The following is a 65,164-nucleotide window of genomic DNA, read 5'->3' as shown; positions in this document are numbered from 1 at the left end:
CTTTCCCGATGTGCCGTCCCAGCCCTGCACGACCACGTCTCCCGCAACATTGTACGCGCCCTCACCAACGCGGTTACTGCCAAGGTCCACTTAACAATGGACACGTGGACAAGCACAGGCAGGCAGGGCCACTACATCTCCCTGATGGCACATTGGGTGAATTTAGTGGAGGCTGGGACAGAGTCAGAGCCTGGGACCGCTCACGTCCTACCCACCCCCAGAATTGCGGGCCCCAGCTCGGTGGTGGTATCTTCGGCGGTGTATGCTTCCTCCACTAAAGCACCCTCCTCCTCCTCCGCAACCTCTGTCTCGCAATCTAGATGTGTCAGCAGCAGCAGGACGTCGCCAGCAGTCGGTGTTGCGCGGCGTGGCAGCACAGCGGTGGGCAAGCGTCAGCAGGCCGTGCTGAAACTACTCAGCTTAGGAGATAAGAGGCACACGGCCCACGAACAGCTGTGGGGGTCTAACAGAGCAGACCGACCGTTGGCTTGCGCCGCTGAGCCTCCAACCGGGCATGGTCGTGTGTGACAACGGCCGTAACCTGGTGGCGGCTCTGCAGCTCGGCAGCCTCACGCACGTGCCATGCCTGGCCCACATCTTTAATTTGGTGGTTCAGCGCTTTCTGAAAAGCTACCCACGCTTGTCAGACCTGCTCGGAAAGGTGCGCCGGCTCTGCGCACATTTCCGCAAGTCCCACACGGACGCTGCCACCCTGCGCACCCTGCAACATCGGTTTAATCTGCCAGTGCACCGACTGCTGTGCGACGTGCCCACACGGTGGAACTCTACGCTCCACATGTTGGCCAGGCTCTATGAGCAGAGTAGAGCTATAGTGGAATACCAACTCCAACATGGGCAGCGCAGTGGGAGTCAGCCTCCTCAATTATTTTCAGAAGAGTGGGCCTGGTTGGCAGACATCTGCCAGGTCCTTGGAAAGTTTGAGGAGTCTAGCCAGGTGGTGAGCGGCGATGCTGCAATCATTAGCGTCACCATTCCTCTGCTATGCCTCTTGAGAAGTTCCCTGCAAAGCATAAAGGCAGATGCTTTGCGCTCGGAAACGGAGGCGGGGGAAGACAGTATGTCGCTGGATAGTCAGAGCACCCTCCTGTCTATATCTCAGCGCGTTGAGGAGGAGGAGGAGGAGCATGAGGAGGATGAGGAGGAGGGGGAAGAGACAGCTTGGCCCACTGCTGACGGTACCCATGCTGCTTGCCTGTCATCCTTTCAGCGTGTATGGCCTGAGGAGGAGGAGGAGGAGGATCCTGAAAGTGATCTTCCTAGTGAAGACAGCCATGTGTTGCGTACAGGTACCCTGGCACACATGGCTGACTTCATGTTAGGATGCCTTTCTCGTGACCCTCGCGTTGCACGCATTCTGGCCACTACGGATTACTGGGTGTACACACTGCTCGACCCACGGTATAAGGAGAACCTTTCCACTCTCATTCCCGAAGAGGAAAGGGGTTCGAGAGTGTTGCTATACCACAGGACCCTGGCGGAGAAGCTGATGGTAAAATTCCCATCCGACAGCGCTAGTGGCAGAAGGCGCAGTTCCGAGGGCCAGGTAGCAGGGGAGGTGCGGCGATCGAGCAGCATGTACAGCACAGGCAGTGCAACACTCTTTAAGGCCCTGGACAGCTTTATGGCTCCCCACCAAGACTGTGTCACCGCTCCCCAGTCAAGGCTGAGTCGGCGGGAGCACTGTAAAAGGATGGCGAGGGAGTACGTAGCCGATCGCACGACCGTCCTCCGTGACGCCTCTGCCACCTACAACTACTGGGTGTCGAAGCTGGACACGTGGCCTGAACTCGCGCTGTATGCCCTGGAGGTGCTTGCTTGTCCTGCGGCTAGCGTCTTGTCAGAGAGGGTGTTTAGTGCGGCTGGGGGAATCATCACAGATAAGCGTACACGCCTGTCAACCGACAGTGCCGACAGGCTTACACTCATCAAGATGAACAAAGCGTGGATTTCCCCAGACTTCTCTTCTCCACCAGCGGACAGCAGCGATACCTAAGCAATACGTAGGCTGCACCCGCGGATGGAAGCATCGTTCTCTCTCACCATCCAAAACGGGGACATTTCTGCTTCATCAATCTGTGTATAATATTCCTCCTCCTCCTGCTCCTCCTCCTGAAACCTCACGTAATCACGCCGAACGGGCAATTTTTCTTAGGGCCACAAGGCTCACTCATATAATTTTTCTAAACAATTTTTATACGTTTCAATGCTCTTAAAAGCGTTGGAACTTTAACTTGAACCAATTTTTCGTTAAACTGGGCTGCCTCCAGGCCTAGTTACCACTTAAGCCACATGAACAAAAGCGATTAATGGGTTTCACCTGCCATCTTGGTTGGGCATGGCCAATTTTTTCTGAGGTACATTAGTACTGTTGGTGCACCAATTTTTTTGGGCCCTCACCTACAGTGTAATCATAGTAATTTCTATGTTCTTCGCCTGCACTCATGGTACAGAAAGGTGTGTGGGGTTGGCCTACACTTTAGCTACATAAATGTAACTAGGGCCTTGTCTATACTGCAGCTACTGAAATGTGAAAGAGACTGTTATCTCCGTAAACTGCTGCAATGGGAATGTTACTGGGGCCTGTCTTGAGTGCTACTATTACTGAAATGGAACTAAGACTGCGCTCCCCCTATACTGCTGCTAGTGATATGTTAGTGGGGCCTGTCCCTAATGCTACCGCTGAAATGTTAATAATTCTGGGCTCTGCCTATACCGCTGCTAATGGTATGTCACTGGGGTGTGGAAACAGAGGCTTCACAAAGACATGATGGCGGCGAGGCCATTTCCCACCAACACTGTTACTGTTAAGGTGCATATAACCACGGACACGTGGAGAGGACACATAGTGCCTCCAAAACATCCCCCTCCTCCTCCAACAATGAAAACATTCTTGGCAAATGCCTTTGCATTGGTCCTTCTGGTGGCAGTCCAAGAATTTCACCTTTAACGACACAACAAGAGAGCACCACCACCATCCCCCGCCACGGCCCACTTAATCCTGGCCACATTCCGAAAACCAACTACATTAAACTGCGCTACTAGGTCCGCAGTCACCACCACATTACCACCAACGAGGTTACTGTTAAGGTACATATTACCAGTCTGACTGGGGCATGCAGTGTGGGCCGAAGCACACCTGTATTGTATCTGACGTTAGCTCTGCTGAGTAGGGCAATGCAATGGGATTTATTTATGTACCGCCGGTGGCTTCCTGGCACCCACCCATGCTGTGGGTCCACAGGGAGTTGTTACTACATCTGTCCACTTGTAAAGAACCCCAGTCAGACTGGGGCATGCAGTGTGGGCCGAAGCCCACCTGCATTAAGCACGACATTACCTCAGCTGTGATGGGCAATGCAATTGCTATTTTTATGTACCGCCGGTGGGTTCCAGGGAGCCACCCATGCTGTGGGTGCACACGGAATTCCCATTGCGGAGTTGTACCTGGCTGTGACTATTTATAAAAAACCGCGGTCTGACTGGGGCATGCAGACACCTTGACAGAATGAATAGTGTGTGGCACATAGGTTCCCCATTGCTATGCCCACGTGTGCAGCTCCAGATGGAGGTGGCACAGGATTGGATTTCTCATTGCTTCTGTACAGCATTGTGGACTATCGGCCCGCCCCTTTTATGGGGGGGGGGGGGTCGCTGCCTAGGCATGCCAACCCTCTGCCGTGTGTGCCTGCTTTTCCTCTGGCAGACGCACTTATAGACATGAGGGTGGCGTGGCATGAGGCCAGCTGAAGGCTGGGCAGGGACAATTTGGTGTACGCTGTGGACACTGTCGTGCGGGGGGGGGGGTTGGGCAGCATGTAACCCAGGAGAAGTGGCAGCGGAGTGTCATGCAGGCAGTGATTGTGCTTTGTTGGAGGTAGTGTGGTGCTTAGCAAAGGTATGCCATGCTAATGAGGGCTTTTCAGAAGTAAAAGTTGTTGGGAGGGGGGGGGGCCCACTCTTGCCGGTATTGTGGCTTAATAGTGGGACCTGTGAACTTGAGATGCAGCCCAACATGTAGCCCCCCGCCTGCCCTATCCGTTGCTGTGTCGTTCCCATCACTTTCTTGAATTGCCCAGATTTTCACACATGAAAACCTTAGCGAGCATCGGCGATATACAAAAATGTTCGGGTCGCCTATTGACTTCAATGGGGTTCGTTATTCGAAACAAACCCTCGAGCATCGCGATAATTTCGTCCCGAGTAACGAGCACCCGAGCATTTTGGTGCTCGCTCATCTCTACTGGCTAACCGCGGGATTAACAGCCGCAGACGGATTTAGCGCAACGAAATTCCAGATGGAATTTCTGCGGCAAATCCACCCTGTGTGAACCTAGCCTGAGGGGTTAAGCGACATGTAGAAATAAAAAAAATCTAAATGCGCCTTTTGCTGGTAGCTTGTTGGAGAATTATAACCTTATTACAATGGATTCCCCCCAATAGTTGGTATGCCACTTTTCTTGTACAGTGTGGATTCCCACTGACCAATGTGAAAGGTGGAATACAAGGTGATTGGGGCATGGAAAACGCATCAGAATCGGCCAGCCGTGTGAACTGCAATGGGGAAGGAACACAGCACTGCAGGGGAGGGGGTACATTCGCCATACAGAGAGCGGTAAATAGGAAAGGACCCGGATGTTCACTGTGGACTATCTAACGCCTCACAAGGACCCTACTATCCCATAGAACCACCATACAAGACACCTGTGTTTGTGCCAATAAAGCTTTGTTTGTTGAGGGGTTTTTTTTTTGCTTTGAGGACAAGTGGGGGTGGCCACCTCTCGCGAGACTAGTAACGTTCTGCGGCGTTCTCGCGAGGCTTCCGCTCCCGACGCGTGTACCCTTTCTTGAAGCCGTGTGTGGTGCGGTTGCCACTTTTACTTGCAAGAAAATGGCAGACGACTTCGGAAACGGTGACGCCATGGACCTGCCGGTGGGGGCGGCTGCAGGTAGTTATGACGGAGAAGCGTATGAACGCCCTAGACTGGGGAGGGAGGGTGTAACCAGTATAGGCCGGGCTGTGAGGGGCGCAGCTCCTTATCACCGGCCGGTTAACGCTTGTATGTGAGGGGAAGCGGAGGCGGCCATTTATAAATGGTAGGCGGGAAACGCCGCTCGCGCGTGCTGCTGTGGCGCAGATAGAGGACGGGATTAGCCTTCACCTCAGCAACTGCGCCACTGAGGCGCTTCCCGCCCCCTGTGCGCGCCTCGGTGCCGGGATGTAAGGAAGGCGGGACCGAACGCAGGCCCGGCGCTGCCGGCCATGTGCGGTGTGGGAGAGGCAGAGATATATATTTCATGATGCCCCCCTCCCCCGCAGTATATATAAGGGCTCATTCACAAGGGCATATATTTCACCACGTTACGCATGGGTCTATTGCCAGTGTAATACATGGTTAATGGGTCAATGAAGGGAAATGATTTCCATTGACCCGTTCAGACTTACATATAATCATGGCGTATGCTGCGCACGTAAGAAAAATCACAGCATGTTCAATTTTTATGACGCATTACATGTGTAAGAGTAAGGTGACCCCACGTCCTGATTTAGGCGGGACAGTCCCACTTTCCAGCGGGCCAGCCATTTGGGTACTGGTGTAGCTAGTCTCCACCAGAGTTGTGGGTCGAGACATGGGCTGGCCTGCCAGAGCTAGAGGGAATGCCCAAATCTCCGGATTGGCTGCCAGAGACACACCTGCACTGAGCCGACTCCAGTCTCAGGTGCTCTCCCTTCTCCCCTTCCAGCTCCTGTTGCAGCCGTTCTCCCCTCCCAAGCCTTGCGCTGACAGTCACCCCCAAGGACTGCCATATATGCTGCAATGTGTGCTGCCGTAGTCCTTTGCTGAACCCAGCAGCGGCGCGAGGTCTCACCGTCCCCCACTGGCTGTCAGATCTCCCAGTCGGCCAGCGCCTAGCAGTGGTGGTAACTCGGCCGCAACAGAGAGCCAGCTCTCCCGCTATATCAGCGGCTGAGAACTGCTCAGGTCAAATGAGACAGTACAGCAGGGGCCGGAGAAACAGAGTTGCTGGAGAGCATGGGGAAAGTGCTTCGGACAAAGAAGTAGTAGAGTGGGGCCAGGAGGAGGAACATACTTGCCAGAGGTTAGCAGAGCAGGGGCCAGAAAAGCGGCTTCAGAAAATGTCCTCTGCTTGCTGCAGGTGTGTATCCGGCAGCCAATCAGGAGCTGTGGGTGTTCCCTCTAGCTTTGGCCAGCTCAGACCATGTCTCCACCCATAATTCTGGTGGAGACAAGATACACAAGAACCGGTAATTAGTCTGCAGCTCCGCGGCTGGATGCGCACACTGCCAGCAGTGTGCATCCAGGATGTCCCTTGCCTCTCCTGTTTGGCTCCGCGTAAGGGGAGGAGGCACTGCTGCAGGCGCACACACACTGACGCCGGCAGCAGTACTGAGGAGACCAGAAAGAAATAAGTAGGGGGACCGCTAATACAATAGGGCATCTGTAGGGGGTCACTAGAGCTACTGTGGGAGGTCACTTATTGCTGGACCTACTGTGTGTGTGTGTGTGTGTGGGGGGGGGGGTGTCACTATTATTGCTGGGCTACTGCGGGGGGGGGGGGTCACTATTATTGCTGGGCTACTGCGGGGGGGGGGGTCACTATTATTGCTGGGCTACTGCGGGGGGGGGGTGTCACTATTATTGCTGGGCTACTGCGGGGGGGGGGGGGTGTCACTATTATTGCTGGGCTACTGCGGGGGGGGGTCACTATTATTGCTGGGCTACTGCGGGGGGGGTCACTATTATTGCTGGGCTACTGCGGGGGGGGGTCACTATTATTGCTGGGCTACTGTGGGGGGGGGTCACTATTATTGCTGGGCTACTGCGGGGGGGGGGGGGGGGTGTCACTATTATTGCTGGGCTACTGCGGGGGGGGGTCACTATTATTGCTGGGCTACTGCGGGGGGGGGGGGTCACTATTATTGCTGGGCTACTGCGGGGGGGGGGTGTCACTATTATTGCTGGGCTACTGCGGGGGGGGGGGTGTCACTATTATTGCTGGGCTACTGCGGGGGGGGTCACTATTATTGCTGGGCTACTGCGGGGGGGGGGTCACTATTATTGCTGGGCTACTGCGGGGGGGGGTCACTATTATTGCTGGGCTACTGCGCGGGGGGTCACTATTATTGCTGGGCTACTGCGCGGGGGGTCACTATTATTGCTGGGCTACTGCGCGGGGGGTCACTATTATTGCTGGGCTACTGCGCGGGGGGTCACTATTATTGCTGGGCTACTGCGCGGGGGGTCACTATTATTGCTGGGCTACTGCGCGGGGGGTCACTATTATTGCTGGGCTACTGCGCGGGGGGTCACTATTATTGCTGGGCTACTGCGCGGGGGGTCACTATTATTGCTGGGCTACTGCGCGGGGGGTCACTATTATTGCTGGGCTACTGCGCGGGGGGTCACTATTATTGCTGGGCTACTGCGGGGGGGGGGGGTCACTATTATTGCTGGGCTACTGCGGGGGGGGGGTGTCACTATTATTGCTGGGCTACTGCGGGGGGGGGGGTGTCACTATTATTGCTGGGCTACTGCGGGGGGGGGTCACTATTATTGCTGGGCTACTGCGGGGGGGGGGTCACTATTATTGCTGGGCTACTGCGCGGGGGGTCACTATTATTGCTGGGCTACTGCGCGGGGGGTCACTATTATTGCTGGGCTACTGCGCGGGGGGTCACTATTATTGCTGGGCTACTGCGCGGGGGGTCACTATTATTGCTGGGCTACTGCGCGGGGGGTCACTATTATTGCTGGGCTACTGCGCGGGGGGTCACTATTATTGCTGGGCTACTGCGCGGGGGGTCACTATTATTGCTGGGCTACTGCGCGGGGGGTCACTATTATTGCTGGGCTACTGCGCGGGGGGTCACTATTATTGCTGGGCTACTGCGCGGGGGGTCACTATTATTGCTGGGCTACTGCGCGGGGGGTCACTATTATTGCTGGGCTACTGCGCGGGGGGTCACTATTATTGCTGGGCTACTGCGCGGGGGGGTCACTATTATTGCTGGGCTACTGCGCGGGGGGTCACTATTATTGCTGGGCTACTGCGCGGGGGGTCACTATTATTGCTGGGCTACTGCGCGGGGGGAGTCACTATTATTGCTGGGCTACTGCGCGGGGGGAGTCACTATTATTGCTGGGCTACTGTGGGGGGGGGTCACTATTATTGCTGGGCTACTGCGGGGGGGGTCACTATTATTGCTGAGCTGGGGGGGGGTCACTATTATTGCTGGGCTACAGCGGGGGGGGGTCACTATTATTGCTGGGCTACTGCGGGGGGAGGGTTACTATTATCGCTGGGCTACTGCGGGGGGGGGGGGGTCACTATTATCGCTGGGCTACTGCGGGGGGGGCACTATTATTGCTGGGCTACTGCAGGGGGGGTCACTATTATTGCTGGGCTACTGCGGGGGGGGGGGGGTCACTATTATTGCTGGGCTACTGCGCGGGGGGTCACTATTATTGCTGGGCTACTGCGCGGGGGGTCACTATTATTGCTGGGCTACTGTGCCGGGGGGGTCACTATTATTGCTGGGCTACTGCGCGGGGGGTCACTATTATTGCTGGGCTACTGCGCGGGGGGTCACTATTATTGCTGGGCTACTTTGGGGGGGGTCACTATTATTGCTGGGCTACTGCGGGGGCGGTCACTATTATTGCTGAGCTGGGGGGGGTCACTATTATTGCTGGGCTACAGCTGGGGGGGTCACTATTATTGCTGGGCTACAGCTGGGGGGGTCACTATTATTGCTGGGCTACAGCGGGGGGGGGTCACTATTATTGCTGGGCTACTGCGGGGGGGGTTACTATTATCGCTGGGCTACTGCGGGGGGGGGTCACTATTATCGCTGGGCTACTGCGGGGGGGGGTCACTATTATCGCTGGGCTACGGAGGGGGGGGGCACTATTATTGCTGGGCTACTGCGGGGGGGAGGGGGCACTATTGCTGGGCTACGGAGGGGGAGGGGGCACTATTATTGCTGCGCTACTGTGGGGGGGAGGGGGCGCTATTGCTGGGCTACTGTGGGGGGGAGGGGGCGCTATTATTGCTGGGCTACTGTGGGGGGGGGAGGGGGCGCTATTATTGCTAGGCTACTGTGGGGGGGGGGAGGGGGCGCTATTATTGCTGGGCTACTGTGGGGGGGGGAGGGGGCGCTATTATTGCTGGGCTACTGTGGGGGGGGAGGGGGCGCTATTATTGCTGGGCTACTGTGGGGGGGGAGGGGCGCTATTATTGCTGCGGCTACTGTAGGTATTAGTGTAATTTTGTTGACACCGGAAGTGTTGGCTTTCCCGGGCTGAGCTAGCGGTAACGCCCACAGCTCACTATTGGCTGCGACGTACATGAGTTGCCGAGAGCTCAGTGCATTATTGGGACGCTGGTAACTTCTTACATGCCACGATCTATGTTGATTGCTGCGTATAAAGGGTTTTCACAGAGGGAGGGAGCGAGCTTGGGGGCTAATAAACCACCTTCATGCCACTATGCAGCTGCGTTTAGCTTTCTGAAGTTGTCCATGTGACTAACAGCCGTTTTGGCCTTATCGCCAGCTTCGGGTGCATGCGTATATGAATTTGAGGACAAGACCCCTTGTTTCGCTGTGTATGCCAGTGTCAGTGGAGATTAGTCTTGGACTTTTCTCAAGTAAGTTTAAGCAGAAAAAAAACCAAAACTTGCATTCAGGAAATCTGAATCAACCAAACTGATAATATATAATTAGAGATAAGGGAGTATACTCGCTAAGGCACATTACTCGAGCGAGTAGTGCCTTAGCGAGTATCTCCCCGCTCGTCTCTAAAGATTCGGGGGGCAGGGAGGAACGGAGGGGAGATCTCTCTCCCCGCCGCAACTCGCCTATCACCCGCGTCGGCCCCCGAATCTTTAGAGACGCACGGGGAGATACTCGCTAAGGCACTACTCGCTCATCTCTATATATATAATGCATGTGCTTCCCCATCAGAGTGTAGTCACAACACTACCACCCCCCCTCTTAATCCAGATTGGATAGTTTTTATCAAAACCTGTAATCCCAGAGACAGGTAGTCCAAGCAATCCAAATATAACCAAATGATGAGGTTTCTTCACAAGATAAGGGTTGGTGCATGTATGAGTGGAATGACACATGTATTGATTAGATACATTCACTGCCAGCGTGTCACATGCATGAAGTGATGACCATTTCTGTTATAGGCATCAACCACACACTGCTATGAACTGTCGTGCCAGCGCCTTGCAGATAAACCATACCATTAGTTGGCAAAATCAAGGCATTTAGGCCTCCTGTCCACGGGCGATATTTCATTGCATTATCCGCAGTGATAATCCACACGCGGGTAGAGCAATAAACACTTTCCATAGGATAACTATGGAAAGTGCAGCCCGAATGTACACGAGCGGAAAATAGCCACGATTTTCTGCTCGCGTATAAAAATCGCAGCATGCCGCAATTTGGCCATCATTACTGATAGGGTCATTGCGGTGACTCTAGCATTATCCTGCGGCAGAAATCCGCTGTGGGTAAGCGCTGTGCCTGTGGACTGCAGGCCTTCTCTGCCCATGCAGTGTGTGGATGATGCCTACTACATTAATGTCAGAGGAGGTGAGAGGGGTGGACTTCTAGCAAAATATGCAGCTAGCAGAGACGGTCCAGCCTGCCCACTTTACTGCTCTGCCTCATATACATGCAACATGGGAAACTTTCAAACTGCTAATACTGAGAACTGTATTTCTAATCATAATTTCAACAAACAGGCAAGAGTTTTAAAACGTAGTTTTTTTGTTGTTTTTTGTTTTTTTTAAAGAAAAGCAGTACCCTGAAAAATTAAATTGGTTTTTGTGGGAGGCACAAAACTGCTTTTATAGGCTAAGGCTGGGTCACACAGGGCAGACTTGTTGCGGTTTTGCTGCGTTTTTTCCGTTGCGGTTTTGCCGCAGAAGAACTGCTTCTACGACAAAACCGCTTCAAAGGTTATTTTTGTCTTGTGGATTTTCTTGCGGAAAAATCCGCACTGCGGCTGTGCGGAAAAAATCTGTCCTGTGAGAACAGCTTTTTGCCCAAACACATTTGTACTGCATTGCACTGCAAATGCAGCGGTTTTGCCGCAGTGTGGATATGCAACGGCAAGACCGCAGCAAATCCACCCTGTGTGAACCGAGCCTTAATGGCCGCGATCAGCGTTCCTCAGTGGATGCAGAGCAAAGTGAGTTACAGTAGAGGAGAAACTCTGCGCCTTTTTTTTTCCTTCTTTTTTTCTATAAGTATATCTGAGCGGGATTTGCTTTAGTCATTGCTTTAATCATTTAATGCACTCACCTTGATGGTAAGGCTGGGTTCACACGGGGCGGATTTGCCGTGGAAATTCCATGCGGAATTTCGCTGCGGCAAATCCACATGCGGCCGCTAATCCCGGGATTAGCCAGCCATGTGGACGAGATTTCTCAGAAATCTCGTCCACACGGGATGGCAAATCCGCTGCGGCGTGAATTTGCTGACTGCAGCATGTTCGTTTTTTTTTTTTGTTTTTTTTCCCCGCTGTGGCTGCGCTCTCCTCTATGGGAGGACCGGCCACAGTGGAAGAGCGAGCGGCAGGGCCGCTTTAAAGCCCCCGCGGGTTTTGCAGCAGCGGTTCTCCTGGCTGAAATCTCGTGTTTTTTTGCTGCGGCCAAACTGCGAGATTTCCGCCGAGAATCCACCCTGTGAGAACCCAGCCTAAACGTTTCTGCTGCATAAAATCCGTGGCATCTGTGGCGTGTGAACAAACCCTTTTAGAGTGTTTTTTGGTATTAAATGAATTTATCATATTTTTTAGTATTTTATCAATGTTAATTGGTATTTTATTATTTTTAATATCCGATGTAGCTTAAACAGGCTTTGTAGGTATGTGTAGTAGGTTTTTTTATTTGAACAATCAATAGTTTTAATTATTGTGTTGCGATCGCAGTATGCGATCATTTGTGCATATATTTATGTATGCTCCATAGAGCCATCTCATGTACTTCTGGTCGCGGAGTCGTGAATGGAAGTTGCCATTTCCGGCATGTGTCACGCTGGCATTTCCAGTTGCCAGAAGGAACGCCCATTGGAACTGTTGGGCTGGCTGTCCACGGGCGATGTGGTATCCCGTGGCGAAGCTGGGAGCTGCCGCCGAAGCTCCACCGGTCAGCCCTATCTAACAGGCTGACCGCGGAGAATCGGGGCAATTCGCAGCATGCTGCAAATTGCCCGCCGCGAGCGGAGAATCGCAATGATTCTCCGCTCGTGCACACAGGGCCGGCGCTTTCCATAGCAATGCTATGGCAAGTGTCGCCGGCGGTTTACAGTCGGCGAAATCACTGCCGTGGACAGGGGGCCTTATGTAGTTGTAGCCAATGCATTTAAGTGTCAGCATATACATACATACTTGGACTTTTTGTAACCTGTCCATGCTGTATGTGCTTGAGAAAGGAGAAATGCCTCTGAAATGTGTTGCACCAACCCTTATCACCGAAAGTCATGGACTGAATAAACCACATCATTTGATTATTATATTAGGATTGCTTGGACTACCTGTTTCTGGGAATACTGTGTTTGATGAAAGCGCTCTGGATTAAGGGTGTGTGGTGCTGTGAACCTCATATACTAGAATGAAAGTAAAAACAGCACTTCCATAGTGCAGAATTCTGTTGGGAAACATGAGAAGTAAATGCTGGATCTTCGCCTTGACAAAGGTAGTTGAGGCGCAACAATGGATGCAGAAAACAGTTGCAGCCTCTACTTGCCGGACCGTGGAGCTCATGTTCTGGATAGATTAAAGGGGTTCTGACATTAAAAAAAAAATAAAAAATTGTACTCAACTTGCCTGGCCAGGTCCGATCGCCAGGCATGTCCCTTCCAGCCGGCATCTTCTTCTGTGGTTTGTAGAAGCAGAGCAGGAGCGGTCAAAATGACCGCTTCCTGCTCTGCTCTGCTCCGTCTGTCAGTCACTTCCGAGGTGAACGGATGGGCCGCCCACAGCAAGCACGTCACAAGCAGTGCTTGCTGTGGGCGGCCCGTCCGTCCTGACTGAACTCCAAGATTCTGCGCGTGCGCAGTGGAGACGCGGCCCGTCCTGACTCCTGTCAGAGGGCACCTCTCCACTGCACATGCGCGCGATCCCGGAGCAGCGCGGCTCGTGGAGGAAAAAGAGGAAGAGCAGCGCCTGCTGGGAGATGACCCCCCTGATGTCAACAACAACAGGAGACAAGGTAAGTATGAGGTTTTTATGTTTTAGCAGCCATTAACCCTTTCCAATCCACTGTCTGACCTCTGAAGACATTATGATTTAAGGCTGTACAGCTTCGATGTTGGAAGACGTCCGTCGGGGTTCTCTTACTGTATATTGCAGCCCCTCTGCAGTCGGAGCCTATCCATTGTGTCACCTCATGCAATACTGGCTTTAGCCAGCATATAGCGCTGTTGTATAATGGCAGAAAAAAGTAAGCCCCCTAGGAAAACCAGGATACAAATTGGATTGGAAAGGGTTAAACCGTGGGTTCCCTGGGTCCATTAGGCAGACCAGAGAACAATGGCTGCTAAAGCATAAAAACATTATTCATGTCAGAACCCCTTTAAATTAACAGAGAAAACAAAGGCGGCGATCGGCGCTGCCACAGAGGAGCCTAGACCAGGGTAAAAGGAACGTGGCACTTTATTGGGCAACAGGTTTCTGAGCCGCTTTCAACAGGCCATTTACAAACAGCAGTCCAATAGCAAGCTTAAATGCTTGTGAAAAGCGGTAAGATCCGTCTTCTGACAACACAATGATTTATACTAATCGCCGGGTGTCGGTGTCGGGCAACCATGTGCACATAGAATACTGAAGACCTAATGAAACAAACTGCCAAATCTATGAAAGGAACAATGAAAATCTAAAATAAAACTAGAAGAATCAAAATATAATTTCGACAAACCATGGATTAAAGCAAATCTGAAATGTATATGAAACTAAATGGGTAAAAGATTACACATCTGTTTTCATCCACTTTATAATTAGTTTACCACAAACTTGCTATTGTACTGCTGTTTCTTTGGCCGCCTGCACGTGAACTGGTAGGATTCCACATGCGGAATCCAACCGGCAACCGCACGTACCTGCCTTCTTTCTTCATCTGTACTGCGGATGGACCCAGTGGCTCACCGTCAGACATGCACAGTACAGATGTGTTTTTTTGTTTGTTTTTCTTCCCCCACCCCTGTGCCATTGCTAGGCGATAAAGCAGAATCTGCATTGTCTGCAATGTCAATTGTGGGTGGGCTGCGGCTCAGACTGCTTCTGTTGACTTCATATACTCCCTCCGCTCGCGAAAATTGCAATTCGTTTCCGCCAGTGTGCAAGAAGAAGTGATTTTCCGACCACTGATTCTGCAATGCACATCCCTTCGTGTGCAGGCAGCCTAAGTGGTCTGATAGAGCCCACTTACGGCTCATAAACTTTGCATCATGCATAATAATTGGGGTAGTGCTGCCTATCTGTACTTCAAATAATAACAGTGTATTTGTTGTATATGCAGTTCCCTTTATGTCTAAAATGTTGGAATTCTTTTAGCTTGTTTAGGGGAAAAAAATGGAAAAAATCAAGACTATAACTTTAGGCCATATCCCCAAGCTCTAGGTCTAGGCTATATAGTGAAGTGCATTATAAATAACATTTAGTGTACCTGTCATTTCACATAAAAATGAATGAAAGCCATGGATGTGCAGCAGCCATGCTATACGGTTATTTTAACCCATCTTTTTTGTTGCACATAACTATCTTATCTAGCCCAAAACTGCCCCGGTTCTGTTGCTCTCCTGCTTGCCGGCCACTCTAAGCAGGCCCGTATTGTCTCAACGTTTTACCAGGACTGTCTGTGCTGGAACTTCCTGCCCTCACTTCCCAGCATGCAAGCACATATCTTTGCCCCATAGGGATGCATTAGACACCCGCAGGTAGTTAAATACCTGCGGATGTCATTTTTCCCTGCAGGCGTGGGTCCCGCGTGCAGGAAAAAATCCGGACATGCTCCATTTTAGTGCGGGTCTCCCGTGGGGACGGCTCCCGCAGGCTTCTATGAAAGCCGTCCGGATCTGCGGGAGACCCGCGCCTGAATTAAACTCACCTGCTCCGGATGGTATGGGTCTTCCCTTCTTCGCGGCCTGCTCTCCCTTCTTCGCGGCCTGCTCTCCCTTCTTCGCGGCCTGCTCTCCCTTCTTCGCGGCCCGGCGGATGTGCCCGGCGCATGCGCGCGGCACGCAGCCAGTGTGCCGAGCACATCCGCCGGGCCGAAGAAAGAAGATCCAGCCGCGAAGAAGGGAAGACCCGCACGTTCCGCAGCAGGTGAGTTTATTCTTATTTTGATGCCTCATGTCCGCGGGGCAGGAGGGACCTGCTACGCATTCTCCATGGATCGTTGGTCGCTCAGGGCACTGTACCAGTGAATGTGAGCAACTGAGCAATCGCTGTTCACTAGAGATGAGTGAGCATACTCACTAAGGACAATTACTCGATCGAGCATCTCCCCGCTCGAAAGAAAAGGTTCAGCTTCCGGCGCGGGTGACATGTGAGTTGCGGCCATGAGCGGGGGAGAGAGAGAGATCTCCCCTCCGTTCCTCGCCGCTCCCCACCCGCCGCCGGCAGCCGACTCTTTGCTCCCTAGCGGGCAGGTACTCGCTAAGGGCAATGCTTGATCGAGCAATTGCCCTTAGCGAGTATGCTTGCTCATCTCTACTGTTCACACTTAACGACTTGCTAACAATTATTTTTATGCCTGTAAAAAAAAAAAAAAATGAAGGCAAACATTTGTTCGGCATACAATTGTTGGCCATGATTACACTGAACTATTATCATTCGCATTTGCACAGTCCAACGATAATCCTTTTTGTATAAAAGGGCCTTAAAACAAAGCAGAGATATGTACAGATTTGATGTCTAGGAGTATTGCAGTATATTGAACTTGTGATGAAAAATTTTTTTTTAGAATGCTAAAAAAAAAAAAATAAACGCGATTGACGTCACTACGATCGTAAATGTCGGAACTATTAAAATATAACATTTGTCCTGGACATTGAACACCATTAAAAATACACAATGCCAGAATTGCATTTTTGTTTATCACAAATGACCAAAAAGTCTTATGTACTTCACAATGGAACCACAAAAAAAGTACCCTCACACACAGCAATGGAAAAACAAAGTTAAAGGTCTTGAGTTTTTTTTTATACTTAAAAGAAAACTTTTTATATATGAAAGGGTGATATTTTTCAAAAGTAATGCAACTTAAAAAAATAAATAACCTATAACTTTGGTATTGTCATAACTGTATTAACCCACAGAATATTTAACAAGTCAGTTTTACCACACCGTGACGGGTCCCCCAATGTATAAAGTTACAAAGCAGCTGATATGCGTCCTTTCCCTCTCCTCCTCCGCTGGCAGCTCTGAATCTCTGCTGCTTTATTTGTATGCAGGCCGCATTCAGCCTGTGATGTCTTGTAAGCCTGCAGCAGCCAATGACCGTGCTCGGCGATCATTACTGACCACTGTCATTGGCTTCGAGACAACTCGGGCCGACGGCAGCCTGTAATGATTCAAGAGCTGCCAGCAGAGGATGAGCGGGGAGCTGTGAGTATCAGCTGCTTTATTTTACACCATAGGGGATCCATTACGGTGCACTTTATGTAACTTGAACAAACCCTTTAAATGGTATAATGAAATTCAACTAGTTCTGCAAAAAACACGTTCTTATGGTTGTGTTGATTAAAAAATAAGTCCTAGATCTTGGAAGGTAGGGGCAGTAAACATGTACTGGGGTTTTTTGCGTGTATTCTGTGTCAATGTGCGTAATTTTTTACAATCCATTGGCTTCAGTGGAATCTGTGCAGTTGTTCATTTGGTTTGGATTTGAAATCTGCCTTGTGGGAAAAAGAACCTTGGGTGGTATGCTGCTCGCGACCTGATGATGTGGGGGAGGGGGGAGCCTTTTACCGCATTACTCTTTCCTATCAAGCTTACAGGATATTTAAAGGGGTTTTGTCATTAAAAAAAATTATCTAAACTTACCTATTCCTTCCCTGTCTGTCTCCTTATCACATCTTCTCCTGGTTGAGCTTCTCCAGTGCCCCAGATAAGCTCACTGCAGGCTGGGACCAGCTTGTTATGAGGGCTGCATATCTCAAATTCCTTCCGGCTGGGTCAGTGAAGGTCACATCCCTGTGCTGTAGCTTCACTGCCTAGGAAGGAATTGTAATCTATTTCAGAGATAGCTCGCATGAGCAATCTCTGAAGAAGATAGGCAGTACCCCTGCTGGCCTGTGAGCTGTGACCTAATGTTCATTGGTTGGCAGGCAGAAGACTGCCAACCAAATGTAGGTAACTTCACAGGAAGGAGAAGAATCAGGCAGCTGGAGGTGAAGTGACCCCCTGGACTGCAGGAGACAGGAGAAGATAAGGGAGGTGAAGATCTGGTAAGTAGACTGATGGGGGAGAAATAGAGAAGTATAGAATTTTTCTTTTTTTAGTGACAGAACCCCTTACGGCACTGGTTGCCATACCAGCAGTTAATTGTAGAACAATTTTTTTTTTTCAAAGTCAAACACAGGAGTGCATACCAGAAGAAACTTCAGTCTGATACTTTTACCTCTTTTTCAATCTTCTCCTAACTTTGGCTCAAAAACTGCAGGATTGTTTCCAGCACCAGAAAATGTTTTGATATAGTTTGGTGGCATTGTTCATTGTGGTTTTGTTTTTTTAATTTTCCATCATGTTTACATTCCGTTTAGACCTGCCAATTTCTCGTTTGAGCAAACGATGTCAGAGTTTGCTTGGGCAGTCTGTTTATACAGGCGGATACATTGTTGGCTCGTTCAAACGGAAAACCCATCAGTTGTTCACCGTATAAATAAATGAAACTGACTGAACAGTCGATATTTAAACCGAACAATTAATCAATGAGCCAACGTAGATTTTATTTTTTTTTTGTATGTCTACATAAAATGAACTAAAAACAAACGATTAATCATTTGTCCGATCATTGGCTGCGTTTGCATTGAACAACTTTTTTTTTTTTTGTGTGATTGTCGTTCCATGTAAAAGGGCCTTTGATTATGGTGTGCTTTTGATTTTTTTTTTTCCTTTGCGATTTTTCTCTATAGACTTCTATAAAGCATCACAAATTAAACCACACATGTGAAAAATGTCATTACATTGCTTGAAAGCACTGAAAACAAAGTGTGTGGAGGGAGTTCTTATGACTGGAATCCCCCTTTTCCCTTTGTTTTCACTGTGTGTTGATAGTGCTACATAATGTAAATTGTTGTGGATTATCTGTGCAGATTTAGCGAAATAAAAAAAGTAGAAAAAAACCTTGGATGAACTTTGAGGAACATAGAGGTACAAGGCCCAATTATAGATGCCCTCTTAAAGTTCTATACAAACTAGAAAACCATTGCCACAGAAATTTCGATCTATTACAATCTTTAATGAAGGCAGAGAGTGCCATTACAAGAGCCACACCCTAATCAAAAATGGCTGTTGTAAGAATCGCTGCTGAATTTTATTGATTGTGCCGCCAAGAATGATGACTTTTATGGTGACGTGATTGAAAATCTATTCCTGCGTTCATATTAAGTATTGTTAAAATAGCTTAAACCCCATTTACATGCAACAATTAGCACTTAAAATTGGTTCAAATGATGGCTTTTGAGCGAATCATTGCATGTAAACGCTTACATCTTTCACACTTCGGCTGAATGATTATTTTTAGGTGAGCATAAAATCCACCTTATAGACAGTAAGAGAAAGCAGGGATCGCTCCCTGTGTTCTCTATGTGAGCAGCTGATTACATTGTATTCAGTTGACAGCCCAAGGCAGCCCATGGGAAGACGATGCAGTTGAGTGCAAAGTCCAGACCACATGCTGGGATTTGCAAACAGCTGCTGAAGGCTAATTATTGCCAATTAGTACTTTATGCAAAATGCTCGCTAGAACTGTCGATCTTTCAATCCCTCGAAAGATTGTCTTTGCGTGTAAATGAGCCTTTAGAAACTAGCACATAAACTCAGCTCCTGGTGGCTCACACGCTACCAATTAGTTATAATAGGCATTATTACCAATTAGCAGATTATGCAAAATATGGCTTTTGAGCGATCATCTGTGTGTCTAAATGGGCCTTTAAGGCCCCCTACACAGGCGGAAATTCTGCGGCGGGATTTCCCGCAGAATTTCCACCCGTGCCCGCCTGCATAGGATTGCATTAGATAACACAATCCTAGGCAGACGGACGTGATTTGTTGGTAATCTCAAGATCATATTGTACAATTTTCCTAGATGCTGAATATTCGGGGCACAAGCCTCTTCATGCATTCAATGCATCCCCCACACCTTCATGTACCTTCACTGAAATGTACGCCTGGTCTGGACCCTGTGTATATTTCTGGTATAATTACGCCAGTTTTTGGTGTAAATTATACATCTGTTGGTCTGGGACTTGCCCAATTTTCGGAAAAGGGGAGGGCTCAGCACATAAACAAGAAAAGGCGCTACATTTTTGTGCAAGCGGCCATTGCACACAAAGTTGAAGTTCTCTTTACCAGAAAACTGGCAGGCATAAAGCCATTAGTGTCCCCATGTCTCCTCTTCTCTCTCCCCTTCATTCAGTAAGTTTTCTCTCTCCTCTAACAAAAGATTAACCCTTTCCTATGTACAGGTACAGTTCAGTTGATCTGATCAGGGCTGTGAGATATTAGTTTTGCAGAGCTCTAGCCCTCTGCCCTCTTCACACCATATAAATAAAGTTTAAGGGAAGGGCAAAGGGTTAATCTGCTCCAATTAACTTTTCAGTGTGCAGAGTAGTGGTAGATGCATAGAGGTGGGAGGTGCCAGTAACCAGAAGGTGATGTATGTGTTTTTATGGGAACTGTAGTTGCCCAGCCAGACATGCTTGCCATGAGACTGATCAGAAGACCTATCCTGTTTGCTCAGTGAAGCAACCTTCACCAGTGGGACTAAAGGTTCATTTACACACACAGATAATCTTTCAAAAGATTGAAAGATCGGCAATCGTTTTGCATAAAGTACTAATATGCACTAATAGTAATTTATCAGCTTCGTTTGCATGCAAATGAGCTTCTGGGAGCTGCACAACTCAGCAAGAGGTCTGAGCTCTGTAATTGGCTCCATTGCTCAGCCACAGGCTCCCCATGGAGAATTCAGCACCATGGACAGCAGACAGTGTGTGTGGTCCTGCTTATCAGCTGTTCTGCCAAACCATGGTTTTCAAGCAGGACTGAAAACAGTCATTTGGCAGAAAACTGAAAGATGGGCACAAGGATAGCTTTTAAACGATAACAGTTGTCTAAATGTGCCTTAACAGAGTGCAAATGCATATATGGAAGGAATGTAGTAAGCTCACTTAGACATGTTGCATTCTATAGTATGATTTTTAGGATGGTATTGGATTGTGAGATAACCACCTTTTAATGTGTTTTTTGTTTGACACCTTTCATGCTTTGGCTTGGTTTTATTTTCTAGTAAATCGTCTCATCGAGGAGAATAGTCACATTTTCTCGGACAAACATTGTAAAGTATGCAGTGCTGTCTTGATCTCGGAATCCCAGAAGCTTGCACATTACCAGGTGACGTTTCCCATTCATATTCCTTCACTCCAAAATACATGCAGTTAGTTTACACATACATAATTCTTCTGTTTTCTTCCCTTTTCTGTTAAGAGCAAGAAACATGCAAATAAATACCGCCGGTACAAGACCATTCATCAAGAAGAAGACATTAGCCCAGCAAAAAAGATGAAAGTTGATGATATTCCGGTAATGTGTTTTTATTTGATTAAGAATATGTTCTAAGTTACACAATTAGAATTCTAACGTCACTGCAAACTGAGGCAACGGTGGGTGTCAAAAGCAGTACATATAATGGATGCTGTGAGACCAAATGTCCTTCAGCCAAATGATTCCAACAGTCACAGGGGCCTGTAACAATAATACCACCTGTCTCGATGGTGGACAACGAAACAGTCAGCTGCTAGTGCTCGTTGGACAATGACACCATCCTCTCTACTAGTGGTCTGTCAAGGGAGTCCTGCGCCCAGTCACCTCGTGTGCGTGTGTGTGTCAGTGTAGTGGACCTCTTTCACAAAAACCTCTGAGGGCCTTTTGATAGGCCAAGGGTGGAATCCCTTTTAGGGCCTCAGGCGGCAAGACTGTTCATGTAATCACCCCACATATAATAATTTGCATATCTGCCCGAGATGTTACTGCATGCAAAGATTTGCTGCGGAATGACAACTCCTAGGTGGTTTATTTATTTATTTTTTTTTTATTTATTTATTTTTTTTTTTACAGTGTGTATAATTATATATAGACGGCTATATCTATCAATCAACGGGTGCCTGAAATCACCTGTCCAGTCAGAACTTCAAAAATATATAGTTATGACAATACCTATAGGAGATCATTACTAGCTAATTAATGTTTTTGCCATTGCATGCTTTTTATCTCTGCCCTATTAGGGCATAGAGATGATCCATGACTACATTTTTTTATAGTGTCCTCACAGTTTGTGGTAGTCTAAGAAACATTCCCGTCTCATCATTGTTTCAGGGAGATACGCTTTGTATCATAATTGGTTCAGACTGCTACTCTCTCCCTCTTGCCTGCAGTTCTACCTCCTCTCCTTGACTGCAGTTTATAAACACAAAAGTCTGTCAATAAGAATTCAGTTCATGGAGATCTGATTTCTACACCGCAAAGGAAAAATGATTATAAAGTACAGATTACGAATGAGAAATAGATGAACATCGGGTAACTGCCACGCATATACTGAGGGAAAAGATGAAGCTTTAACAATATTTAAGTAGTTAAAATGTACATGGGTTTTTAAACTTTTACGCTTTTAAATAACGCCTTAGGCCAGCAGCACACAAAGTCCGCAGCAGAATTTGACCCTGTTCCCGTCCGGCGTCCGCGTGTACCTGAATTATCTGTCCTGCAGGTGGTCCAGACGGCTTGCCGTTGGACATGCACAGTACTTTTTTTTTTTTTTTTTTCACTTCCCCAAACCCACCCGCACCATTGCTAGGTGATGAACTAGCGACCTTTCCACAAGATTGATTGTGGAAGGCCACAAGTCGGATGGCTTCCATTGACTTCAATGGAAGCCGTCCATGCGGAAATAGCAAGAAAAAGGGGCATGATGCAGTTTCTCCTCCGTTTGTGGAAATCGTAATTTGATTCTCTAATTGTGTCTCTAGCCTAAGGGCGCTTTTACACTGCAAGATAAACTGAAAGGGGCATACAAGTGGTGAAGTAGTGATTTGTATATAGCACTTGCTTGACATACACTGAACAATAATTAGGTAGTTTTGATGGTTCGTTGGATCATAACCACGCTTCTAGTCATCCCTCTTGCTGTTTCTTTCAATTCAGTAAATCCTTACGAGGACTGTTTATATGAGTAGATTTGCCACTGACAGACCATGATTTTCTAGGTCAGCATAAAAGATCCAATCCGAAAGAGTCCAATGACTTATCGCTGATTGTTTGAATGCTGCAAGCATTTACATCTTAACAATTATTTGCACAATAACTGCTTTGGAAAAAGGCCCTCAATGACCATTGATTTTAAAAATACTAGGTACGTGTTTTTCTGACAAATCAATGACTAGTCCAAAGGTCACTTTTGAGTTTGTTTCCCCTTTTTCAAAGCTAAGATTTTGGTATTTTTTCCTATTAAACAGTGTAGATGTTATGTCTATATCATCATTCAACAGCTAGTTTTTTGTTTTTTGTGCAGCAGCAGAAAGTCACTGATGATGGCGATAGAAACAAATTCTGCCCAATCTGCAACATGACCTTCTCATCCCCAGTGGTTGCGCTGTCTCACTATGATGGCAGAACACATTCTAAGAATGTGAAGCTGATGGAACAGGGTGGAGCACCCCAAGGTATGAACTCATAGGGAGCAAGTATGACTTGTAAGTGCATTCCATATGCTGTTCTTGATATTTTTGAAGAATAGTTTGCATTTAGTCTTTGTTAAAGGGGATGTGTCATCAAGTTTTTATTTTTCCATGTCAGTCTGTGTTTTAAAATTGCCCTGAAATTTTGCAGTTGCACTTTTCTACATAACTCATTGTTGTCAGAGGTAGGATTAATGTAAAACTTCTAATATACAGCAGTAAGCAAAAGCACCATTGACAACAGGCGAAAGGCCGGTTTCAAACGAGATTATTACAGGCACGTTCATGTGCCCATAATACGGATAGTTGTCCCAGCTTTACCCGTATTATGACCCAAAGCTAGAACATCATACCGATATATTATGTAATGAGTTTAAGTCAGTAGACCGAGACGCTCATCTGTATTACAGGTGCATAAATGAAACTTGCCTTATATACAGCTAATTTAACCCCCCCTCCCCTCCGCACAGTGAACTCTGCATAGGCCACAGAGAATGCCTAGTAGAAACAAGAGGTTACCAACAGCACAAATGAAACCCCAGTCTGGGTGGGACTTATCATGATGCAGCAGCCACAGGAACGTGAACCGTATCCTGGCGTCAATCAAAAAAGGCAAAGTGGCAGCATCAATAGGTGCAAAAAGTAGTTCGGATTATTCTCCCATAAGGCCGCGTGTCCACGGGCATTGCGTTTTAAAGCAAACAGATTTCTGCCATAGTAGAATACTTAAAAGTCACCGTCGATTTTCTGTGATGAACATATTATAATAGGGTCATCGCAGCATGCTGCGGGTTTTTTTCCCCGCGAGCAGAAAATTGCGGCGGATTTCTACTCGTGTACATCAGTCTGCACTTTCCATAGTTCTCCTATGGAAAGTGTTTTTATGCGTTACCCTCGTGCGGATTATCGCTGCGGATAACGCAATGAAGAATCACCCGTGGACAGGAGACCTAACTAAAAAACAGACCGCTATGTTTTAACCAAGAATAGGTCTTTGTCAAGCTTGAACGACTGCCTGTTTACACGGGCTGATTTGTTCAGTTTTCTGCATGCAGAAACTGAACAGAGAACGAGTTCTCATTTGTCGTTCAGTCGGGGCATGCGTTTACAGCGAATCTTTATCATTCAGATTCCTGCTGGATGCAGAATTCTGAATGATTTATCGGCCCGTGTAAAAGGGCCCTAAACGTAAACTTTCAATGTTCTCTCCACAGTTTTTAGTATAATACGTTAGTATGATCCTAGTAAATTTAGAAGATGGAAGGTTGAGATGATGCATAAATATCATTCATATTCTAAATTCTGTTTCTTTAGGTGTACCACGGGTCACCAAGCCTGCTGCTGCCGCTCCTGCACGTTTACTACCAGCAAACACTGATAAATCTGACCCTCAGAAGTTTTGCCAGCTTTGCAGTGCTACTTTTAATAACCCTCACATGGCAGAGCAGCACTACAAGGGCAGGAAACACAAGAAGCAGGAGACTAAAAGCGAGCTCATGACTATATATACGTCGTCTGGGAACAAGTTACCACAAACTACACCCCTCAATCCACTAACGCCAGGCTCTGGAGCAAGTGAGTCCAATGCTGAGCCTGATTCTGAAAAACCCACTGTCTAATGTGTCAGGAAATATCCTTGATTTGTAGTAGAACACATTTTTTTTCTGTTTTAATAAGATTTTTATTTGCTCAGCTAGTCCAGCTTTACATTAGGGCTTAGAAAAGTAAACACGTCTTTGCTTTTTCTAGCACCTCAATATCTCTACGTTAATGTACTGCATGAACAGCTAGTCTCCAACACATTCTTTACTGTTTTATCTATTTTTTTAAATGCTAAATTGCAAGCTATAGTAAAAGGAGCTTGCGTACAACGGCAGATGGTAACCGGATTCTGCTGCTGCAACGTGCTACTAAAATGTTGTTTCTGTAAATGATACCCTTGTGTTGGGTTACTTGCCCTTAAAGCTTTCATACTGTAGCTTTAATACATTTTTCAGCCCGTTAACTGTAGTAGATATATTCCCTTCTTGGAATTGGGCATTCAGTGATGTGAAGTGTTTATTTTATTTTTTTTTACTTTTTTTAATTCTTATGTCTATGAGATCCGTTAACACAATCTTATAAGGAAGCGAATCCTTTGTTTTTTAGTTTTTTTTTTCTTTAGTAGAAAAATGAGAGTGGGCCTGTATGTGGTCTGTACTAGGATTAGTTTGCAAAAAAGCCGGAAAAACGCAGTGTAAATTATCCTGTGGAATCAATTGTGTAAGCAGGAGGTTCGGGGTTAAATTGCATAGTTCAGTATAGCTTTACCTAAAATTAATAATTTCAGCTCATGTTCTTTATTTACATCTACAGCCTTGTGATCATGAAGCCACAATGCTTACACGTGGGGTTTTCTGTCATTTATAAAGTGGAATATTGTAACCTGTTACTTGCATCAATTGGCTAGTCTTCTGCAGTTGGCCATCATTGGGTCTATGCAGAACTTGTGATTGCCCCTTAGGTTTTTGTGTTTTTATGGGTAGACTGCTGTTTTTTTCCTGTACCAATATGTTATTAAAAAAAAAATAGAAATTGTGACTCACGGGCAATGATCAGGTTTGATTGTGAATTTTCTTCACAGCAGAGCAATTATTAACTCTGTGCAAAAGGCGTTCAAGTTATGAAAAGGCCAGAAGTTAATAACTTTATTCAGAATTTCAATTCATTGATGGGAACATAGTGGGTTAAAATTTCCTGTTATATTTGCTCAGCTTCCGAGTACGGGTTAAACGAATATATAGCATAGTACTTTATTGCCTGTTGCAGCTTGAATAGTTTGGCACAATTATCATATTTGACTATTCTGGAACCTCCTGTAATAAGGACTAGCGACTTATTCACACAGGCGTACTTTCAGTCCATAATATGTGCTTATTTTTTATGCATGCAATACAAACTGCATAAACCCCATTGATTTGCATTGGAGTATTGAGATGTGCACTTTATGTACCTATAAATCGCAGCATGCCCTAACTTGCTCCATATCGTTTTTACACATGTTGGCACGAGACAGTGGTTAAAAAAAACATATAGTGACATCGATTGGGCCTTTTTGCGTTTTTTTTTCATTGGAAAAATGCAGTGAATGCTTGCAAAAAACAGAAGGCAGATAGAGGAGGACTGCTTGGTAATATGGAACGCAATGATGCATGCCAAGATCTACCTTCCCATATATTTTGTAGAGGAAAAAAACGTTGTCTGCCTCCCATGTAAAAATGTAGTTGCAGTGTGGGCCTATAGATTTCTATGAGTGGTTCACACTTGTTTTCTGTGACACGGATCCTAAACACAGCGTGTACACGTGGCCATTGAATGTATTGTACTTGTTCCTGGTGGCCTTTGTAGTGCCAGTGAGTCCCACACAATGATTGTCAGCATTTCCCGCAGGGTCATGTATACGTATATAGGCAATGTTCTCAATCGACCTGTCACTTCAAGAAGCCGAAGGGTCCATTCACACAGGCAGATTTTCTGTATTATCTCCATATATTTTATGGACGGCAGACGCCATTGATTTTGCTTTGGTAAATACAGCCGGGAGTATTTTATGCACGTAACGAACAACAACAAAAAAAACGGGCATACTATTTTCGCCCACATTTTTGGACTAGAATTACCCATTAAAGTGTATAGGATCATATATCACACAGCAGTTATTATATTTTTGCGCATTTTGGTAGAATACATTGGCAAAAAATAGTAGCATCAATTAGGCCCTCTGTTTTTTCTTTTTTGTGCATGTGAAAAACACGGTAAATATGCATGCAAAAAATACACACGGTAATAATGTTGCATATTTCATGGACCAAGATTGCATAAGCTCGTGTGAATGAGCCGTAATGCTGCTGTTCAGGCTGAAGCTTCCAGCATAACAACTCCTCTAGAACAAAGTTATCCCAGCTATTAGCTAAACTTCAGTTTTCTACCACTTCGGAACCAGATCTGATTGTTGGAGACTTTTGATGTGGGCTTCTATGCCAACAATTTTTTTTTTTTTAGCATACTGCACTACAACACAATTGAATGGGCATAATGGAGGCTAATACCAATGGGATATATCTGTTTAGAGGTCCTGTAGCATCATTTTTTCTTCTGGAGACTCCTACAGCTGTATTATAAATCCTAGTGTGAAGATTCCCAGAAAAATTAATCAGGATTTCATTATCTACTGATAACCTGACTGCAGCCAGACTTGGCAAAGGACTATTGGCAGGAAACGCTTAGGACTAGTGTATACTTTTGGAAGATAAAAGCATGCTTGGTATTTGTTTGCAGATTAGAAATCCCAAAAATAAAACTTTGTAACAAACCCTGTTTTTCCATCACTGTGCCCTCTGCCTGTTGGCTCGCCCCTCCACTTCTAATTACTACATGATTCCTGTCCCCTAAATTGTATTCTCGCTAACTCTTCCTGGTGCGTTCTGTTTCTCTAAGTGGCGGTATTCGATCAGATGTTACAGCGCTGTGATGGCTCCTAACACTGATAGTTTAGCAGTAGGGGATGACTGTTTGGGGATAACTTTTCTGTTCATACTTTGATGTTTTAGTAGACTGCAATTCTCCTTTTAATGCCAGTCAGTAACTGGCTTGTGTACATGTCTTTCTTGTTTTCTTTTACATGAACTAAACATTGCTATTGTACTGAATAGATATTGTAGGCTTGAATCACTTGGAAAATGTGATTGTGTTTAATCATAATAAAACATTTCTTTCCTGGATTCGTCAAAAAATAAAAATGTGTTAATGTTTTTAAAAGAATATTTTGTCTATTATTTTCAAAATGGCGGATGACTTATTTTTACTATTAGCAGTATATTAAAAATAATCATCTCTTAACTCTTCCTTTTTAACATCTAAATGAAAACGCACATACCAAGTAAATCCTTGTGGATCTAGTTAAAGGGATTGTCTCAGGAAAAATATTGGGGCAAATTTACTAGTCAAATAGACAGTTTTCTGGCACAAATTGCACCAGAAAACGGTTGTAAGCTTTGTGATATATATATATATATATATATATATATATATATATATATATATATATATATATATATATATATATATATTTTTATTTTTTTTTTACACTTTCGGACACATTTCCCGTTTCATCCTAAAAAGGGTATGGCTTGATAACAAGGGGGTACGGCATAAATTGCATCGAATGTTTAGCAGAATTTTTGGCTTATAATAGGCCAAATAATAGATGGTATAAACTTTGTAGATGGTCTTAAAATTTGACAGATTCACCATCCAGCATGAGCCACTGTGATGGATTGGGCACATTTTAAGACTGTTTTACCGTGCACTGTAACTTTTAGACAGTAATTGTGCGCCATTGTCTAGTTAAGTCCAGCCCATAATTGTAAACCTTCTTTTGTATTAAAGCAAAAGGTCTGCCTGCAGATATTCCACTAGTAATGTGAGAATAGCGCTACATGCTGTTTTTGTTGAAGAGCTTTCATGGCTGCTTCACCTCGGTAAATGCTCAATGCAGTGGGGCAGAGAGGGAAGCAAGACTGAGATTATTCTAACATTGCTGGAATGTCTGGAGATTAAAAAAAAATTTTAATTTCACTTTTTTTTAAATTTAGTTATGGGTGAATGTAAGGGTATTATGGTCCAAAATGTGCTATTGCCTTGTGATTCTTGCCTATTTGCAGTCTTCTTACTCAAGTAAATGTGCATTGTATTTATGCGTGTAGAAAAAGAACACACAATTGCATAAATGCACTGTGAATATGCAGGTTCCTTACGTATTTTGCACAGATTTACGCACGCTCATTGATTTTAATGAGCTTTTATGCTGCACATTTTTTCATGCGGTCGCACATCGCATGAAAAAGTGCACTTGGGGGGGGGGGGGGGGGATTCTGCGGCGTGATTTCCTGCAGAATTTCCGCCCCTGCCCGCCTGCATAGGATTACATTACAAAACGCAGTCCTATGCGGGCGACCGCGTTTTGTCCGCGTGAAAATACACGCGGAAAACAAATTGCAGCATACTCTATTTCCGTGGGGGTCTCGCAGAGGCCCACACAGAAATGTCACTCCCGGCGCCCCCGCCTGTGCGCATGCGACGGCTGGCCAGCAGCCGGCACATCACAGCTGGAGCCGCGGGAGAGGTGAGCGCCGCACTGGTCCCTGCAGGGGCTCTGCTCAGGTCCAGCTGCGAGATTTCTCGCAGGGGATCCGACCCGGCCGTCTGCAGGCGGCCATAAGTGATGGAACCCACTGAAATCAATGTGTTCTGTTCACTGCTTGTTATGTACGCAAAAATTGCATTTGTAGCCTACTCCGCAGATAGCTCATGTGAATTAGCCCCAACTGTAAACAATATTTTTGTCAGACAACCCTTTTGAAACTTGGTGTGTTAGGTCTTAAATTGATACTCTGTTCCTTGAATTTCGTTTATAAAGATTGGCACCATTTATTAGGCTGCGTTCACACAGCTATGTCCTTGCGCTTGTGAAAAACTGGTGCAAAACACTCGTTGCAGCGCTCACAGGCTGTCCGTGTGCTTTGTGGTGATCACATATCCCGCACATTGCATGTGCTATTCTCATCTGTGGAAATGAACAATAGGGCATGCAGTAATTGTTTTATACACGGCCCGCTGGTATGTGTGAATGGGCTTTTGAAACCTTCATTCCTTGAATAGGACATTCAAACACACAAATTCATAGTTTTTTGGACTACAGAACATGGGCTTTTATTTTTAACCATACGTCTCTTAGGGTTTTTTTGGGACCCTCGAGGAGTTTGATATTGATGGCCTACCCCAAGGGCCCTTTTACGCGGGCCGAGAAATTGTTTGAATTGAGTGAGCGATCATGGTAGTTTTAACATGCTGTCTGTTTACAAATGCAGGTAATCATTTTCGTTTTTTGCGTTCGTTCTTTCACTCAATGGTTGGTTGTACCAGTGAATGCGAACGACTCGGCCATCGCAGTTTTTTACATTTAACAACTTGTGAACAATGATTTTCATGTCTGTATAAAATGAACAACGAACTAATTATCGTTTGTCGTTTAATTATTCGGGTTTACACTGAACAATTATCGTTCAAATGTTCTCAATCAAATGATTTATTTTTTTTTGCACAAGTTCTGAGGACCTTTTAGACCATCAACATCTAATAAGCGGAGGTCTGAGTTCCAGTAAGTTCCCGTCATTTGGTATAGCTCTATACATTGTGTTGTGGCCGTTCCTGGTGCTGCGTCTGGTAAACAAGGAAGGATAGTTCCATGGCCCGTCAATCAGCTGATTGGTAGGGGCGCTGAGACCCCCACTGATCTGATATTTGTGGCCTCTTTTAACAGTAAGCTATCAATATTAGTCCCAGAAAAAACACTTCAAAGTTGAACATACACATTATTAGCGCAATCTGCTGTAAAATGTGTATGAGACCTCAGACACCTTCAGAAATAAGCAACACCATTGGTGCCACTTATCTTCCCTTATTGATGTAATGCGCACTAATATTTATACTCTTAGGGCTGACTCGGCCTATTTCATGCACGACAGCCATTAAAACGACCCTTCAGGCCTGGACAATCACAGATGACCGAACCACTTCTGACTTCCTGGCGCCCACTGGGCATAGTTTACATTGGTAGTCTGATGCTACATGCTGCTAATGTAGATAGTACTGGTTAATCAAAGCAGGTGTAGCGTCATGTACTGGTACACTATATACATTAGGTAGTTAGAGAAACTAATGTGGCCATCTTTGTTTCTCCAGGACCAGAGGGTCACTTTAACTGCAGTATTTAACTCCCTCTGCCCTGTATATCACTTGCAGGTGCCCAGGTATGTGAGAATACTGGTGTTTTTTGCCTACCTAGTTTTGCAGAAGATCTTTATATACATACGCTTGTTCATAAGATATGACCCCTGCCCAACGCAGCTGTTTAACTATTGAAGCTTTACGTCTTTTCTGATGTGAGTTGGGCACAGTGACTTCTAGTTTATGCCTTTTACATATGGCATCCAGTACTATGTGTAAGACATGGTGAACAAAACTGAGATCCCCACTCAAATGGCATCAGTACTTAATTTTCCAGGGGCTACTGTATATTCTAGGGACATATGACATGAAACCAGTATCCGCTGTATTTAAAGGTCGTCAATGTTCGTGGGGGGGGGGGGGCTGTTTTGTGAGTACCGCAAACATAATAATAATAATAAACTTTATTTGTATAGCGCCAACATATTCCGCAGCGCTTACATAGACAGGGGATACAGAAAGACAAAAGTACAAACATTACAGAACCATGGTTACATAGTAATTGATGGAAACAATAGGGGTGCGGGTCCTGCTCCAACGAGCTTACATACTACAAGTAATGGGGTGATACAGAAGGTAAAGGGGCTGGAGATGTGCACGGTATGGCGAGGTGGAGAGTGAGGGGTTACATGCAGGTTACACGGCTACCCTTGGTGAATTTAGTTGGCTTGTGTGTAGTTGTAGCCATTAATTGACCTCTCAAATGGAACTCGCAGCATTGAAACTATAACATTTTATCTTGTGTACATTGTTATCCATACTTGCTGCTTTTTGAAGTAAACCGTATTGTAGGATTTTAACAATTTACATTTAAGCTATATAAAAGGTCCTGTAAATTCTGAGTTAGACCCAATGTCCACGGGCGGACTTGACTTGCAGGACACCTGTACGAAAAATCCACAATTCAAGCCATAGAGAAACATGGGCGTCTGCAGCTGAATTAAAGCATGTGGATTTGTTTTGCGGACCTTTCACACCACAAACATGCACTGCCCTATGGTCTTCGCTCATACATTCTACGGGTTGGAAAAGCTATCAGGTTCTATCGAACCTAATTGCCCAATGCTCACAGCGCGGAATTCCACCCTGTGAAATCACCCGCGGCATGTTCTATTTGCCGCGGGCGTACGCATGGACGGCTTCCATTGCAGTCAATGGAATCTGTCCGTCATGCTTTTTTCCGTTTCACAGTGGTAGATAGAGTGAAAACTCTTCCTCGCATCATGTGAGGCTGCCGGCGCGTCATGCGCTGTACTGCACATGCGTGCCGGCACGGGCTGCAGGACATCGGGCAGCGGATCCAGAGGTGAGTATGGGGTCTCTTGGGGGGGCGCCGTGACGGACTCCGCTGCGGAATTCCACTTGCGGAGCCCGTCACGGCCGTGGGCACTAGGCCTTAATGGGGCTTCTGGCGTGTTTAAAAGTATGTCAAGTTTCCATCAGTATCCATTTTTATTAACAGGATAGACAAATGCAGGCTGTATTTTTCTGTTCGGCTTAAAAACTGGATCCTAATGGAGCCATCATTCTGTACAGTGCAAGTCTATAGCTACAGGATGGGCATCATGCTGTACCATTTGTATTTTTGACCTTTTGTTAAACGTTAAAGGAAACTGATACAAACAGATGTAAACTGGTACGAAGGATCTGTCAAGAGACATGGGAAAGAAGATGGCACTGTCAGCATTTTAGTGGCCTGGTTTGGAACTACAAGCACAGCTTCAATTGGAATCAGTGGGTGCTGTGCCGACAGTACCAAAACAGCTTCCATAATATGGACCGCATGATCTCCTGACAGCAGACTCCCATTGATCAACTATTAATGATCAATCCTGAATATAGGTCATGAATAAAAAAAAGTCCCAGACAACCCCTTCAAGAAATATTGTAGTTTAGCCTTGATGTATATCGTCACAGATATCGCAGGAGGAGGTAAGACTTGGAAGGGATATGTGCCTGTATTCTGAACAAAACAAAATTTCCATAGCGTCCATCCTGACAGCACAAATGGAGGTTGCCCCGCTTGTGCTCCTTGGGACAGGAAGGAGAGTTCTTAAGGCTACCTCCCACCGTCCATCTCCAGTGTTTCTTCATGTCACAAGGGACACAGAGGGGAGTTCTCCGTGCCGGGTGGACGCTATAGCTGTATCTTGCCAAACGCCGGCTGGAACTTTTCGGGATTGACATGCGGCGGGCGGGTCTGCAGCATCTGGGATCCGGCTTCCACTTCACCACAGCAGAAGAGAGCGGTCTGGAGACCGCGGGACCCGTGACAGGTGCAGCCGCATCTTGCACCTAGGTCACGTCGTCTAATGGCGGCCGACTCCCAGTGATGACATGGCGCCACGCCTTGCATGATGTCGAACGTAATGACGTCAGATGCTTCCCCCTTGAAAATGGTGGCAGACTAAAATTCAAACGCCGTCTGAGCTGCTGGGCTCTGTCTTCACCTCAGACACCATGGATAGTGCAGAAGGGGACAAGGGGGTTGTGCCAAGCGTGAGTAGTCGACTTGGACAAAAAGACTGCACAAATCTTATGTTAGATATTGGGCTAATGGCTTCTCCTGTTTGCAGGAGGAAGCATTAAAAGTCAAAAGCGATAAGAAGACAGTGTCAAAAGGCCAATTTATCCTGAATGCACTGCAAAAATTAAAGACGAGCAGCAGAATTTGTTGCAGGGAATTCGTGCCATAGTCCGTGAAGAAGTGCAGGTATTGCGGGCAGAACAGTTCCCTGATTCTCAACCGAGGCCATCTAGGAAAAGAGATCTTAGATTCGGTAAGAGGGTAATCTTTTCTTCCAGAAGCGAAGATCTCAGAAATCGTTGTTTTAATCAGCAGATTTAAAAGGAAAAATTATGTATCCATTACAGGAGTAATGCAGGTGTTGGGTCAGATGACAGCATGCCCTCCTACTGTGCCGTGGGCACAATTTCATTTTAGATCCCTGCAGCAAAAAATCCTGTTAACTTGGGATCGAAGTCAATCCTCTCAGGATAAAAATATCCTTAAATTGGCGGCTATCTCCTTCCACGCTCAGGAAAGGAGTAAAGTGTTCTTTTTCTCCTTCTATTTCCTTCAGTACGGATACCAGTGGATCCGGTTGGGGAGCCGAGGTAGCAGGTAGAGCACTACAAGGCTCCTGGTCAAGCTACACCAGTACCCGGCCGTCTAATTATAAAAAGCTCAGGGCAATCTGGGAAGCTTTAATCCGAGCTGAGGACATGTTACATGGAAACGCGTAAAAATTTTATCCAATAATGTAATGGCTGTCTCTTATTCGCCACCAGGGAGGCACGCGCCATCCTCCTTGCAACATATGGCGCAAAGGATTCGGTCATGGGCAGAAAACAACATAGAGCTGCTATCCGCAGTCCATTTGAAAGAGTCCTTAAACTGCGTAGTGGACTTTTTAAGCAAAGAAAAACTAGATCCAGGAAATTGAGAGTTGAACATGGAAGTATACCAGCACCTTACGACCCAGTGGGGCCAACCGCAGGTAGATTTGTTTGCGGTGAGGAGGAATTCCAAATGCCGAGACTTCTGCCTGAACCCTGCAGATCCCGTGGCGCTGGACGCGCTGTCCCAGAAATGGGATATCACCCTGGCGTACGCCTTTCCTCCTCTTCCTTTGATATCCCGGTGTCTCCAAAAAATACGGAAAAGTCGGTCCACGGTGATTTTTATTGCAACAGCCTGGCCGAAGAGGCCATTGTTTCCAATACTGAACTAATTGGCAATGCAATCCCCCATAGCACTGCCTCTCAGAGTACGGTGCTCTTTCAGAAGGTCCGCTGGCTAAAACTAACAGCCTGGTTACTGAAAGGCAGAAATTGAAAAATCATGGTCTGTCTCATAAGGTAATCGATACCCTACTAAAAAGTCCTAAAAGAATTACTTCAATTATCTGTGGCACAGTGTGGGAAAGATTTTCTGCTTGGTATAAACCGGATTGTCCTGATGTAAACAATCCCAATTATGTGAAAATCCTAGATTTTCTCCAAACAGGACTAGACAAAGGCCTTAGCCCTAGGACCTTGCGGGTTCACACAGCAGCTCTTGGCTATTTGTTTGCCGTTCGCCTCATTGAGAATAGGTGGATCAAGAGATTCTTAAAAGGGGCAGATAGGCTTAAACCCTTCATAAGGAGACCTGTGGCCACATGGGACCTTAATATCGTTCCAGAGGGTCTATGTGATTCGCCTTTTCAGCCGATTCAGGACTCCTCTCTAAAAAAAACGTATACATCAAAGTTGCATTCTTAATAGCTATACCATCAGCTAGAAGAGTGAGAGAAATTCAGGCTCTATCCTGTAAAGAGCCTTTTCTAAAAATACTAGTAGATCGGGTAGTATTTAAAAGAAGCCCGGAATTTTCTCTGAAAGTAGTAGCCCCTCTTTTTTATAGAGAACCAGAGATCATTTTGCCCTCGTTCTGCCAAAATTTTAAAAACCTAAAAGAACAGTGACTGCACAATCTGGATGTGCGTCGGGCAGTCTTGGCTTACTAACAGGCCTCTCAGAATTTTCGACGATCAAAAAAGTTTTTCCTTCGGACGCAACAGATACAATGGCAGGATGGATTAAAATGGCAATCCAAGAGTGCTATAGAATCAAAGATTTAGTGGTGCCAGGAGGAATAAGAGCCCATTCCACTAGGGCTCTTGCTTCCTCTTGGGCTGAACGCGGGAGTGCGTTGGCAGAACAAATTTGCAGAGCGGCAACTTGGTCGAATATCCATATGTTTTTCCAGCATTATAGGTTAGACCTTCATGTGGGTAGGGATCTGTCCTTCAGACAAAAGGTCCTCCAGGCAGTAGCTCCCCCCCCCCCCCCCCCCCCCCCATTTGGTATACCTCCATGTGTGCTGTCAGGATAGACGCTATGGAAAGACTAGAATTATGTTACCGTTAATTCCTTGTCCATGAGTCCATCATGACAGCACATACTTTCCCACCCTTGAATTATGTGTGTTGTACATGTACACGTAACATGTTACTGATATTGTTTAGTAATGAAAGAATTGGGCCACGTATCCGTTGTGGTGATTTGAAGTCACTGGGAATGGATGGTGGGAGGTAGCCTTAGGAAACCCTCCTTCTTCCTGTCCCAAGGAGCTTAGGCGGGGCAACCTCCATGTGTGCTGTCATGATGGACTCATGGAAAAGGAATTAACGGTAACATAATTCTAGTCTTTGGGGGGGGGTTCTTAGGAGCTTTCAATGAGTAGCCTAAACATTTTGGGGGTTATTTTGGTGATGCTTCGTTTTTTTAGAACTCTTTCTATTGGGAGAAGAGAGAAAAAAAAAACTACGCTGTCTATGGTTTGAAAAACGCTGCCCACTAGCTATAATTTTTACGGGAAGTTCTCAGCGAATTAGCACTTCTAAAAGTTTAATTTTGGGGGGGATTTTAAGCATTTTGTACTGAGTCTGCTACATTTCTTTTGATTAAGCATTCATAAAAGATTCACATCAATGGGAAAACTTAGAATTGTACCTTCCCAAGGTTCCAAAGCCTGGAATGCTGATACAGTGTTACAAGCAGACTTGCCGCTGTGAATCATTCTTTTCTTGTGTATTGTTTTCTTGTTTTTTTTTTTAAGTCTTAGGTAGTGGGTCATTAAATACTTGCCATTCCCTGTGTCTTTCAGCCGGAAACTGGTACAACTGTGATACATGCAATATTGTTCTGAATTCTATAGAGCAGTATCAGGCTCACATCAGTGGATCCAAACACAAGAACAAGTAAGTATTATTTCAGTATGAAATTACCTCCCCATCACATATACACTAAGCTGACAGCAAAAAAAAAATGTGCATTTATGTTACATACGCATTTTGTCAGATTCCTTTTCTTCTGAGCATCAATAAAAAAAAATCTGATGCTCGGTGTGGGTGTGGGTGGGCACATGATAGGCTAATTTGGGTGAAGATACAATTTTTGATTCCTAGAAATGCTGAACTAAAGTGCCCTATAGGGAGGCATGAGAGAAGGCACTCTGAAACATTGACATGTGCGTTTGGAGTGTACTGTAGATACACTGCTACTCTAGGGTCCTACGGCTCATACTGGGCAGTTCAGTTGGGCACACAGCACATTTTTGGAATTCTGTTTAAAACCAAAATCCAGTTTTATGTCCTGTATTTGAAGAAAGGGGAAAAAAACTATGTCAAACACTACCTATGCTATAGCATCTTGTTGGCACAGACTTGCATTGTACAAAAAACAGATTTGTCGGCATCCTGTTGTTGAACAAGACCGAAAAATAAGACTGTCCCACTCGAGAACAAAAAACTCATCCTGACAAAAACTTATATGTACGCTCTCCTTAGATGTGTTCAATGTTTCTGCTCTATCATAGGAACAGAACAATAAAAATGATGGAAATTCCAAATCCTATGGTTAACGGGTTTCTGTCATGCCGCCCAGCATTTTGGCTGACAAAACAATGCTAAATTCTGCAATATTTTTAGGGGAGTTTTGCACTGAACCTGCGCTAGAGGCTTTAGTTGTAGCTTTGGATGCAAACATTTTTATTTATTTATTTTTTATTAAGATCAATGTTTTGTTCACCAAAAATTGCTTAAATATTTTCAGTATATGCCAATTTTTTAAAATATGGCAGATGTGGGAGGAAAAGAATCGTGCAGATTGACAGGCTTTGTTAGGAGAGGACTGCTAATATGTTTAAACGTACCTGTGATGATGCCGTTAGTGGCAACATTAATTGGACATAAGAACTTTGCACTCTGCATGTCCTGCTTCCCAAAGAGTCCTGCAGGCTATCCTCTCTGAAGTGGTTTGTGGTCTCTGCATTGAGCTGCTCCTTAGTTCCTCCCCTTTTCTCTGAGTGATAGCTGTAGCGTCCAATCAGGATACTAATATAGCCATCACTCAAGCAGACGAAAAGAATTGTGGAGCAGAAACTAGAGAGCACTTGAGAAAGGGACCCCTTGTCGCACTTCCATTGTCAAAACTGCTGAGAAACTGACAATATTTCCCTTTCCATGGTGAAAATCTGTATTTGTACAAGCACAAATTGAAATTATTTTTTTGTAAATGGTGCAGACTGAGGGCTGTGGCCAACTGTGTGTACATTTATGGCAACAGTCTACCTGGCTACTGTCTACCAAAACAGGATAACGCACCATAGAGCGATTAGTCAAAATGTTAAAACCACTGACAGGTGAGGTGAAGAAGCATGATCCTGTGAGAAGGACGTCTTTAAAGGGGTGGGTTACATTAGGTAGCAAATGATCAGTCAGATCTTGAATTTGATATGTAACGATCGAAGGATCTTTGACATGGACGAAATTTTGATTGCTAGATGACTGGGTCAGAGAATCCCCAAGATGACTGCTCTTGTGGGATGTTCCTAGTATGCAGTACCAAAAGTGCTCAATGCAAGGACAGCTGGAGAATAAGAGTCATGGGGACCCAAAACTAACTGGCGCAAGTGGTGAGCTAAGGATGAGCCACTTGGAGTGATTACACCAGCACAAATTGCAGAAGATAATGCTGGCTATGGTAGAAAGGTGTCGAAGAAAATGCTGCATTGCAGCTTGCTGTGGGTAGGGTTGTGTAGCTGAAGATTAGTCAAATGGCCCATGCTGTTCACCTCCGAAAACACCTACACTGGGCAGGTGAGCGTCAGGACTGAAACCTGGAGGAATGGGAGAAGGTGACTTAGCTTTAATCACATTTTCTTTTATGGCCATTGGATACATACATATGTGTCATTTACCTGGGGAAGAGATGGCACCAGGATGTACTATGTGATGAAGAGGAGATTGCAGAGGCAATATGATGCATTGGACAACATTCTGCTGGGAAACTTTGGGTCCTGGCATTCATGTGGATACTGCTTTGACATGTACCACCTGCCTAAACATAGTTGCAGACCACACCACTTCATGGCAACAGTACTCCCTAATGGCAGTGGTGGTAGCAGGGTAATGCGTGCTGACACACTGTCCTATTCCATTCCTGAACAAATTTTGCAGAGTTCAAGATGCGACTTGGTCTCTGAATTCCCAGATCTTAGTCCGCTTTCACACGGGTGACAAAATCGTGCAATTTTTCTCGCGATGCCACAGTACTACAAATCGCGTGCGTGAATCACATGCTTTCCAATGGGTTCCTTCACATTGGCGATGTTTTGTAGACTGCTACATTGCGAGCGTAAAAAAAATTTGCTGAATATTGCCGCAATTTGTTTTTTAGTCCATGGTTTTCCTATAGAGCTTTCCTGTGTTGCACCGCACGAAAACGCAGTTTTCATGCTGTGTGATGCAACTTTTACAGTAGGAAGTCCTACTGTTTGAGCCCTAAAATAAGCCCCGTCTGCCTTTTAAAAAGAAAAACCTCACCTATCAGGCGCTGTCTGTTCCCACACACTTCATTTCCGCAGCGCCGCCACACTTGTTTGTAGTTTTCAGCCAACACTTCCTAGTCAAAGTGCTGGCTCTGATTGGCTGAGCCGTGACACTCAAGAACTAATCACTGCCATTCACTGCGATGCCTGTGGTTGGTTCATCGAGCGCTGCAGTGATTGGCTGAGTCACGGCGCTCAAGAACCAATCACAGCCAGCTCTTCCTGGAGGCGGTGTTTTTGAACCCCTAGTCAGGAAGCAGTGGTTGAAAACTACAAGCAAGTGTGCCAGATCTGCAGTGGAAGTGTGCAGCTGAGCTGGGCGGCGCCTCTTAGGTGATGTGCTGATTCATTTTTCTTTTCTTTTTCTTTTAATGCAGCCAGGGCTTATTTTCGGGCTGGGCTTATTTGGTGTGACCACCCTTTGCCTTTAATCATCATTGTAGAATGGTCACAGGAGCTATGTAATCGCCATAGCGACGGTGCGGCGTCCTCTGTACTGTGCATGCGCATTGGCGGCACATCCGCTGTAGAGGAGAAGATGACGGAGAGGTATGCTGTGGACACCTGGTCAACCTCCGCTACGGGAATCCTGCATGCACGGTCCGACCCTCCCGTGTGCAGGTGGCCTTAAGCAGCATAAATTCTTCTAAGCTTGCTCACTGTTTTTAAAGAAACTCAGCAGGGAAGTTGTTCCAAATATCATGGAGAACTAACCACAGATCTTCTGTGGATGTAGCTTGCGCAAATCCTTCTGTCTCTTCATGTAATCCCAGACACTATGTTAATGTTGTATTCTGAACGTAGGTTTTTTTGTTTTTTTTTCAAAGTCTTCACCTATCCACTGGATGGGTGAAAACTGATAGATCATGGGGCTCTGACAGCTGGTACCATCATTAATTCTGAGAATGGGGGACTCGTGTCTCCAATTATTTTACAGGTCAAAATGCAGGCTCCTCTTTCTTTAAAGTAGTGGAGGAATGGAGCCGCGTTGCGCTCGGCTATGTCTGCCTCATAGAAATTATTTGGCCGATCGCGGCTATTAACCCTTTAAATGCCCCGAACGCTGTTCGGGGGTCCCGCACGGCCCCCCCACGGTGAGATCGGGGGAGCCGTGCAGGTGTCATGGAAGCCGTGGGCCTAATGAATGGCCCCAGGGCTGCCTTAGCAGACTGCCTATCAAGCCATCCACGCAGGGTGGCTTGAAAGACTGTCTGTAAAAAAGCAGTATGACGTAATGCTAATGCTGTGCACACATTATGGAACTTTTCACACTTTAAGGCCTCATGTCCACGGGGAAAATAAGAATTAAAATCCGCAGCGGATTTTAACTCTTCTCCCGCGCGCGGATCCGCACCCCATAGGGATGCATTGACCACCCGCGGGTAGATAAATACCCGCGGATCGTCAATAAAAGTGATTTAAAAAAAAATGGAGCATGAAAAAATCTGGACCATGCTCCATTTTCATGCGGGTCTCCCGCGGGGACGGCTCCCGCGGGCTTCTATTGAGGCCTATGGAAGCCGTCCGGATCCGCGGGACACAAAAATCAGAGTTTACTCACGCTCCGGTTCTTCTCTTCCCAGCGGCGCCATCTTCTCTCAGTCGCGGCTGGATCATTTTGCTTCGGCCCGGCGCATGCGCGGGGCACGTCACCGACGTCATCATGCACATCCGCCGAGCCGAAGAATGAAGATCCGGCCGCGACGAGAGAAGATGACGCCGCCGCGAAGAGAAGAAACGGAGCGGATGGGAGGTGAGTTTATTCTGATTTATTGTTATTTTCAGCGCTCATGTCCGCGGGGCAGGAGGGACCCGCTACGGATTCTACATGGAGAATCCGTAGCGGATCTGATTTTCCCCGTGGACATGAGGCCTAAGGAATTATGCCTAGTCTGTTTCAAATAACTCATTGTAATAAATACAGAAGCCTACAAGACTACATGAAGCTTTGCAGTGATCATGTAGAGGCATGGTCAACAGATAAAGTGTATTCGGAAAGCCAAGAGCTGTACTTAAAACACTGCAACAGTTCCAACAGCTTTGTGATTAAAGGGGTTGCCCTCATCCCTCTCCACAATCCTTATTGCGCATGAGAGAAAGGGTTCCCAGCCAGAGCCAAGAGATGTTAACGAGCGGAGTCTCTAGTGGGCTCGGACCTGTGATGTATTGTATCAACAGCCATTCATCAAAAAAAGCTGCCTTGGAATGCAGTGGTTCACTAGTGCGGCAGAAATTTTTTTTTCTTAGCTAAATTTATATTTCAGTTTTTCTTACACAAAACACTGTGCAGTAATCTAAACATTCCTAAAACACAGTCCAGCAGATAAGATTTGTGTAAGCTGTCATGCATGGGTCTATAAAAGGAGTTTTCTGAGACTAAAAAAAAATATATCACTTCACACCCGTTACATATCCACCTGGTCCAGTGTAGGTATTCTGGAAGCCACTGCAGCTAATCTTTGCCTTTTCCTACCACAAACGGCACATGACTGCTGAAGCCAGTGATTGGCTGTAGTGGTTACAAGAACAATGAATGTAACTAATTAAATAAAAGAATGCTTCATCGTGCAGAGGTTACCAAATTAGTAAAGAATAGGAAAATTGGTACCTTCCAGAAGTGCTGCGGCACAACACCATAAAAGCGCTAAATAAACTTCTCAGCAGCTGCCTGCCCCCACTGAGCAGGGAAAGATCCGTGCAGGAGTAGACAAAAGCTGAAGAAAAGTTTTGGTTCACTGTATCAAGGACCAGGGATGTAGTGAACAAATTTATTATTGGAAGACAGGGGGCAACGCATTTCTGTGGCAGAGCCACACCTTCGTTAAATCATGATAGGCAGGATTACAATGAGCGGTAGCACCTCTATAGAGATAGTGTCAAAGTTTATATTCTCTTCTTTACACTTTACAAAGTATGCCTCGAAAAGACTGCAGTAGAAGATAAATGGGTCTTTTGCAGACATCCGCTTCCTGAACTGCTGTGCACAAAGCGGTGGAACATCTCAGGCAAGATGATCACCAATCCCTATAATCATGTGAACACAATAGAATAGAAAATTTACAGTCAGAAAATAAAGTGTTTGTTACGTTCACGTGCAGGTCTTACACTGCTTACCTACACGAATGCAATATATTTATGCCTGAAGGAAAAGTATGTATATTCATCTATCCATGTTTAGACACCATTCACACCAAACATCCTACCACCTAGGGACGAAAGGGGTTACACCAAACCTATACCAAAAGTTCACACAACTAAGTAAAAACAATAACATAGACCCTACACCAACACCAGATGGTCAAATACTTCCCAAATGTACTAACACAACAAGACTGATGGGAATATTAAAAAAAAAAAGTACAAGGTATTGGTTAGTATTTTGCCAGAATACGTAAGCTCACAAACCTACGTCAAGGGTCCTTGTTGTCCCTATTCTAGCAAGACGACTAAACCACAGGAATGGGAACCCTGCCTACAAGCGGAGCGATCATCCCAATAAGTACAGTCCCACGCTGGAACATAGGGACTTCTTGTCTCAACCAAGATAGATATATCAGGAACACCAACATGCCACATAATACACACGTATAGACACAGGGAATTCCAACATACAACACAATTTAAAAAAAAAAAACAGGTATCTGCATGTCTCCAGACATTGAACAAGACAGACATGGGAATCCTACCCACGACCTCATGCATCGAATTAGATCTAGTTTAAGCATCCACGCACATAAGGGGCGGAACATCAGACATCACCCATCTGATGGAGAAGGGACAAGGTGTCAGATATTATCCATCTGACACAGCTTGGGACCACACATGACAGAAGGGTAAGGGAGAAGGTGTCTGCAGAACATACAAATGGGAATCTGGTGTCCAGACCATCTTCAGGAAGAGTGTGGGAGAACGACTCAAAATAACAAGACAGCATGCATGATGAAAAACGCCAAAATTCTGAAAGGGAAGAGGGGCTGGTATTTATGTGCACAGACTCGTGGTGATAGGCTGGCTGGAGACCTCCACACCATCAGCCAACCAAATCAACCCAACCTGCAGCAGTGTGCTCCCGGAAGTGCATACTACTACAGGTCGCAGGAGGCATATATTTATATTACACTCAAGTTCAGCACTAACAACCAATTAGGTTGAATCAGACAAGCCAAAAAACCAATCAGGTTGCTGGAATTGTGAATCAGACCCAATGCGGTTGCTGGAATTGCTCCATAGTGCCGAACTTGAGTGGAATATAGATCTATGCGCTGATTTGCAGCAGACATTCCTCTACAGATCAGCCAGAGAGCCTTCCTCCAAATTTGTACCATTTGGTGCAGGCTTTATCGAGAATTTCGGTGTGGAATTCACCCCCTTACTGAGGGGAGGTGAATTCCACAGCGGAAACAGCGATAAAATTGACATGCTGCGGAATTGAATTCTGTACCAACTGTCAATTTCCGCAGCTTGTCGGTGACATTTTTGAAATCTCTCACATGGTTTGAATGCTGTGGATTATTTGCAGAAAAAATGGCTGCATAAATGTCTACTTAATTTACGGCATTTAACACAGGAGGAGATCCTTGCTTTACTTCACACCCACTGCTAAACACATTCAGGCTTTTATGACCAATTGGGGCCTTGGGTGACAGCAGCATAATAAAACTGCAGTATTATTGGGTGACCCTACAATTTACGGTCACGCTGCGTCCTCCAGCACGGATGCCACTCAACAGTTCAGCTTTAATATGTTAATGCAGGGCTACTTTTACAAAAACGATCAAACATATCATTATACACTTTTTGTTTTGTAATCGTTTTATGTGTTTTTAAGACTTCTTGTTCACGTTCAATTGTGTTTCTTTCACCAGTTTAGAGGGCATCGCACCCACCCCATACTGGGACAGACCGAAACCTACAGACGATCGTAGGTCCTTTGGTAGTTTTTTATCATCCAGCCGCCTGCTTCCATCAAAGGCTTCCTCCACAATGTCTGGTTTCTCCTCGTACTCAGATGGACTTTCGTCTTCTTTTGGTTACTCATCGATGACTGGAAATTACTCCTCACCATATGGTCTGTCAAATTCGCGGAGCACTACTTCTAGTGAGGGGCTGCTTCCACTACCCTCTTATCCTCCAGAAAACGAACAATATTTTTCGAAAGACATGATGAGTCCTGATAGCTACAATTATTACAATCAAGGCTACTAGAGCATGTTCCCGGGTACGTGTGCCTTGATTGCCTCAGTTGATGCACAGTAAGGGTATATTCAGACCTGACAATTTGTTGCAGAACTTTCAGCAACCGTCCCATTCATTCTGCACCAACAGCCCCATTTAGGTGGATGGAGGTATTTTCAGTCCTTCCTACCATGTGTAAATTTACCCTAACAAGTCCCAAATGACTCTTGGTTATGTTACATTATTTTACAACTATCCTTCAGTAACTGCCCCAAAACTGGTCACACTCCTCACAACATTAACCCATGAATAATAGCGTAAGTAGTAATAACATGCAAGATCTTTAGATTGTTTTGACTGTTTTAGCAGGGATTGGGGTTTAACTTGCTGACCATTTAGTGTTTGTCATGTTGGAGTTCTTTGGATGTTTTGTGAGAATGCATCTACATGCTTCATGTACAGCTGATATATTAAAATAAGGATTTTTAGAAATTCAGTCACACTGAATACTTATTAAGTTACTGTAAACTTACAACTAAACCTGCAGAATGTATAGTTTCCCCCTAAACCCTACATAGAGGCTTCCTTCTCTCAACCCCAGAGCATAAATCCTATTTGCATAGAACAACCTGTCATTGAGAAATAAGTACTTTCTGGTTCAGCTTGAAATTTCAGTTTTTAAACTTTTAATCATTTTTCTTTCCCAGTATAATAGAGGTTTCCTGCAAGTGATAACTAATGATAAGAATGACAACAAACAATGTGTATATGCTGGCTTAGGGCCCTTTTACACGGAACGACCTGTCGGGCGTACATGCCCACAGGTCGTCTCAGTGACGATCGTTCCTGTGCTACCTTTTTTTTTAAATACAGGAACGATCATCGCTCAGTGAATGGAGATGGAGAGGGCTGGGTATCGCTCCAATCTGCCCACCTCCATTCACAGTGAACAGGCAGTCCTTCATAGATGAACTGCCTGTTCATATAGCCCAATACATCGTTCCATTTTCTTCATGCCGAAACTGAACAAGATGTGAATGAGTTGTAGTTCAGTTGAGGCATGCATTTACTCTGAGTGATAATCGTTCAGGTTCCCGATGGCCTTCGGAATCTGAATGACTTAGCGGCCCATGTGAAAGGGCTCGTTATGTGTATTTACTCCACCATCTCTCTGGTTAAACACTTCTGTTTGTATTCCTTCATCTGAGAAACCTTTAGGGTAGAGTTCCATGCAGCATCTGTTGCGCAGCCACCGCCTACTGCGTGTCTAAAATGCGGTCACAAGCTCCAGCTTGGCTCACAAATGATTTTGGCTGTGAAGTAAATTTTTAAAAATACCATATATTGAAAGGTCTTTGTGCTATGTTTATGTAAGCTGGTTATGGGTAGAAATTGGGCAGCCATTGCTTTCTTATCTTGCCCTCCGTTTCTAATATTTACTCACATCACTGTTTTGAAGATGGCCACCGCAGCCCTGCTGACATGCAGCTTGAAAGTATGTTTTGTGCAATTCCTAACTTTGTATTTCCTTCCTGCGTGCTTCCCTGCTATTGGTCAGCAATCTGGTCCTGAGAACTGAAGAGAAAAACGCTATCCCTTGTCACTTCTACAGAGTACGTCTGACTTGTAGAGCTGGAACTCCTACAGGGTGCATCGGGGGCAACCTAAGAATAAACACTTATGAATTGCCAAAAGGTAATGGTTTTTATAGCTGCAGACACAAAATCCAAAGCAAAACGACGCTGACATCAGCAACAGTAAACGGCATTATAATGTAATATATTGCAGGAGTGATCAAACCATCACAAGTTCATGTCCCCTATGGGGACAAAAAAACAAAAATGTGAAAATTCAGTTTAAAAAGTTTTGTATTAAAAAAATAAAAAGTTATAAGTTAAAAAAACAAAACAAAACTTTGCCATACTTATAATAAAAAAAAATTTGGTATTGCTCCATCCATAAAAGTCCGATCCATCAAAGTAATACATTATTTACCCCGAATGGTGAACAGTGTCAGAAATTTAAAAAAAAAGGGGGGGGGGGGGGGGGGGAGAACGCACCAGAATCTGGCTTTTTAGTAACAGTCTCCATGAAAAAGTGTAATAAAAAGCAATCAAAAAGTTGTATGTACTCCAAAATTGTACCAATAGAAACGAGAGGCTATAGGACGTCCCGCAACAAACAAGCCCTCCTGCAACTATGGCATTGGAAAAATAAAAATGTGATCAGATGATGGCGGCAGAAAATAATTACCAAAATAGATATATATGTCCATCTTTGGAAAAAAATAAAAGTAGTGCAGGGGGGGAAAAACGTTTATCGTACTGACGCATAGAATAAAGTTAGCAGATCATTTTTGCTGCAATGCACTCCCTCCCCCTAAAGATGGCAGAATTTTTTTTTTCCATTTTACTCCACTTCCTTTTTTTTTTTTTTTTTAATGTTTTTCGATACATTTAGTGACAAATAGTATCACTGAAAAACACAACTCGCCCTGCAAAAAACAGGTCCTCAGACATCTATTTGGATGGATAAATAAAAGTTCGGATTTTTTTTAAAGTGGAGAGGAAAAACTGAAAATAGGGAGGGAAAAAGTGTCCGCTTCCTTAAGGTGTTAATGGTCGCACAGTTTTAGGCAAAGCGTGCAGTCATTAATGGCTAATCTGTAACCCTAACTGAGGTGGATTTTATGGACGCATCTTGGATGCGAGGTAGACGTGCAATGGACACTGTAAGGCATCCTACCCTCAATCCTCTGATCTATTGTTTCCTTGTCTGCCCTTCTCTCAGTCCAGGAAAGTCTCATGTGCTGGCCCTTCAATTTGCAGCTAAAGAGACTATTTATTGCACTCATGTAGGAACCACAACTATCAACAACTTTGGGATCACTGGCGTTCTTCTCTATTACATGCCTATATTTAAGGTAAAAAATGACAGATCAGAGCAAAGAACGAGAGAGCTGTTCATGACCTGTCCTCAGGGTAGGCTATCGGTAGCAGATCAGCAGGGTTTGCTACTCGGGACCCCCACTGATCAGCTGTTGGGCTGGCTGCTGCACTCTGACATGGAGCTGATTTCTGCAGATCGCTCCTTTCCCACTGCAGTGGCCTGCCTTGTTATTGGAGTCCAAATTCCCATCGACCCCTGCTATCTTGGGAAGAAGCCCTCAACAACTCCCAACTGGACAACCCTTTTTAGGGGTAAATGGATGCAGATTTCCTGAAGGAAATCCCCAGTATAGTACAGCAGAGTAAGTGAAATTATAACAAACTTCATGTACCTGTTGTAAATATTTTTCAAGCCTTGACTTGTGTACATTTTGGAATTCACAGGATGTCAGTCAGACTTCACTCTGCAATGCGTAGGATGAAGAATTTGGTAAAAGCGCCATGTAACATGCAGAGAATCCTCCGCTAGTAAAGCCTGCGCTCATTTACCCTGATACTGCACCACTTGGCTAAAGTCTCTTTGTGGACTGTATATACTGTGATTGTTACAATGGTTATCACCATTGACCAATGTTTCCCTGAAAAAAGACATACCCTTAAAATAAGACATAGCATGATTTTCCAGAATTTTTGAGGATGCAAAATGATTTTTCAGGCTTTTTGAGGATGCTTGAAATATAAGCCCTACTCCAAAATTAAGCCCTGCTAACAGTTAATTTAAAAAGTCAATTTAAATAGTGTCCAGGCAGCTATACATGTAAAAAAGTTAAACCTTTTTGAACAAAAATTAATATAAGACACTGTCTTATTTTGGGGGAAACACTAGTAGGCTCATTGATTTTAAAATGTGGTGACCATCGCTGATGTTAAACTGGGCCGATAAGCGTGATTGCTGGCTTTACTTTTTTTGAACAATCTGATGTATTTTCCATTTTTCAAGAGTTGCATAGCTATGGCGCACTTTTGTAATCTGCCACTAGGTGGCATACGCAAGCCATAAATTTGCCTCTTTAAGCCCTTGGAGATGATGATCTTCTGAAATGTCTGTTATGGCTGGAAAAACTTGCTAACACTTGTGTGATTTACGCTAGGGTACACCGCCACTTTGGCCTGCGGCATGGAGGTCAGGAGGTCACATTGCGACATCGCAATTAAAGGTTGTGAACGTAGTTACACTACTACACCCAATGTGATGACATATTTTCCACCACAGATTGGAAGTCCCATTCAACTTATTTATTTTATTTTTGATTTTCTTGAATCTCTATTAAGAGTCACAATTTCTAAACACATGGGAATCACAACGAAATCACACGCGGCTGACATGTTTGGCTGCAAAACTTGATGTCATGCAGCCCTAGCTTTTCAAAGACCTATGCCCTCAACACCACCATTGCAAGTTGTCATGGTAACATGACAAGTAAAGCCATGTAAATGTAGTTGTGGGACATGAAGCAACTTCAAAAAGCACAAATCTGCAGGATTTTTAATCGCAAATCACAGGCGACTTCTCCAGCCTAGAGGACAATTTAAGTTATTTGCAACAACAGCCAATTTGCTCTTTAACTTTTTTTTTTTCTCAGTGCCACAAATACTAAATCACAAGATTCTTGAAACTATTTCCACCCTAAAAGTGTTTTGTGACTTTAGTGCCGTAGGAAATCGCAGGCAAATTGTGCCGTTTTTTACAGTACCCCCCCCCCCTCCCCGCTCCCTCCCGCAACACAGCGCTCACCCATGCCGGCACCCGAATCTTTGCGGGCGAGCAGGCAGGTGCTCGGTAAGGACCATACTCGCTCGAGTATCTGTCCTTACTGAGTACGCTCGCTTATCTCTAGTGTTTACATGATTACTTTGTAGTGATTTCCTGTAAACTATCTCCATCTTGCTGTATAAACAGTAGAATTCCTTTAAGCTGGCATCATCGGGTGCTGATAGGCGACAGAAAATCTGAATTATCCAATGGTTTTATTTAAAATGTATTGGACAGAACATTTAGGAAGAAGCCCGAAAACAAGGTGACATTGCAAAATAGTCGTCGTTTTGTCAAACTGTTCCTAATTTGTTCTTTCTGCTTTTAGTGTTGTGAAAATTCTAAATATTTTACGGGTCTTTGAAGGAACCAATTGACTGATTATCAAATTGGACTTTCTAGATTACACAGTTTTTCTTTTGTTTTACTATTGTATACATTTTTGTTTTTAGTGTTTTTTTTTTTAATTTGGCTTGTGGGATTTTTATAAAGTCGATAGAGCAGTGTTTGTCGGCGGTTATGGCTGACCAGGTAAAAGGATTACCAAATTTGTATATATAAAGGGATATTTCTCTTGTATCCCTCTTGTAACCAATGTTAAATGTATAGAAATTTAAAAAGAAGTAGCTGTAACTTGGTTTTGCACTGCACAGGTTTATCTCCATAGATAATAAAGCACCAATTGCTCTACTGGTAATGAAGAGGAAGACCATTAACTTATTTAACCCTTTCCAATTTTGGATTCAGGGTTTCCTAAAAAGCTTTCTCCTTTTGCTGTTATACAATGGTGCCATCTGCTGACTAAAGTCAGTGTGTGTGCGCGCCAGAGAGGCTCCGACAGCGTTGTGGCTGACAATAGACTGTAAGAACACCCTGTCGGACGTCTTCTGACATTGGAGCAGTACAAGCTTCAATCAGAATGTACGAAGACGTCAGACAGTGGATTGGAAAGGGTTAATACACTTTTTTTTTTGACACTTCGCTACTTGTCCTGACTGCAGCCAGTACGGATCATATCATTATATTAGTAATTTACAAGAGCTGAATGGCCCATCCAGATGCAGTCTGTCCTCTAAACAATATCTGATTAGTACCAGCTTTTTAATTTGCCTATTGATAACCAATACTGCATATTTTATGGAAAGGACCATCACTGGATCATGACAGCGGAAAGACGCTGATGCGGATTCTGCGACAATCCAGGTACCTTGTTGGACAATCATTTTGTCACTCCGTGAAAATGAGAAGCCAGATCTGAATATGTGTAGCAATAAATAAAAGACCATTTATTAGTAAATCAGAGTAGTAGACCGCATCTGGCATTTGTTTCACCCTATGTACTTATTTTTTTAATAGTGGGAGATATTGTCATTCTTTTATATTGTTGTAAAAGCCTTTTTTCCCCCCAAAAGTAAAGATATTACACTTTATTGCTGGACCCTTTTTTTTTTTTTAAAGAGGACCTGTCATGTCTTTGTGTTAGCTGATCCAGACGCATAGCTTTACAGTAGTGGCCCCTGCTGGCCCAGCGATGCCTTGTTTATATGATTAATATAAATCTGCATCGGCTCCCATTCCTGCGAATGTCTGAAGTTGTCAGTCCTCGCCGCTCGCGGTCAATCAAGTCTGAAGTCACTCCTTAACCATGAATTGGGGAGACCGCCCACTTGACACCTTTTCAAAGCTGGAAGCTGAATCTAAGAAGAAGAGGCTGTATAGGGAAACAGGTGAGGGTAAACATAAGAAAACCAATGTTGGAGTAATCAGGGTCGCAGTGCCATGCAGCTAGCCTTGAGGACATGACAGGTTCTCTTTAAGTGAACTCGACAACTATGTCAAAATGAGAGAGCTGTCAGCTATTTCTCCCAACGCCTCAATAAACCTGCTCATGCAATTGGGCCGAGAGGCACCGTGATTGATATATAGTGTGGATATAGACCAGTGCAACAAACCCACGGCTCAAGGTGCGTTCCTGCTCATCTACCTCATTTCATAAATGCTTGTACTGTAATAAAGTGACAAAGCGCTGCGGAATAAGTTGGCGCTATAAAAATAAAGATTATAATTATTGTTACAAAGCTGATTGCTTTCGCTTTGATCTGACAGCTGATACTATTCTGACTCAATAACATGGCTGTAAGCGTATCGGCTGAAGTAACTTCTCTTGTAGTTATGAACCAGTACTCACAGTAGGTATATGTTGTCAGACAGCATCCAACTCGACTGCAGAGGCATGTGAGAAGATTCCAGGGTTTATTCAGGTAGAAATCTTGTAGAATGCACATTCAGCAGTAGGTAAAAAGAATGATGATTAGCCAAAGCACAGAGTAGAGACCTAACACTTGGCTATAGACAGGAAACTCCCTAGCAGGAGGAAAAGGAGGAGTTATGCAACACAGGGGGTACAGAGAACCAGAAGGGACAAACTAAAGAAGGCAAACACTTGCAGATACAGTACAGGTTATACATGTCAATGAATAGAGTCAGGTAGATGAGACATGACAGATACAGTGTTATCAGCTCTTCGCGGGTAGAACACAGCATGCGGTCCTGCTTATTAGCTGTTCTGCTAAACCATAGTTTTCAAACAGAACTAAAAACCGTCATTTGGCAGAAAACTAAAAGATGGGCACATTTAGACACAACGTTATTGCTTAAAAGACGGCTTTTGAGCAATAATCATTGTCTAAATGGGCCTTTAGACTCGGGCTTCTGAATAATCTCTAAAGTGGATCCTCAATTTTACGAACTCTCTATAAATAATGGTTCTAGTCATGACTCAATGTAGAGCCACACATAAGTATATCTAGTATATAATAGAAAAAGAAAGTTGAAAGTCTACTATACAATCAAGGGCGGATCTGTATCAATCTACACCAATTGTACAGACGGTGTGCATTTTCCAAATCCACTATGTGTGAACACACCCTAAAGTAGATGTCCGGGTTAAATTTTTTTATTTTTTTTTCCTTTCGAAAGTGCTACTTTATACTTGGGCTGTGTCTGATATTGAAGCTCAGCCCTAATCCCATGAGTGAGAACCTCCAATACCAGATACAGCCCGTGGACCAGAGTGCTGGTGTTTTTAGAAGCAAAAAGCCCCTTCTTCCCTTATCCCGTACAACCATTTTAAGATCCCTCTAATGTGGGTTCATTGGTGACTCAGATATCATCATATGAAGCTACCTTCTCAAGTGAGCTGGTGCAACTTGAAAAATAGGCATGGAGATGCCACAGCAGACGCTCCGTGAACTCGCTTCATTTTTGTTAATTTTCTAAAAATGAGCAATTCGTTAGCTTTCTATTTGCAGATTCATAATTTAGAGGTGCAAATCTGCTCGGAAATAACGATGAATATAAATCTGCATCACTGCTAGTCGTTCTTATGCCTAAGATGAAGGAATCAGCAGAGAAGGTGATGGTTGGGTTGCATTCAGAGCACGGTTAGCCCTTGCCTTTTTGTGACTAACTTGCACAAATTCTCATGGCTGTTTGTTGCCGGAATATCCCTGGAGTAAAGTGGTGACTACACCGGAATGGAATCCTTATCCTGTTACCCAGGAAGCTACTGGTGCCTGTTGTCTACCAGACTCCACCTGTTCAGTACAAGCAGCTGTGAAGGTCCTAGAAGAGTGTGGCTCAATCTGGTGGAGCGGGGAGGTCATTGTTCAGAGTCTATACACTTGTTCAACGTCTGTTTACAGAAGTTATATTTGTTACATCTGCTTTATTCCTTGTAATTACGCTGTGTGCTGTTAACCCCTAATATTCAGAACGTCCTGAAAGCTGACCATGTGTATGAATGCATACAGGAATTACCTCTTCGTATTTTATCTTGTGAACCATAAGCTATGAAGCCATTGTTATAGAGTGGGATAACCTATGCTACTAAGCTATACTGTGCAATGTCTTCATAAGCATTCCACCGTGTTTAGAATCCCCTGTGTTCGTAAATTAAACTGACGTTTTATTTCAAATGTTGCGTATTTCCTTTTTTATTTCTCTAACCCATGTTGTTTTAAAGGACTCTATACCTGTAAAATATATGGAGAACCTCTCTAAAGCCTATTTTCAGTAGGTCGAGCAAGGGTTAATCAATTTTAAATGTCACCTTACATTTGGGCCGTCCAGTGAGTAGAGCTCTACAAATCACAAGGGATGTGTATTTACTTTTAATAGTTGGGCTACATACAGCTTTAAAGAATACTAAAAATAGAAAATTCACAAAAAGAAGTACCCCAGAAGTTCCTCCCTTGAACTCATAAAAAAATACTCCAACTACTCTTTTAAGTGATCTTTCCCAGCTTCATTTTGCAATTTTAAGCAAAATCAGCGCTTCACATAGAATGAAGCCCTGAGCAAGAGGCCTGCAATCCAGCCGTGTTCTCTGCCTATCTACGAGTAAAAACGACCCAAGTGGTGACGCCAGCACTCGTGTAGTCGTTTAGACTACCTTTGTCCCATCTAAATGGGACTCTACTGACTTGCACTATATATATATATATATATATATATATATATATATATTTGAAAATGCTTCTAATATCTGATTATGTTAAAGGGGTTGTCAGAGTTATTTATGTTATATAGTTTGTTCCTAAGTTGATGGCCCGTAAACCTGTTGCATGGGCTTCTAATGTAGATCCCCCTGGCAGGTTTAAGGGGCATCATCAGTGACGTCCCTGTAAGGCCTTCTTTTGGCTACAGCGGACACATGGGTAAACAAGCCATGCGACCGCTGTAGTGCTTATAAACAGAAGATCGAAGTGCAGGGGAGTATTGCAGCGGCGGGAGGTGAATATTGTTAATTTTTATATACATACTGCATGCCCCCCTTCTGCCACTAATAAATCAGAAAAGCCCTTTAATGTATGTATGCCTTATTTCTGCAGTGCTTGCTTCTGCTTAATCACTTAAAGCTTTATTCACACGAGCGCTTTAACGTGACTACGTAGCCATGTTTTCACGCCCGGCTGAAATACGTGACGATCTGAGGCATTAGATTCCAATGCATTTGTTCACATGGGCGATTTTGTGGCGCGTAAAAACGTTGCATCGGAAAAAATGGAACATAAGCGACCAAAATCGGCGACTGCTATTATACGCCGCTTGAAAAGACAGGTCTTGATCTATCAACTGATATACACTGGCAGCTCCCATAGACTCCTATGGAAGCTGGAAAAAAAGGGAGTTGGGGGCGGTTTAGCAGCGTCCAGTCCAGAGAAGAGCTTACAGGTGCCTCCAGGCTTTTGAAGTCATTCGAAGCGAAAGACTAACTGGCGGTGGTGTATTTTTTTTTTCGCACCCTAAGATATACCCCCCTTCTGGCTCTGACCCCTCGTCACATTTGCTCTTATCCATAAGGCATCACTCGGCCTCTTTCACTGTGCCCGCACACCATGGTCACATGCCCCCAATATCCAGCCATCTTGTAGATGGAGGAGCAGTAAGGAGGAGATAAGGGCAGGTTTAAGTCATAAAACAGGAGCATTGCTAAAGTCAAGTAGATTGTTCAGTAAATCAGACTTGAGAAGCATTTTCTAATATTTATAAAGCGGTCAATCCCTTTAAATGTAATTTTCTGTAATTTACATTCCTTTTAAAAGCAGCCTAAATTGGCCCATTTTTCATGTTTTCATACTTGTGGCTGGGTCACACACTACATGGTGTGATATTGGCTGCTCACGAGAGAAGACGACCAGCATGCAGCGCTCTGATAAAGGTGAAGAGCTCAGGAAAGCATGATCAAAGTACCTTTTACTGAAACAACTTGTCAAGCCTGCAGTATACATTGAAACTGAATTTTGATCACAGTGATGCATCAATGGAACCGCGGCTGAAAGTTAGAAACGTACTACAAAGAAAATGTTTTTATCTTTCCCTTTATCTGGAACATTGGCAAATTGTCATAGTAATCATGACTGTTTCACACGAGCGCATGCAAGTTTACGTTTTTTTGGTCGTGCCGTAAAATCGCATCAATGGGCGAATAGCTGCGAGCAAGTCCCGAGTTAGCGTTTTCTCGTCCATTCACTCAACCGGGTGCATCGTTTTTAACAATAAAATACGTCGCACCTCGGAAAGCCCTCGCTCAGCATAAATCCCCGAATGCTTACATAGAAGCAGTAAGCTTTTCCCAGCGTTGGATGCTGCAAAAATGCCTTCCCCTCCCTTTTTTTTTTCCAGCTCCCATAGAAGTCAATGAGAGCTACTAACGTATCTCGGTCGAAAGATAGTTCCAGAACTATCTTTCTATCTTTTCGCGTTCCACATAATCGCTGGCACGTATTTACATTGCGTATTTGCCATTTTTAACAGTGCAACATTTTTATGCGCCGTATACTCGCCGGCGTGAATGAATGCATTGGAAACCAATGCCTTAAATGGTCTCCTATATCGGTCGGTCGACATCACTCGCTCGTTCAAACGAGAGTGGTTCTATGGAAAAGCGACATTATACGTGTCCACTAGTAATGGAGAAGAGTAGAGTACAGATTAGGGACCACTCACATGTTTCCTACCAGAGTATATCCTGGACAGCACATGGACCCATTATAGCCAATTAGGCTATTGGTTCTCTCACACCGAGCCCTTCTTCAGTGTTCCAGCATCTGTGGAATTCTGTCTTGTGAAGTCCAAGGTCCACTGTATACATTCCATGTATGCTGTGCTGCAAGCATCATTTTCCATTCCCTTGCTGGCGCAGGTACAGTAATCAGAATTTTTTTCACACGTCCTCTTTGCATCTTTCTTCCAGTAACCTTGTTTACTTTGCGCATCTCTGGAATGTACTGTGATCTTAACCAACGCAATCTTAACATCAACCTACTAAATGGCAGGTTCTATATGAAAAACCAAAATAGTGGACTTTGATCTTACTTTCCTCTTCTTCAAATTGTCAGTGTTACTTCATATTTTCCTATCATTGAATAGATCACAGACTAGAAAATTGTGTGCAATGCTCTTCAGCCTTACATGTGCAAATAGATTAAGATACAAGCCGAATTGACAATTTCACCTGCAGAGGGCAGCAAAAAACAGAGTTCAACTTTTGCATATTCTCAGCAGGAAAAACTTTGAGAACTGATTCACACAAGCAATATTCTCGCACGAGTTTTCAGCAATGCGACGTGCACAAAACACGCGTGAATATGAAATCCATTCTTTTAAATGGACTTATTCAAATTAGTCATTTTTTTTCTTCGCAGCAATACTGAATGTAATATAATGAATCAAAGTTGCATATATTACAACCATCGACGCACTCTGCTCCATAATGGATAGACAAAAAAGTCAGCACACAAAAGCCTCAATAAAAAGAACTTTTACATTTTATTAAATAGAATAATATTAAATTATCACATTACAGAAGAGATCCCAAAAAAGGAAATAATTCATCAGAAAAAGGAAGGCATTCAGCATGTCATGTTCATAAAGACGTCTATATGCAAAGAATATCCAGTGCTGCCACAATTATGTTTACAATGATGACGATTATAAAACAAGCATATTAAATACTACATATTTACATGTACTTCTCATTTATTATATCAAATTAAAACCAGCAGATCATCATCATAGGTTATCACTCGTGGCCGAGCATGATTGCCCTCCAAGTATGGGGTCTTTGCGGTGGGTCCGTAGGTGACTGTAAAGACTTAATCTTGATCCTCAGGTTCTTTCGCAGTGAGGATATTGGTTTCCAAATGGAAGATTCCCGAAAAGGGTTGGCTTGACGTGCTTTTCTCTTGATACATTTCACCCTTTCACCTTCGATTCGTGCCTCTTTGAATTTCACAGCACTGTTGGTAACAGCTGACCTCCAATTTGAGCGCTCGAGGGCCAGGGTTTCCCAGTTCTCGATGTCTATGCCACAGTTTTTAAGGTTAGCTTTAAGCCCATCTTTAAACCTCTTGTGCTGTCCACCAACATTCTGTTTTCCGTTCTTGAGTTGAGAATATAGTAATTGCTTTGGGAGATGGTGATCGAGTATTCGCACAACGTGGCAAGTCCAACGAAGTTTATGGTGAAGGATCCTTGCTTCTATGTTGATGATCTTTGCTTCTTCCATAAGGCTAACATTTGTCCGCCTGTCTTCCCAAGTGATTTGCAGGATTTTTCGAAGGCAACGCTGATGAAATCATTCCAGAAGTTGAGTGACGTTTGCAGATGGTCCATGTTTCGCAGGCATACAACAGGGTTGGAAGGACAATATCTTTATAAACAAGCATCTTGGTATCTGTATAAATGTCCTGCAGATACGTGTTTTGGGGTAGGTCCCTTCATCAGTCAGTCTGGGTAAGACAACACTCTTGGGGCTGGAGGATAAACCCAAAAGCACTTGGGGTACCAGATGGTGTGGGAAGCCTATCCAGGTAAAACGAAAAAAAAGTTTGGTACTGTGTTAGCCAGTAGAGCAAAATGTGATTGTTCTCAGTAAGAGAAATCAAGTAATCTTGTAGATATGATAGCTTTTAATGACTAAAAAAAATACATGATGTTACAGTGAGCTTATGGATCTTCTATGGACCCTTCATCAGGCTTAATGAAACTGATTTGGATGATATATATATGTCCAGGGAGCACCGGGAAAAGTGTTGATGGGTCTAAGGGTGCTTTAGTCAACGATAAATCTACCTGTCTAAACAGGCTGCATGAGAGCGAATGAGCTAGCGATTATGTCACTGGTTTGTTTGCGCATGCAAATGAGAATCGTTCAATGTAAAAAGAGCTTTAGAGAGCAGCTATGTGGCTTTATATGGGACAGCTGATAGACAATGACTGGCAAAGTAAAGAGTTACTGGTTTATAGTTAGGGGGGGGGGAATCCTTGATAAAGGCCTAATAGAAAGGTACCTGGGCTGGTGCAAATACCAGTTCCCATCAGCATGAAAAGAAAAATTCTATATGGGGAGGAAGCACAGATTCATTATACTTCCACACAGAGAAGGCTTGCATTGGGTTCAGGTCACACGTGTGTAGTGAGTCATGCAGGCTTCTAGCCCATTAGTAACACCCATACTATTAGGCCATCTGCACACAAACAGATTTGAATTGCGGAATCTGCAGTCGGTGTCCACACCGTGGATCCGCAGCAAGTGCCGTTCATTACATGCTATGTAAAAGCGCTTCTACCTGCACACTCGTGGAATCGAATTGCAGCATGCTCTATTTTCATGCGGATTCACTCCAATTGAAGTCAATGGAAGCCATCCGACCCGCGGCCCTTCCACAATTGTCATTGCAGAAAGTTTGGATTCCGTGTCATTGCCTAGCGGCAGAGTGGGTCTGCACAGTATTTTAAAAATATGTACCGCACATGTCTGACAGTGAGCCATCCAGACCACCTGCAGTACAGAAAATACAGGTATGCACGGACGCTGGCCAGGGACGGGGTCGGATTCTGCTGTGAGCTTCCCCATGTGGAATCCATCCCGTTCATGTGCAGAAGGCTTTGGTGGGCCAGGTTGTGCTGCAAGTGTACCAAAGAAAGCACTGACACCCCAGGCTCTCCCATCATCTCAGGGCCAAAAATTAAGTCTTGCAAGTCCCTATTCTAACATTAAAAACAAGTCACTGAAAAAGGGGACAAATCCATTCAAAAAAGGGCCTGACAGTGATCGGCGCAGTCTGCCCTCTTGACCATAACTAGCGGAAGTCTGTTTGGGGAAACGGGGTGTATAAATAAAAGAAGAGGTGCAATAAATTCAGCAAAGCCTCTGCTACAATGTTATGCAACCATCCCTGCTAATAAGAGGATGACAAGCCTTTTTCAGCCCCATAAGGATGCTGCCCTTTTTTTTTTCAGTTTTTTTCTCCCCACTTTCACAAAATCATAACACCTTTATTTATCCATCGACACAGCTGTCTGAGAGCTTTTTTTTTTCAGGACTAGGTATTATTTAACCTCTTCACGACCAAGGACGTAAGGGTACGTCCTTGAGCGTTGGTGTATTTTTGAAGGGAGGTTGCGGGGTTTCTTACAGCTGACACCCGTGGGCAATAGCCGCTATCGGCCGCTCGCGGCTATTAACCCTTTAAATGCCGCTGTCGATTCGTGGTGAGATCGGGGGAGCCGTGCAGGTGTCATGGCAGCCGGGGCCTTTTGAAAGGTCCCAGGGCTGCCTTAGCTGTCTGCCTATCAAGCCACCCCCGTGGGGTGGCGTGAAAGACTGCCTGTCAAACGGCAGTATGACGTAATGCTATAGCATTACGTCATACTGCAGGAGTGATCAAAGCATCGCTGGTTGTATTCCCCCAGGGGGACTTTAAAGTAAAGTAAAAAAAAAATCAATAAAGTTTTAATAATTGTAAAAAAAAAAGTTATAAAAGTTTAAATCACCCCCCCTTTTGCCATATCTATTATTAAAAAATCTAAATCATAAAATAAAAATACATATTTGGTATCGCCGCATCCGTAAAAGTTCGATCTATCAAAGTAGTGCATTATTTTTCCCGCATGGTGAACGTCATCCGAAAAATAAAAAAGACCACCAGAAATGCACTTTTTTAGTTACCCTGTCTCCTAGAAAAAATGCAATAAAAAGCGATCAAAAAGTCGTGTATTCCGAATTGGTACTATCAGAAACTACAGCACATCCCGCAAAAAATGAGCTCTCGCTCAACTACATCAACAGAAAAATTAAAAAGTTATTGCGTGCACAAGATGACCGCAGAAAATAATTGAAAAAAATTAAATGTCTTTAAAAAAAAAGAGTACAGTAAAAAAAAAAATACAAGTTTGTTATCGTAATAATCATACTGCCCCGTAGAATAAAGTTATCCTGTCGCTTTTGTTGCAGTTTGTGCGCCCTAGAAACAAGACGCGCTGAAAGATGGCGGAATGTCGTTTTTTTCATTTTACTTTACTTAGAATGTTTTTCAGTACATTATATGGTACAGTAAATGGTACCATTTAAAAATACAACTCGTCCTGCAAAAAACAAGCCCTCATACAGCGACGTTGATGGATAAATAAGGGAGTTACGATTTTTTTGAAGAGGGGAGGAAAAAAATGAAAATGGAAAAAGAAAAAGGGTCCGCGTCATTAAGGGGTTAATGTACCTAAAAAAAGTGAAAGGGAAAAAAACTCAAGTCGGCCATGTTTGGGAAGGTCTTGTTCTACAGCATACACACTGCAGCTAAAATGACATGATAACTTTATTCTGTGGGTACGATTACTACGATATCAAATTTATACAGTTTCTCTGATTGGTTCGCGAGTGCTACACAGCCAAACAGTGCAGCGCTGGATGAATAAATGTGATGGCTGTGATTGGTTCATCAAGCACTGCATTGATTGGCTTAGCAGCAGCCGAAGAACCAATCACAGCCATCGCATTGTGGAGGTGGGATTTATGAATTGGCCAATCAATGCTGCTGATCAGGCAATTCATAAATCCCTCCTCCACAAGTAGGTTCGAAAGCTTGCAATAACATTATGTATTTTTGTTAGCCTTTAAAAGGTATCATATCTACAAGATTACTTGGTTTCTCTTGCTGGGAACAATCACATTTTACTCTACTGGCTAACACGGTACTAAACTTTTTTTCATTTGAGGTTAAAGCAGTTATCCAACCTTTAAAATACACGGCCTATATTTTCTCAGTGGGGTCCACGGCTCGGGATCGCTGCCAATCAGATTATTGAAGGGGCTACAGGGCTGATTACATCTAAGCACAAACCTGTTTGTACACTGAACGCCATCATATTTACAGTGGCTGTTTTAGGTACTACAGGCTTGTCACATTGAAGTGCCACAATGCATTTTAATAGGGCCGTGTAAACCACCATACATTCATATAGCGGTATATGTCAGTATTCTGTAAGCAACAAAAGATTCTGTCTGTTATTACATTTAACAGGTAATTCAGTGCAATATATGGTGTGCTAAGTTGCCCTATACTAATTCTACATCACTCCCACTCCAATCAGGAGCAAATCAGGAGTTTCAGTTTGCATAGTGTAATTATATACTGTATGTAATAAACCATTCAGCTTTTTTTTTGTTCTATTTCAATAAACTATTTCAAATGTGTTTCCCATTGACTTTACTGGGTGAAAGGGTCAAAGAGTGACAATTTGACTTTTGTTACTATTTTTAAGTGTACTTACAAAAATATTACAGTATTTCCAGTCCTTTTGGATGCATTTTGTATTTTTTTTAAAAGAAACCCACCCATCGCTTGCACTTCTATGTTTTTATGAATTGTGTATTTCTGTCCTGCACTTAATGTACTTGTGTGAACGCAGTTGTATAGTTTAAAGAGTTGCAGTGCAAGTCCTGTTTTCTCAGCTTCTAATGCAAATGAAACCTACATAATGATTGACAGCCAATATAAACATCACATGCTATGTCAACTTTTTTCTAGTCTCTGGAATGTGGTCTTGCCATTGTAATGTCATTATGTATGCGCTGGACACTTTGTTTGATTCAAGTCAATGGGTTCATTGCAAAAAAAACAGATTGCACGCGCATGATGTGAGTGCAATCCATTTTTAGTGCATGTAACCATGAGGACCATAAAAAATAAAGAGAACCCAGAGAAGTGCAGATCCTGTACATGGTTTATGCATTTAAATCACACATGAAAATTGTGTGAAAAATCGGACCGATTTTTCAGGACCGGAAAAAAATGTCACTTTTGTATGCAGTCTTACGCTGTCAGATTATCTAATCACAACTTTAGAAAAAAGGGTAATACTCCCAATGGGAAGTGTAATATCTGCTATTTGATGTTAGCAGTTTTGGGAAATACAGAGGAGTTAAAAAAATATACATCCAAGAAGTCGATGAAATATATTTTAAAAACTCAAAGCAAGAGAACAAATCAGTTGCCTCTATGGGTGGGCGAAATGTAACAGTCTTTTAGGCTGAATGAAGACAATGTCCATCTATTTCAACCTGTTTCAACCCCCCTTCCCCCCCTTGTTGGTCCAGAGGAAGGCAAAAAAAAAACCAAAGAGCCAATTTAGCTTATTTGGAGGAAAAAAAATCCTTCTTGACTCCATGATGGCACCTAGAGTAATACCTGGTTCAACATTTGAGATCAGCAACCCTGCTGGTCAGTATGGTATCAGTAGGGTTCCTAAATTTACATCTAGCAAAATCTTGTGCATATTCACCATAATTTTGTGCCAATAAATAGTGCACATCTTAAGAAATATGATTCATTTTATGACTCTTTTTAGCCAAGCTACTATTTCTTGACGCTTCAAAACTGGGGCCATGTACTTCCCTTCTTTAGTGCATTTCGCTTTGGATTTGTACAAATCTCCCCAATGCCTACACGGTATTAGTGTATCTTGACGCCACCAGGAAATCCTGGTGGAGTCAAGATTGACAGGGGATGACGCCCCCTCAACGTGATTGGCTGCAGTGCTTGTTAGTATTCAGGTCCTGGAAGCCCACTAAAATTCAGAGCAGCCCATGGTGCAAGTGCATTCCCTGGCTGGGACACTGAAGGGATAGCAGTTAGCTTCCCAGCTGGCAGGAGGGGAGCGGGTGTAAGGGCTCACTAACGCGGGCGCATAACATATCACAGAGGCGGCCGTCGTCGTCTTCGGATGTGTTGTCGGTGCAGCAGGCGTCCGGGGTCACAGTGCCGGCCGCCCTTACAAAAACGATATAAACTGGCAGCATACAAGGATGTAGAAAAGTGCAAGATGCTTTATTTCCCCATTACAGCAAAAGGTAGCGACGTTTCAGCCGGATTGGCCTTCCTCAAGCTAATACAGATCCATACTAGTGCACAATATATATAGTAAAATTGTGGCATAAGGGCCGGCCGCCCTTATGCCACAAGAGAGGCGGGTGCTGTATACTGAGGTCTCGCCAGAGGAGCTTCCATCAGGCAGAAGAGAGGGCCGCAAATTTCTCATGTGCCACCGGGGTGGGGCTGTCACCCAGCACAGAGACGCCAGCGCAACACAATTCAGTCCGTCAGCCCCCTGCAGGGAGCACAAAGCCAGCAGCCTGTACGGAGCAGTCTGGGGACAGACAGCAGGGAGCCTTCAGCCACCGCACGGGGGGTAAGCATGCCCGAATTGACGGGCGGCACACAACACACACAGGCAGCACACTGTACATAGATTTGTGCGTGTCCTGCACGCTGAAATCAATCCACACTGTGCTGGCAGGACCTTACTGCGTTGACCCTATCGGGAGCTAGGGGTGTGACAGAGGCTTAACACCTGTCAAACGCCCACCTTCCGGTGGCGTCAAGATACACTAATACCTGTCTACACTTCCCTGTATAAATGCCCTTGCCTTTGGGATAAAGTAGAGCAGGGGTGCACAACTCTTTCTGGTCTGAGGGCAACATTGCCATACTAAACCACTTCCAAGGGCTGTAAAAGTATTCCTATCTGAGACATTTATGGTATATATAGTATATGCTATAATAAATCAAAGTATGTTCCACTTCCAGGAGTCCCACCTACTGGGAGAATTACTCCCCCAGCTCCCAATCAGCACTCCAGAGAGGAGGAGACAGTGGACGTGGCTCTTTCCATTGTAGATAATGTATGTTGAGGTAACAGTCCAGCATTTCATAAGTCCTATAAATTACAATGAAGAGAGCTGCATGTATATACAATGCCTCTAACTCTATACTCTTTTTTTGGAGTGCCAAACAGGTCAAGACACTTTATTTTACTATGTAGAGGACCCAAACAGGGGAACGCAGTGCACCCTTAGTACTTGCCCATTCCTGTTGCCCTGCTATGTGCCACTTATCTCTACCCTGAAATGGAAATTATATATGAGCAGCCACACATAGATATTTCTGGGTCCAGATGATTGGGGCCAGACAGAACGGCACTGTGGGTGACATATAGCATTGGGGCTGCATGTTGTGCACCCCTGACCTAGAGGATGGAGCCAGTAGTCACCTGTGGCACGGTGCAGCTACATTACAAGCCTTGAATTCACTTGGTAACCACACCTGCTATAGAGATTCTGGAAGGGTAACTTTGGAGACTACAACCACCTTGCTGCAAATGTTGTGGATCGATATTATCCTTCTGGTGAAATGTGGTTGATGTATTGCAGTGTGGTCTAGTGTGATGTATTAATGTGTTTGTCTTGAACAGTTGGGTGTGATGGTAAGAGAAGGCTTCCACGGCCGTAGGGAAGAATTGGAAGAGGAACCGTAACCTAGTAGTAGTTAGAAGGAAGCTGGGTTAATTAGATTTGACTGTATGGTCATGGGTCATAGAAATGGTTTCACTTCCTGGCAAATGTGGAATGTAAACATGTTTAACTACCATGTAACATCTGTTCATCTTCACTTAGAATGGCAGATATAGCGGGTGTCTAGGTTTAAAGTGTCAAGCCTTCTTAGAAAAGCATACCGGCAACATATTTTAGAGGGAATGGTACACCGTGAGAAATTCCCAGACGCTGTGAAATTTTCATAAAATACATTAAAAATTGTCAGCTCTGGTTGTGTTGATGCTTCTGTTATAAGAATTAGCTACATAGTAGTATTTCCCTCTCTGTTATTTGCACGGGACATGTCTTTCTATTAAACTGATTTTTAGACAATGCACTAAAACACTAAATCCATGCTGAAATTGTGATATACCCACAATGAGAAATGATTCTCATTTCTGCCCTAGCAATATTGATTCCTGATCACACTACTATCATATGGATAATAGTAAAAAAAAATGGGTCTGGTTGCTATGATTATAATGATTGTAGAGTTAAAGGGGTTGTCCCGCGAAAGCAAGTGGGGTTATACACTTCTGTATGGCCATATTAATGCACTTTGTAATGTACATTGTGCATTAATTATGAGCCATACAGAAGTTATCAGAAGTTATTCACTTACCTGTTCCGTTGCTAGCGTCCTCGTCTCCATGATGCCGTCTAATTTTCAGAGGCTAATCGCCGGATTAGATGTGCTTGCGCAGTCCGGTCTTCTTCTCTTCTGAATGGGGCCGCTCGTGCCGGAGAGCGGCTCCATGTAGCTCCGCCCCGTCACGTGCCGATTCCAGCCAATCAGGAGGCTGGAATCGGCAATGGACCGCACAGAAGCCCTGCGGTCCACCGAGGGAGAAGATCC

The 65,164-nt window shown here is 44.5% G+C and overlaps 1 protein-coding gene across 2 annotated transcripts; it reads left to right on the top strand.

Annotated features, from left to right (window-relative positions):
- Positions 1-4,827: 4,827 nt before the first annotated feature.
- ZNF346 (zinc finger protein 346) lies at positions 4,828-45,792 on the top strand. 2 transcript variants are annotated; one of them, XM_066591328.1, is made up of 7 exons: positions 4,828-4,967; positions 20,572-20,675; positions 20,769-20,864; positions 22,852-22,999; positions 24,329-24,589; positions 36,495-36,588; positions 44,084-45,792. In XM_066591328.1, exons 1-7 carry the CDS (start codon positions 4,910-4,912, stop codon positions 44,421-44,423), a joined length of 1,101 nt encoding a protein of 366 aa, XP_066447425.1. In that variant the 5' UTR covers positions 4,828-4,909; the 3' UTR covers positions 44,424-45,792. The 2 variants fall into 2 exon arrangements, with proteins under 2 accessions (XP_066447425.1, XP_066447424.1); XM_066591327.1 differs by having other exon boundaries at positions 22,849-22,999; positions 44,084-45,726.
- The last annotated feature ends 19,372 nt before the right edge of the window (positions 45,793-65,164 follow it).

This window comes from Eleutherodactylus coqui, chromosome 2 (assembly GCF_035609145.1).
Source record: "Eleutherodactylus coqui strain aEleCoq1 chromosome 2, aEleCoq1.hap1, whole genome shotgun sequence".
Classification (NCBI taxonomy): domain Eukaryota; kingdom Metazoa; phylum Chordata; class Amphibia; order Anura; family Eleutherodactylidae; genus Eleutherodactylus; species Eleutherodactylus coqui.
The sequence above is the reverse complement of the archived record's forward strand: the minus strand, read 5'-3'. Positions and strand labels throughout refer to the sequence as shown.

Bases quoted from the DNA above. Each gene is read 5' to 3' on its own strand.
- ZNF346 (XM_066591327.1), top strand. From the start codon at position 4,910: ATGGCAGACGACTTCGGAAACGGTGACGCCATGGACCTGCCGGTGGGG. The intron at 4,968-20,571 runs GTAGTTATGACG...TTTATTTTCTAG, and splicing joins GCCGGTGGGGGCGGCTGCAG to TAAATCGTCTCATCGAGGAG. The intron at 20,676-20,768 runs GTGACGTTTCCC...TTTTCTGTTAAG, and splicing joins AGAAGCTTGCACATTACCAG to AGCAAGAAACATGCAAATAA.